At 31.8% G+C, this 72,089-nt stretch overlaps 2 protein-coding genes and 1 long non-coding RNA gene across 4 annotated transcripts; 1 reads left to right on the top strand and 2 right to left on the bottom strand.

Moving 5' to 3' along the window:
- Positions 1–3,690: 3,690 nt before the first annotated feature.
- Positions 3,691–8,953, bottom strand: LOC139900570 (uncharacterized). The gene is made up of 2 exons (XM_071883337.1): positions 7,334–8,953; positions 3,691–7,215 (listed from the first exon to the last, which is right to left on the bottom strand). Exons 1-2 carry the CDS (start codon positions 8,951–8,953, stop codon positions 3,691–3,693), a joined length of 5,145 nt encoding a protein of 1,714 aa, XP_071739438.1.
- Positions 8,954–11,797: 2,844 nt separating this feature from the next.
- LOC139896965 (F-box/FBD/LRR-repeat protein At1g13570-like) lies at positions 11,798–13,417 on the top strand. Of its 2 annotated transcripts, XM_071879598.1 has the most exons (4): positions 11,798–11,848; positions 12,064–12,666; positions 12,818–12,970; positions 13,048–13,417. In XM_071879598.1, exons 2-4 carry the CDS (start codon positions 12,082–12,084, stop codon positions 13,360–13,362), a joined length of 1,053 nt encoding a protein of 350 aa, XP_071735699.1. In that variant the 5' UTR covers positions 11,798–11,848; positions 12,064–12,081; the 3' UTR covers positions 13,363–13,417. The 2 variants fall into 2 exon arrangements, with proteins under 2 accessions (XP_071735699.1, XP_071735700.1); XM_071879599.1 differs by lacking the exon at positions 11,798–11,848 and having other exon boundaries at positions 12,040–12,666.
- A 35,162-nt stretch (positions 13,418–48,579) lies between these two features.
- Positions 48,580–51,590, bottom strand: LOC139896964 (uncharacterized). Its single transcript, XR_011776400.1, has 5 exons — positions 51,327–51,590; positions 51,147–51,238; positions 50,914–51,055; positions 49,710–50,078; positions 48,580–49,616 (listed from the first exon to the last, which is right to left on the bottom strand). It is a non-coding gene; the product is annotated as an uncharacterized lncRNA (long non-coding RNA).
- Between the last annotated feature and the right edge of the window lie 20,499 nt (positions 51,591–72,089).

Raw genomic sequence — 72,089 nt, 5'->3', positions numbered from 1 at the left:
ATGAATAAATTGCAAGATATCTTCACAGCTAATAATTAGTTTTCGGAAGAGGAAAAAGGTAAAGGAAACGGGCTATTTATAGTCAAGCAAATTGATAATAAAGGGATGAGATTGAGACACGTGTATGGGCCAGATCAATAGAACAAGCAATTTAAATTTTGAAGATAAATCAAAAATATTTTGGGGGAAATTTCATAATTGGTAATGTGACGCCATCACAGAGAAACGGACGGCTACAACAGTTTTATGTTTTCGAGGAAAAAGCATTTTTTGTTTTTTAGTTTAATGACTTTATTTTATCAAAAAATAAAGACATTAAACTGGGGGGACTTAATGGTGTATTCTAGGAGATACACGCATAAAAACACCATTTTTATACAGAAAAATGGATCAAGTGACACAAAACATAACGAAATTTGGTAGTTTTCAGTCTTTGTCGTCCAACGCTCAACAGGCCGCCCAACGTCAAGCGTAAGCCCTGCAGGCAGCTTCTATGCTTAAGCCCTTTAACTCAGCGTGTGAACGGCACGCAGCCACGTCAGCACACGCCACCGACCTTCCGGATACTTTCGCACAACAGAATTAATCAGCGATTGACACGTGTATCCCGAGAATTTCGGACATTCTACGCCTATAAATAGACCCCCTGGGTCACCACATTTCACATCATTCTGATCTGAACTTCAGTCAGAGAGAAGTACACTTTCTCTCTCACACAGTTCTTTCTCACTCTAAAAGCACATTAGCCGCTTAGCAGCAATACGCTAGACGGATCAATTACAGATTGATCCCCAGATTGATTGAGGCCACCCCACGGATCTTTAATCCGTGTTCCGGGTCTGCAGAGATTATTTCTCGAGGGCAAACAAAAATCAACAGAATACGCCACACGCTGAGCAGCTATTGTCTTATACTGGTACCTTACAGCCGCTACACGAAAAATCGTACCAACAAATCGTACCAACACTAGTGTTGAATTCAAAATTGAAACTCAAAGGGGTCCTATACAATTCAAGTGACACTTATGTATTTTTTTTAAATAGTCACCGTTTACAATAAAAAAAATCATCAATTTTACAAATATGGGATCTCACCCATATATTTAGTGTTAATAGTATTTTTTTTAAAAAAGGTTCAAACAAGTGGTGTCAGAGGACCTTGTAACCTTCCTTGACATTTATGCATTGAAAGTTTTCAAAAGCACAACCACTAAGCAACCATTTAGAAGTTGAGTCGGTTTTAATGGTCCCGGGGCATTCTGCAAGTTCTTTGTCTGTATTCTTGTTCATTTTTGATCTTTTGATGAATAACCATTTCGAGGCTGGTAGTAATGCATGTTATCTAGGATTTAATATAAAATGACGTTGGCTTTTAATTTAAAGTGGTTAGAGGATATGGAGTCGTGCTCCGTTTTGTATGCATTTTCATCAGAAACGGTTCCATTCTGCGCTAACGATTCTCTCAACGTTTCTCTCTACGTCGATACTCAGACGCTAGTTTTTTATTAGAATATTTCTCATTTTTCTTTTTTATATTTCTATTAGTTTGTAAGTTACTTTGGATTACCGGACAAAACAATGACATTCACTCTTCACTTTTTCATTTTCGGTGTTTCTCGACTGAAAAATTGTCGCGTCACAATTCTTTATTTTCTTATATTTTAAGAAAGTAGATATATGAAATGTATAGTAATAATAACAGTATAATCAAAGAAAATATATATTATCCCATTTATCAATATTGTGTCAGCCATTAGATATGACAACTTACAACATTATACATATATGCATTTGTCCTTCAAAATTTTCAAAATTGGCTTTTTCACCTTTTTACATAAATATAAACGTAAAAATATATAAATAAAACAAGTCCAGGTGGTGACATGGAGATGTGATAAAAACTTAGTTATGCACGGGCCTTCTTTTCTTCCAAGCACTGTAATCCATTGAAAACACACCACTAGCTCTTAAATCTCCCTTATGTGATTCACCTGTTTCATTAATTGATTATTAATTTTATATATATATATATATATATATATATATATATATATATATATATATATATATATATATATATATATATATATATAGTTAAAAGTTCAAACGAGAATCACAAAAAATGCGAGAACTGCGAGAATTTTTTATTTATAAAGTTTTTCACATATAATAAATTGAATCACCCATAAATGTTAATGGAGAGTAAGAATGAACATAAAATAGTTTGAAAAAACTTATATTTTACCTATATAATCAAGTATATAGTTTTTCGTTCATATGTGCATATTTGTTTGTGAACATGCGGACAAATTCATATATTTAACAATTTAACATGTAATTTTTGGTAATGAACATATGTTTGTTAATGATATAAACATTAATTAAGTTATATGAACATATATGTGTGTGTGTGTGTGTGTGTCTACTTTTTTTTTAAAAACGTAAGTTTGAGTTATATTATACCTCAAACAACTATAATACAGTAGTGGGCCGCCATAGAACATCTTACATATATATACAAGAAAAAGTATAGATCTAATGTAGCAGCTTCTTATTAATCTATGATAACATATAAATTACTACAATGAATCTAAATTGACAGGTATATATATAGTGTTTTAATAAAGAGGAAAACATTTTTTTTGGGGGAACTAGAGGGAAGTAATTTTTTTTGTTTTTTTTTATTTTTTTTCTAAACACTAAAATCAAATGAAAATATGAACATTAAAAAAAACACTTTGTAATAAATGTTATTATTTTGGAGGGAAAACACTCGAAGAATTAATGATAACATGCATCATATGTAATGTTTTAATTAAAGTATTTTTTAAGAGGTTAGAAATTAGGGTTTGAAAATTGGGTTTTAAAAATTAGGGTACAAAAATAAGGGTTTATGGTTTAAAAATTAGGGTTTATGGTTTAAAACTTAGGGTTTAGGGTTTAGAAATTAGAGTTTAATTGAATTTTTAATACAAACGGTTTAGAGTTTAGGGTTTTGGATTTTGGTATAGGAACCAAACCCTAAACTTTAAATCCGAACTAAATTTTGAAAATAAATAACTTCACACAAGATGAAAACAAAATGATGAAAATAAACTCTAATTAAAACATTATTCATGATAAATATTAGTATCATTTATTTCTTCGAACGACTTTTCACCAAAATTATAACGTTTATCACAAAGTGTCTTTTTTAAATGTTTATATTTTCATGTGATCTTGATGTTTAATTTTTTTTTTTCAAAAACAATTACTTCCCCCACTTTCTTTCAAAAAAGTGATATGCTCTCTTGATAATGACTATATATATTTTGTACGGCAAAATATATAAATAAAACCTATTGTTGGAATTGGAAGGGGATTCGCTTTGAACAAGAAGAAGCGCGGGTCTATCTAACCGAGAACACAAATAATACTTCATCCATTTGTGGTGGGCCTATATATATATATATATATGGATATAGATATAGATTCCAAATCTTTTTTTTTTTTTTTTTTTTTTTTTTTTTTTTTTTTTTTTTTTGGGTAAATGGGTTTTCACCCGGTAAATATATATCATTAAGATAAAAGCAGCATACAGACACGACGGATTACAAGCGGTTACACCAACGAACCAGGCGATAATCACCTAACTTAAGGCCTACTAGCCATACAAAGAACAACCTACGTAACACAAAGCTAATACAAAAACTTAGAGATTCCATCTAGCTTTTAAATTACGGACATGGAGCGAGTCCTTAAACTTTAAGGACATTAACTTGAGCCTCGTAGACGAGAATATAATCTTGAAAATCTGATCTGGACTCCTTGTTTCTGACTTGAACAACCTTGCATTCCTTTCCTGCCATAAGAAATAAACTGAAGCGGACAACAGGAGTTTCGAAACAACCACTCGAGCCACTTGTCTATCAGCCACTTCGCTTAACAGATCCATAATTTCACGCCACTTATAGCTCAAAATCTGCAATGGAATATTTTGTTGAACTCGGCTCCAGACCTGCATAGAAAACGGGCATTCGAAGAATAAATGATCATGGGAATCCTGCTGAGTTTTGCATAATGCACATGAATCATTCAAATGCCTCGACGACCCAACATCCCAAGCTTTTAGCTTATCCTGAGTCTTCAACTTTTCTTTAACAAGAAGCCACATGATGAAAGCCTGACGAGAAACTCCTTGGGGAAACCAAATAAGAGAAAACCATGAAACCAACGGGGCTTTGGGGCGTAAAGATTCCCATGCCACCTGAGAAGAAAACTGAATCAAATCTCCATGATTGTCTCTCCAAAACACAGAATCCTCTTTATTCATATCAGGCGGACGGATATTCATTAGCATCGGGAAACGACTGGTCCAAGAAGTTGGCCAATTCCAACCATTTGACACCCACAAATCCGCAACAGTAGACAACCTCTGGAAACCTGCTTGATGAATTTCTCTATAAGAAAACAACCCACTTAGGTGACCAAAGTCACTCCAAATATCATGCCAAGCATAAGTACAATCCCCTCTACCAATCTTATGAATGATAAAAGGACGGATCACCTCTCTCAGACCCAAAATTTTCTTCCACCCGTAACTAGCTGTTGTTGGAACATCGACCTCCCAAAAACTCTGGTTTGAAAGCCTATATGAGTGGATCCAACGAACCCACAAAGATTGTTTATGTGTGATTACACACCACACATGATACGAAATAAGCGCAATATTCCAAACTTTCAAATTTTTTAGACCCAAACCTCCTTCCTTCTTTGGGAGACAAACATCTTTCCATCTAACCTTAGCCTTACCCTTTTTCATCTCTCCTTGACACCACAAAAAACCACGCATAAGCTTTTCGATATCCTTTATAATGGCATCCGGTAACATAAAAACAGAGGACCAGTAACCTTGCATGGAGGACAACACCGACGAAATCAACTGAACTCTTCCGGCGAAAGATAAGTATTTATTCTTCCAGTCACTAATCTTAGCTCTTACCCGATCGACCAAGGATTTACAATCATTATAATATAACCGAGAAGAGATCAACGGCACACCTAGGTATCTGACCGGAAGAGAACCTTCAATAAATGGCATCAAATCAAGCACATCATTCTTTACCCCTGAAGTAACATTAGCAAAGTAGGCTGTACTCTTGGGAAGACTCGGAACCAAACCAGAGCATCTTTTAAATTCATCCAAGGCTTCTGAGATAACCTTCACCGAACCTGTACTAGCATGAGCCAATAAAAATAAATCATCAGCAAAGCACACATTCACAATCTCCTGTTGATCACACATAGGGTGGTATTTGAAAGAATCGGCTTCACGAATATTTCTCTTTATCATCAGAGTCAGACATTCCATCACCAATGTAAACAAATAAGGGGACATTGGGTCTCCCTGCCGCAACCCTCTCCTCCCTTTGAAGAATCCATGGATCTCCCCATTAATACTAATAGAAAACGAAGTAGTGGACACACATTTCATTATCCATTTTATCATGGTCTTATGAAAACCATAACAATGTAGAATATGTTTCAGAAATCCCCAGTCCACCGTATCATACGCTTTCTGGATATCCACCTTGAAGGCGCACCGGGGCACTCCTCTATTAAGGTGATAATTTTTCACAATCTCCTGAGTAATTAAAATATTATCAGTGATACGACGACCCGGGACAAAAGCTGCTTGGTTGTCGCTCACAATACAATCCAAACACCCCTTTATCCTTGTTGTAATGATCTTACTGATACACTTATAAAGCACATTACAGCATGAGATTGGGCGGTAATCATTAACCAATCTTGGAGTTTCAACCTTTGGAAGCAAAGCTAAAATGGTATGATTTATTTCAGTAAGTAAGTGACCATTCTTAAAGAAGTCTTTAACCGCTTTGCATATATCGTGACCCACAATATCCCATGATTTTTTGAAAAATACAGAACTATACCCATCCGGACCAGGAGCTTTGTCATCTCCTATATCAAACATAGCAGCTTTCACTTCCTCATCTGTAACTTGACGAATCATATGAAGCGCTTGCTCACTCGAAAGTTTATTCACAAAAATGGACTGTGAATTTACAATCTGATCACAGGGTTGCGAAGCACCTAGAAACTCCATATAGTGCTGAACAAAAACTTCAGCAACAGCAGCTCCCTCAACTACAACCCCATCATTATTCGTAATAGCATTTATTCGGCTTCTGTTGGCTTTACATTTAATCACTTTGTGAAAATATTTAGAGTTGCTGTCACCAACCTTTAACCATTGCACCTTAGCTTTTTGTTTTAAAAAACGTTCCTCGTCCCATAAAGCATCATTAAATTCTTTCAGCTTATTTGCTTCTGCTTCTCGAATAGGTAACGAAAAAGGGTCACGATCCAACTCGATTTGTAATTTGTCTAACTCCTCTCGAAGCCTGCAAACGGTTGCATGAATATTCCCTTTCGTCCACATAAGTTTTCTAATGGTTTTTTTCATGTATCTCAAACGCTTAACCACTTGAAACATTGCGTGGCCCTCCACAATAACACCCCAACCATCCACAACACATTGTTTAAATCCCTCCTGATCCGCTACATAATTGCTAAATCGAAACATTTTTGGTTTAACAGGCAACAAGGAAGGAATTTTCAATATTGAAGGACTATGATCCGATTTTCTATATGGCTGAAATATAGCATAAGCATTAGGGTAAATAGAAAGAAACCCATCGTTGACTAAAACACGGTCAATTTTCTTCAAAATACCCGTTGTAGCATTAGGTTTTTGATTCCACGTAAATTGCATGCCCATGTTATTCACATCATCAACTTGAATGTTATCTAAGCATTCTTTGAACTCACGCATAGCTAGAGTCATACACGAGCCACTCGCAGTTGATTCATCAATACTAACTGAAGCATTAAAGTCTCCAAGAATAACCCAAGGATTATCATTAACAAACCCATGATGCATCTGAAGATCCCGCCATAACTTTCGCCTTTGCACGTAATAATTATCCGCATAAACAAACGAAGCAAACACGTGACTCCCATTATGAACCATACGGATCTGGCAATGAATAACCTGATCCGTCATAGCCAAAACCATAAGCTGAACTAACAACGGATTCCACCCTAAAATAATGCGAGTGCCACCAGAACATTTGTTAGCATTCGACGTCCAATCCCACGTATTACAAACATTATTACATATCGACTGCAGTTTATGCGATGCTGCACGGGACTCCAAGACAGCACAAATACACAAATTATTACTAGTAATGACCTCACGAACCTCTTTTTGTTTGGGGGCGACATTCAAACCCCTTATGTTCCAAGAAGCTATACTAAACATTGGAAACCTCCGCAACGGGTGTGCTTGCACCCTCAGATCGCTTCTTATTGGCGTTTGTTTCCTCTTCTACATCACTCTCCTCATCGACTAGAGTTCCCACAACCTGGCCATTACGTTTCGCTTTTACATGGGGTATATTCAGGTCATATTCCTCATTTGGGTCCAAATCATTTAGAGCACCAAACATATTATTGACTACTTTTTTAGTACCACTTGTGCTTGCCTTCTGCTTCTCTCCTTCCTTCTGACTATTACTTTCTTTACGAACAGGACGATATACCAGCTTGGGTTTATTAAAACCCATTACACTACCATTACTTCTCTTCTTGCCGATAATCACTCCCTTATTGTAACGTTTATTCACCTGCACGAAACCATCCTCATCTTGTTTTTGCGGTTCTTTAACAGGAATAGCTTTAGGGCAGCCTGCTTTAGTATGACCAAATACCTCACAATATGGACATCTCGGTGGCTTCCATTCATACTCAACCTTAACTACATCCTTCGTAGTCCCTTTCGTTATACCATCCTCCATTAGACTAGGAGTCGCAACTACAAGAGTTTCTTTCATCTCCTTGTTAGCTTGGATCTCAATTAACGCCCTCGCATAGTTAGGTCGCCCCCAAGATTCCATACACATGGTACTCGTATATGAATCCAACATTAATGGTTGACCAATACTAGACGCTATGCAACTCAACCCATCTTCCGTGAACCCCGATAAAGGCACATCATGCAACTTTACCCACACCGGGACTCTTGTAAGATCCTCCTTTGTAAGCGATACCGAAGGTGTCCATTGGTTCAAAATAATTGGAATTGTCCGAATAATCCATGGACCATTCTCCATAACATCCATCATTCCTTGTTTACTAGAAAACTTGAAAAAGAAAAAACCTTTCGAATTCATCATTATTTTCTCAATTCCATACTTCCTCCAAACGTTCATGACATAGTTGTGAACAACCGGGAATGCAACCCTTTTTCCCAAGAAATAACCATATAAAGTATGGCTATACCTTTCTGTCGCTTCCCGAACAGAAGATAACGGAATAGCAACATCAACTCCATCATCTAAGTTGCTAATAGGTTCAATAAATCGAAAATTAACTTTTCTAGGGACCTTAGCATCAGAAACAATATCACTATACAATACCTTCTTTGCTTGTTCCTTTGGTTGTTCTTGTGTTTGTTCCTGTGTAGCAGGTACCTTTATGTTACTCCCATGTACCGCCTTGACAGGAGACGCAGCACAGTCATGACTCGCATCCCTGCCATACTTCTCATCCCATGAATCCTCAGAGTGAACACTAACTATGTCCTCATCAATATTTTCCTCAGCAACAGTATTATCTTTGGAAGAATCATGATTCGCAGGCATATCCCTTTCCTCCTTAGGATTAGAGCTATCCTCAAGAGGTACTGGATCGTCCCTTAATCCGATCAGACTTCCATCGTTCCCCTTAGATCCGTCATTCTTCTTCGACGTTGCTGCATCACAATCGCTAGAGTCAGTCGATTCACTCTCTACTACTTTCTCATCAACGCCCACGGTACGATTCCTCAAAACCTTAGATGTGGTTTGTTGTGATTTCTTAGGATTCTTTCCAGCAGAACTCTTTCCCATGATACGAAGTCCAGGAAACACGATCAAGAGGAATGATTTACGTTAAGGATCAATAATCGAACACACAATCGTAAGAAAAAATTAGATCATCTAGGGTTCGGCTGAAATTGGGAATTTGGGCGTTTTTTAGTGTGTTAATTTAATGGTTCTTTGTACCATATGCCTAAGTATCGGTTTTGGGTAGTGTTGCTGGGGCTAAAGAACCCGAGCTCGAATTCTTGTTGAGGTGAAACAATGGTTTTATAGATTCCAAATCTAATAACAGATAATATAATATTAGCGAGATCATTTGTTAAATAGAGAAGTTTTTACAGGGTGCAAGTTCAAGAGAATAAAAATAGTTACGTATCAAAATTGTACATTGTATATTGTATATTTTATATATATATTATATATATACTTAATATAACGAGTGCATATATCTATGCAATTCTTATGTATCACAAGTTATGTTATAAATAATAATATACATGTTTCAACTTTATATACATTAAGCTCAATTTACCTTCTAGTAAGTTAATTAAAATATAACCATGAATTACCTAACAAAGCCTCGTTATAAGACGTAGAATCTTTGTCTTGTGCGCTTTCAACCTATAAACGAGATCCAAAGATTTTTCAGGTCAAATCTCCAAAAACGTGTGTATAAACGGGTTAACGAGTAAACAAATTAAGGTTAACTTCTTGTTCAACAAATTAAGGTAAACTCGAGAATGAGAGTATTTTATTTTCTCAAAATTATGCACCTAAAAAGTATGCACCTTAATCAGGTTATTCCGTTACCGTTTTGACCATTTTTTTTTTTTACCATCCCAAGATATTTTGCTTATAAAAGTTGAGTCCGAGACCCCTAATGACTGTATCAAGATCGCAACTGCCGGACTATTTTGGAATGGGTGATGATATGTACACAACCTATTTTTGTTATGTACACAACCATCTTTCTTTACAGTATTGTACAGTACAACAATATAAAGTATAATGGTTGTGTACATAACAAAAATGAGTTGTGTACATATCACTCCCCTTTTGGAATGGTTAGCTTATTATGCTATATAAACCTAAAATATGTACGCATTGTGTCTTTATGAAACATGTCAAAATTTAATGAGCTACACTAAATATTCTTGCCTTTTGATTAAGCATCAACTTTCTTGGCGATGCATGAAAACCAAACCAATTTGCACGACCATGAGCTGCACACAAAATATGCAAATATGAGTGACAGAAGTCTGTGCCAAAAAACTTAATTCATCCAAAAAACATGCTTATATAATTCTTCTTAATTAATGCTTAATTACTTCACTAACTTCTTGACAATGCCAATTATTGATCGACCACGCATCTACTAATACAAAAAACCAATAAGTTCTGAATGTTAAGAGAGATATAAACATATACCTAAATCATCAGATGATAGCAACTGGTGATGACCTTTAAGAGAAACCCCAACGATGAACGGTAAAAGTGAGAGCAACATTAAGAACAGAACTTTGATCTTCATAGCTTGCTTGATTGATGACGAACTAGTTAATTTGTGTAGTAGTTATCAGCTAGCTAGCACAATATAATTATAGCATGAAAAAGATGTTTATTGGGGAAATTAATGTCAAACAAGTGACTAAAACTTGGACAAAGAGTCTTCTATAAGTAAGTGTGCTATGGAGAGTTTACACAAAACACAAAGTGGAGAGTTTCAAAAAGAAACCAGTGGTGCAACCTATTCTTGGAATTGAAGGGAGGCTCCAATTCACTACACTCCAACAAACGTACAAATTCATATTCATATATTCATATATGATATATAATAAAGTAATCCGTAATGTTTCCGTTAGAGAATAAGTTTTCACTATTAACTTTTCAAGGTCTGTCTTTATCAATTTTAACTGTAAATAATTTTATTTGTGTTATATAATGTCTGATTAAAATTATATGAATTAAAATACGTTTAAAACTCAATTAGTTCATATAATTTTCATCAAATATTTTATAACACGAATAAAAATATATTCACGGTCAAAGTTGACAAAAAAACTTTGAAAAGTCAATAGTTGACACTTATAGTGAGACGGAGAAAGTAATACTATTGTTTGTTCATCACCTTTAGCATTATATATAGTAAAGTTTTGTCACATTATTCGCACTTTACAACGGATAAATGGATTAGATTTTTTTTTCTGTTCAAGTTAAGAGTGATGACGAATATTTTTACTCATATGTATTAAGCATAACCAGGTTGACCGTTCTTTACATTCTTTGCACTTTGTAAGTTGTGAATGTGTAATTGTTTGTTGCCTATATAGGCGCGCAAGAAAAAGGAAATAACTGATAACAAGAAGACGTACAATGTTCCTCGATCCTCATCATGATTTTTCACCAAAGGCCTTATAGCCTAGCGGTATTCGATGAGCCTTTCAGCCATAAAGGTTGAGAGTTCAATCCCGTCGTGGACATATAAGTGGATTAAATAGTGTTGAGTCTGTGTGTTGCCATTCTATGAAAAGCATGATTTGTCATTTTTTTCTAATTAACAATCGCAGCAATAGTTTATTTAACAACATACTTCACTCTAATCTTATATCAAGTTGTTTGTTCTATTCAATATGACTTGCTCTTTTAACTTCTGTTCGTGAAGTTTTTTGAACTTATGATTAGAAAATAACAATAACAATTGGACTTTAGCCTAAAGCCCAATCAAAGTACCAAACAATAAAGCTTAGAATCCACAAACATTTTAAAGCCCCCTATTAGGTCTAAAAAGAAAACACTTGGACTGTTTAGGCCCAAGCCCATACATCACCGTTTATCACTTACGTTTGTTGGCCACTCTTTACACCTTCAATTCGTATAGCTTGTTGATGATAAAGGAGCCCTAAATCGATCAAAAGTGTAGAGGTAATTCGTAATTCATACTCTGTTTTTAATTGTAAAAATAAATAACTCATTGTGTTGCGGATTAAATTAATTTCAATTCAAGTTTTGTTGATCATCTATAGATAATTTGAACTGAATATATCTTACTCGAAGTTCCTACTGTAATTTTCTAGCCCTAGATCTGATAATAATATTTTTGATCCATCTTGAAAACATAATTGCATTATATATTGCAGACTTGTAGGGTGTATATAATGAAAACTCAATGCCGAAATTCGGATATAATCAGTTCCCTTCCTCAAAACATAATCGATACTATTTTAAGTCTTATGCCACTCCAAGATGCATTGAGAACCAGCATTTTATCAAAGAGATGGAGGTATTGTTGGATGACTATGCCCAAACTTGTATTTGATCTCAGCCTGGTTCATGAGATATTTGATCACCATGAACATTTGGTGAAATCTAAGATTGTCGATGCGATCTTTCATGTTTTGTTACTACACAATGGTCCGACGATACTAAAGTTTCAGATTTTTATCCCTGAATTGGGCATGGTAACCGAGTTTGACCAGATCATACTTTATATTTCAAGGAAACTTAATGTGAAAGAGTTGATCATTGATATTCCTAACACCTCCTACAAACTACCTGCTTCTTTCTTTTCCTTGCAAGGATTAGAATCTTTAGGCTTAACAAATTGTTATTTTCAACCTCCGGTGACATTTAACGGATTTAATAAGTTGAGGAGCTTATTGTTTGATAATGTTCAGCTTTCTGCTAAAGCGCTTCACCAATTGCTCTCGAATTGTCCATTACTTGAAGATATCACTTTGCTGGTACATTTACTGATGCAATGCCTTTAATATATAATAATATGCTATCTCGAAAAATTACATAAAGGTCATTTTGGTTAAAGATTATATACATCTGGTACAAGAATAATGTGATTGCTAATCTTCATTTTGTTTTTTTTTTTCTTCCTTAAAGTATTTGGGTGCAGGTTGTATGCCAAATAAGCTTCCGACTTGGCTTCACCTCAGATATGTTTGTTTGCATTTGTGCCCAAAGGAACAAGATTCCATTTCATCTGCCCTTTGCATAATCAGGAGCTCCCCAAATATAGAGAAACTTATATTGCAGGTATATGATTGTATTGCTTACGATAATGGTTCTTCAAATACAGTTTTAATGACATTGAACCATGTTTTCTGTATCAGATGTATGATAACAGAAGGTTGCCAATTCAAGAAAGTTCTATGAAGTTTGTTGATCTCCAAGATGGCTCGAGTTTCACCTTAGCCCGTCTTAAGCATCTTGAAATAGTAAGTTTTAGTAACAATGCGTTTGAGATGGAATTTGTGAAACTGATCATGGCTAAATCGCCTGTACTAAAGATAGCACGAATTGAGGTTAATGTCAGAGTTTCTGTTGACGAAGAACTGAAGATTCTTAGGGATATGATTCGGCATCCATTACCACGTGCATCACCTTCGGTAGATTTAATTGTTGAACGCCAAAAAACTTCTTCGTGAAGGCTAAGATTTTGGTGATACTAGGTTTGTCTTTCTTAGTATTTTGGATTGTCAAAGCAGAGTGATTTATTTTTTTTTTTTTTTTTTTTTTTTTTTTTTTTTATTTTATTTTTTTTTTTTTTTTTTTTTTTTTGTGGACTATTTTATGGAGTACATGTTTAGATGATGTTTTTTTATGTCTATGAAGTGCTACTTTCTGCTTTGTAACAAACCAGAAGCTTGCTTTTGAGGTAAATCTTCACATGTGAAACTTAGTTAAGTCTATTATTTTGTACGTTATGCTTGATCTAGTTGGGTGCTTAGAAATGCAGTTTCTAACCTAGGCCTACAAAAAACCCTAAATCATCAATGTAGTTTTGTATGTTATCAGGTTTGTGATAGCGAAGTAGCGTTTTACGATGAAAGTGACTTGATGCTGATGATTTAAATTCGTGTTCAATCATCAATTTCGTTATCCTTTTTTGGGGCTAAAATTACAAAAACACGTGGTTAAAATCACAAAAACACTTGGTTAATCACAAAAAGATTTTATTTTTACTGCATTGATATCTTTGATCAACCTTGACATTATTGTTTGAAACGTGTAGATGAATTTCAGCTTACTCATAAAGTTCGTCATGTTTTTGTAATATGGTAATGCTATCAAGGTTCTATTGACCCTGATCAATATTTTTTTTTAGTTTTGGTACCTTGAAATTTTGTTTTACAATGTTTATTTCAAGGCGGTGAAAATGGTATTGGTATTTGCTGAATGATTACATCATGGTTGGAGTCTTTACAGCAGTGCTGGGTATTTCTTGAATGATAATGCATCACTCAAGATATATGAAATATATACATTACTAGATTTTAAGAGCTCGTGCGTTGCACGGTAGCTCTAAAAAATAGTTTTTCTAATCGTTAATATTTGTACAACATTTTGTTGTTAATAGCAGTTTTATGACAAAACACTTTATTATAATGTATATGTATTGAAATTAAAGAAATGTTAAAAATGAGTTATTGATAGTTGTTCTAAACTAAAATAGGTAAAAACAGACTGATACAATTTTGTGACAAGTTTTTAGCAAAATCGAAGTTCCAAGTGTAGCATTTGATGTAGAAAGTATGATAATGAATGATGAGTTATGATCTTATATTTCAATGTGATTGTTTTCACTACGACCATAAAAAATGAGTTATGATCTTGTATTTCAACGAAAAATATTTGTATGATACACTTACAAATGACGAAACAGTATACTAATAATATATATATATATATATATTGAAACCAATTTTATTGTATATTTAAGTATCGTAAACGCTATGAATGAATATACAGAAAATTATACAATGTGCATACCCAGTTTGATGGATTGAAAATTATACTTGAAACCTTAAATCCTACATAAAGTTGACAAATTATTATATAGATAATAGATAATAACAGACACTTATAGCTTGCACAATATTTTCCAGAATTATTCATATCACACCTTTAATCACAGTACAATATCACCACAACCACCAAAACAACTATTATTACCAATTCTCACATTTATGATAAACCCTTCCAACTGCATTACCAGAAAATACTTCGTATTATTACCACAATATACACACTTTGATCAAACCAACAACCCATAAACATGCTCCCATCTAGTGCAGGCCCTTGAGCAATAGTTAAGTCAATAACAGAACCACCCATAAATATTCGACGTTGCCGAAACTATAGAAAATTATATGTTGCGACTAACGATGAAAATTTTGACCCATTCTTTGAGGCAAAATTGTAGAAACTACCTGAACCTGAATAGTTATTATATAAAAACCTATATTTATTATTTTGACGATATACATTGTAGTACTCTGTTAATAAACTCTGAGTTTTTGAAATACGATCGGTGAAAGGGCTTAATGTGATTAAATCATAAACCTGATGATGATAGTATCCTTGACATCACAAATGATTTAACGAACGAAACCGTAAAAGTACCTAAAAATACTGAAGATAAATCCGAGAGTAGAATGATGGTGATTGCAATAATTGAGAAATCGAGAAAATCGAAATTGAATAAGTTCCTATTAACCTCATAGCTTGAATCTTTGTGAAAGGGATAGACGACATCGTCATTCACGTCTGGATGATGAATAAAATCCTTGAAACACTCACTCGATTCGTAATATACTATAATAACAATCAACCTTTTAATTATAAGGATCAACATAAGTATTTCCAAGTTGCAAAATAAATTAAGTATTTGTAGACCAACTTCACATTGAAGAATGTCACCAAGCAAGAAGACACATATATTCCTTTCTTACGATAGATGGTCAATCAAATTCATTTTAGGCTTGAATTGCATAGAGTGACAAGCCAGGCTCATTTACTAAAACCCCCTAAGATTTGTTCCTGTAGCACTTTACCAATAGCTCAACTAAGTAAAAGTGCAAATAAGTTCACATATTCCATTTTTACTATATCCATCATTATAACATTACTTCACAAAGAAGTAATAGTAGCATTACATGATAAATGTCATACAATAATCATATCTCGACAATCACAACATCGCCAGTAACAATAACAAAACAAAATAGTGAAGTAGTAATTTTAAATCCCTTTAAAGATTAACCATGATCACTTGAAAAACTCAAAGTTATGGTATTATAACGACATGTAAAAGACATACATACATTCTAACAGTAAATAGTAAAAATAGTATGACCGATATCATTATTTAACATTCAACTCACAAATCACAGCATTACAAATTTTTAACTACAAATAACAAATTTAATTTAAAGAAGTTAACTAAATGATACATAAGGAACAAAAATTTACCTGTTCACCCATTACAATCGCTTGATACAATATCAGCTTCATATCCATGTCCATCTTGAACCTTCTGTAGGATTAATGTGTAAGGTGCAACATATAACTATATGGCTAAATTCATTTGAGCCTTTGGGGTCACACATATATACACCTAGACGTCAAATAAAATATATATATGATGTATATATATTACTCAAGTAACAAAACAAGATAAAATATTTAATTATGATTAAATAATTAATTAGTTAATTAATTTAATTAATTAATGAATTTTGTAACTTGTTTAACAAGTTGAATAATTTGATTCAAGTTATACTCCGTATTTTGTATCAAACAAAAGAGATTTTGTTTAACCTTCTATTTATTATATTTAAATGGAAAAGATCATATTCCATTTTTATCTTACACGTTTTCACAAACCGACGCTATGGTCTGTAGTCATATTCCAAATTAATATAAATATATGGTCCATGGTTTTCTGGTGAGTTGATTGAAACAAAAACACATAAATAATAAAATCACAAAAGTCCTCTTGGTTGTTGCAATAGAAAGAAACATTCCGTTTCTTTTACATCGTTTTCGAAAAGCAATTCGTAAAACATTCATACGAAGTATTATCGATTATTTTTATATTTATTAATATAATTAGATTATATTAATAAGTTACTTGGGTTTGGACTAGCATCCATTGGTGTCGCTTGAAAGTGTAGTGAACTATCCAAAGAGACGGTCATACCCTTTGATCGTTAATTTCTCTCCGTTCATCAGTTTCTTCAAGAAAGGTATACCGTTAACTCCACTTTGTATTTTTATATTCATGACAATTATTATGGTGTAACTGGATCCATGGGATAAATTAATCGTGTGCATGTTTTTAAATAAGTGATTATTTAATTTTGTAATTTTGTTCATAAAATAATAAAAGATTATTATTTTCATTATCCGCTGTGTTAATCTGAATTGTTAAAAGTACACACGATTTTTCATCAGTGGTATCATGAGCCGCTTTTACACCGTCTTAATTGTCGCGTGATTTTCTTAGATCTAGCTTTGTGGTGAATTGGTAAAAGTCAAAACTCTTATGGTTTTGAAAGTCAACTTTGTTGATTACCTCATGACGCACAAATAAGATCTGAAGAAACTCAGTTTTTTAAATTTTGAATTTAGAAAGTTATGGCTTGGATAATTGTTGGTTATTTAATATTTATTTTATTCCATGGTTATACACATGCATTGTAACCATGGACAAGCCATATATAGGTTTAATAATGTTGTTATTAAATTGTGATTGCATACATAGCCCATAATGCCCCGACCAATGTGTGATTGTTGTGATTGTCGGTTACGGTAATTTTATGCCATGTTGTTTTTGATTTAATTGGAGGCCATAGAAGCCAAAGTTGTATTTTATTTATTTTCAATTTCATAGTATTGTATTTAGGTTTATTTCAATTTGTAAATGTACTAGACTAGTCGTATTTTCAATTTTGAATAAATGTAATAAGATGAAGATTGAAGATAAAGATGCAACTTGGAGCTTGACTTAGAAGATGGCGAACATGTCAAGTTAACAACGATGGCGTTCGGCAAGTTTTCACTTGGATCTTGATTCAAGTGGGAGCTATGGTTTGTCCTTAGTTTGACCTCTTGATCCCATGACGGCTCATGGGATCAAGCATAGGATATTTTGGGCTAGGCTATGTATGTGTGTGATGCATGGTTGTGTTTTATTTATTGCATTTTATATTTAATTGCTGATTATAATATATGCAAATTGTTTTTGATGAAAACATCAAATAAAATCGGTAACTAGTTTCAAAGATTAAAATTGATGATTTTAAATGTTAAACTCTAACGAGTTTAAAGTTAAATGTTTTTGAAACTCAAATAATATATATGATCGACATCTTTTAAAATTGTTTTAAAACGATACACATTTGTGTATTTGTTAATTTTTAGATAAAATAAAGACACACAAACACTATCGACATATATAATTGGTTAAAATGTTTTTAACAATTAGTGTAACGAATCTTGTGTGCATGCATTATTCGTTAACACAAACTTTTTCAATATACCCGTCAAATTTAAGTGATGCCATCCAATGAGCTTGCAAACACTCCTCGTTATTTTTTGATTACGGTGAGACCTAATTGAATTATAGCCACGAGGTGGATTTTTAGTTACGAGTGAGACTAGGCTAAATTTCCACTGTTTCCAAATTGGACGACTTAATCGTATTCACGGTGAGACCTGAGTTCGAGGCAAGGATGGGACAAACATGCCAGTAGATAATAGTGGTTTGTTGGACTACACATATCTCTAGGTCCCATAAAGATCTAAGAGTTGTACTTGTGATGCAATTGGTACCCGCTACCTACCAATAGACTCCATAACTGCTAGCTGATCAACAGATGTGGCTATGGAATCTCTATGTGAATCTTAGGCTTTCGTAAATTAATTGTTTTTAAAATATATAAAAACTTGGGTAGTTAATTTATTAAAGCTTTATATCGAAAATACTAAATTGAATCTTGTTCTTTTGTAGATGTCAAACAATCAAAACGTAAACCAAAACAATCTCCGTTCTTTGTTGGAGAAGGAGAAACTCAATGGTTCAAACTTCCTAGACTGGCACCGCAACTTGAGAATCGTTCTCAAATATGAAGGGAAGTTGAACAAAATTGAAGAACCCTTACCTGAAGCTCCTCCTGAGACAGCTACTGCTGCTCAAAAGAATGCTTATCAGAAGTTGTTTGATGAGCAAGAGAAGATAGCTTTATTCATGCTTGCTAGTATGACTTCTGACCTCCAAAAGGAAATGGAAGATCGTACAGCATATGATATGATGACTGAGCTGAAAAATATGTTTCAGAAACAAGCTAGTCAAGAGTTGTATGAAACTTATAAGCTTCTTCAAACATGCAAAATGGAGGAGGGTCATTCAGTGAGCTCTCATGTCTTGAAAATGAAAAGCTACATTGACCGATTGGAAAAACTTGGAACTACCTTGCCGCATAACTTGGCCGTGAACACGGTTTTGGCTTCACTACCAAAATCGTATCACCAATTTGTAATGAATTACAATATGCAAGGTTGGGAGAAATCTCTGGCAGAGGTGCACTCGATGCTCAAAACTGCTGAACAGAATATTCCATCTAAGGTTTCCAATCCGGGTGTCCTGATGATTAGGGATGGTAAGGTAAAAAAGAATAAGCCGAAAACTTGGAGAAAAGGAAAAGGAAAGTCAATTGCTAAGAAGAAGATTCCACCACCTCCCAAGAAAGAAAACCCAGCGAAAGACGTCGAATGTTTCCACTGTGGAAAAGTTGGCCACTGGAGGAGGAACTGTCCCTCCTACCTATCTGAGTTGAGAAAAGGCAAGGCTGGCGAAGCCAGCAAATCAGGTATATTTCATATACAGTTATATACTTTTTCTAGTGATTCCTGGATTTTTGATACTAGTTGTGGTACTCACATCTGTAACAATATGCAGGGAATGAGAAGAAGTAAGAGACTGAAGAAAGGCACACTGGATTTAAGAGTGGGCAATGGGGATCGAGCAGCTGTTGAAGCTATTGGAACTTATGAGCTTACTCTACCCAGTGGTCTTATTGTTTTGTTGGAACAATGTCATTATGCTCCTAGTATTACGAGCAACGTAGTTTCAGTTTCTCTATTGAAAGATGTTGGTTTTGAACTTACATTTACTCACTTTGGTATTTTAGTTTCTAAGGATAATATCTTTTATTTTAATGCTTATCCACGTGATGGTATTTTTGAAATTGATATGCATGGTGTGATTTCAAACAATAATTCTGTATATACCTGTACTGCTAAATGAATCAAGCAAGACTTGAATAATACCTATCTATGGCATTGTCGTCTTGGTCATATAAACAAACAACGCATTTCAAAACTCCAATCTTATGGGCTTTTGGAATCAACTGGCTCTGAGTCATTTGATGAAAGCAAGTCATGTTTATGTGGAAAGATGACAAAGGCTCATTTCTCCGGTTTAGGTGAAAGAGCTAAAGATCTTTTAGGACTAATACATACTGATGTATGTGGCCCTTTTAGAACTATGTCTAGACATGGTGAATCATACTTCGTTACATTTACTGATGATTATAGTAGATATGGTTATGTTTACTTGCTGAAACATAAACATGAAGTTTTTGAAACGTTCAAAATCTTCCAAAATGAAGTAGAAAATCAACTTGGAAAGACCATTAAAGCCCTTCGCTCTGATCGGGGAGGGGAATATATGAGTCAAGAGTTTTTGGACCACTTGAAGAATTGTGGGATTGTATCACAGTTCACTCCACCTTACACACCACAACATAATGGTGTGTCTGAACGGAGGAATCGAACTTTACTTGATATGGTTCGATCTATGATGAGTCTAACTACTCTACCAATGTCTTTTTGGGGTTATGCATTAGAGTCTGCTGCACGCATACTCAATATGGTTCCAACCAAGAAGGTAGAAAAGACACCATATGAGTTATGGCATGGAAAGAGTCCTAAGTTGTCTTATTTGAAAGTCTGGGGTTGTGAAGCGTATGTGAAACGTGACACTTCAAACAAGTTAGAACCCAGAGGCATCAAATGTCACTTTGTGGGATACCCAAAGGAAACAATGGGTTACTACTTTTACTACCAAGCTGAAAACAAAGTGTTTACCGCTCGGTTTGCTGAATTCTTTGAAAGAGATCTTCTCTTACAAGAAGTCAGTGGGAGTAAAGTAGATCTTGAAGAAATTCAAGAATCACAAAGTAACATACCTTCTGAAGGCACTAGCCAACCGCACGTTGAAGCTGAACACACTGTTGGTGAGCCAGAACGTGTTGCACCTGTAATTCGTAGATCTAGTAGAACTCCTCATCGACCAGAGAGGCTAAATCTTCTGATTAATTCAGATGAACCTCATCTAGGGGATTATGATGAACCCTCTAGCTACGGTGAGGCCATATCAGATCCAGAATCTGAAAAATGGCAAGATGCTATGAAGGCAGAGATGCAGTCCATGAAAGATAATCAAGTATGGGACTTGATTGATCTTCCACCCAATTGCAAGACAGTAGGGTGTAAATGGGTCTTCAAGAAGAAGGCTGACATGGACGGTAATGTAAACACTTTTAAGGCTCGATTGGTAGCAAAAGGTTATACTCAAACTCAAGGAATTAATTATGAGGAAACTTTTTCACCAGTCGCGAGCATCAAATCAATTAGGATACTTATTGCCATAGCTTCTTTTCATGATTATGAAATATGGCAAATGGATGTCAAAACCGCTTTCTTAAATGGCGACATAAGCGAGGACGTATATATGGTTCAGCCGGAAGGGTTTGTGAATCCTAAGCATCCTAATAAAGTATGCAAGCTTCTAAAATCCATTTATGGATTGAAGCAAGCACCAGGAGCTGGAATCTCAAGTTTGATGAGAAAATTAAAGAGTTTGGTTTTTCTCAAAACGGAGATGAGCCCTGTGTTTACATTAGAGCTAGTGGGAGTAAAGTAGTCTTCTTGATCTTGTATGTTGATGACATACTACTTATTGGAAATGACATTCCAACTTCGCAAGATGTCAAGTCTTGGCTTAGTAAATGTTCTTCCATGAAGGATCTTGGAGAAGCTAAATATATTCTTGGAATCGGGATCTATAGAAATAGATCCAAAAGGCTTATTGGTTTGAGTCAAAGTACATACATTGATAAAATCTTGCGTAGATTTAGCATGCAGAACTCTAAGCGCGGAGCATTGCCCGTGCAAAAGGGTGTAATCTTGAGCAAGTCTCAAAGTCCTATCACACCTGATGAGATAAGACGTATGAAAGGTATCCCGTATGCTTCGGCTATTGGATCCATCATGTATGCCATGTTATGTACTAGACCTAATGTCTCGTTAGCTTTAAGTTTGACGAGTCGTTATCAACAGAATCCAGGTGAAGAACATTGGATGGCTGTTAAGAACATTCTTAAGTATTTGCGGAGAACTAAAGATATGTTCTTGGTTTACGGTGGTTTGAAAGAAGAGCTGAGTATTAAGTGCTATACAGATGCTAGTTTTCAAACTGATCGAGATGATTCTCGATCCCAGTCAGGATGTGTCTTTGTCATGAATGGCGGAGCAGTTGATTGGAAGAGCTCGAAGCAGAGCACAGTTACACAGTCTACAACGGAAGCAGAATACATTGCTGCCTCAGAAGCTGCACAACAAGCTGTTTGGATTCGGAAGTTTATTGCTGAACTCGGAGTAGTTCCCAGCATTGAATCCCCTATGAAAATGTACTGTGATAATTCAAGTGCTATTATACTTGCAAAAAAATCACGTGTACGTAAGGGTAGCAGACACATTCTTCGAAAGTTTGACTACATTCAAGAAGTCGTTGAGAGGAATGATATTAGTATTCTTAAGGTTCATACAGATGATAATGTGGCTGACCTATTCATGAAGCCCATGACACATAACAAGCATGATGATCATGCTAGTAGTATTGGACTTCGTTATGCTGCTGATCTTTTTAATTTGTAATTTAGTATTTGGATATTTTTGGAACATTAAGCAGTTTTATCTTAATATATTGATATATAGTTGGTATGATCGTTTTCATTTATATCATTGTGTTCTATATTAGCATGTTTAATCCACGAATAGTTGTTGATTATTCAAAATCTCCATAATCGGTCATGTTATGGGAATAACATGAATTAAGATTAATATGAATGTTTGGTTATATTTATTGATGATAAATAGTTAACTTGTAGAGACCAAATTCATATGTATTCATTGATGATGAATATTGGAATGACCCATCCGAGATATCACTACATGGATCTTTGTCAGTAGTGAATCTTTTAGTGATTATGTCTTTATGTCCTTAGACTTGAGATGCACGTCCGTTTCGATGTGTGGAATATTGTACTTTGATATGGTTAAACGCTATCCTGAATAAGTCTGTAATAAAGGCCATCATTGGGTATAATGTAAAGCTCGTGACAGACACGTGTATGCAACATAGGATTTGTTCCTCTAAAATGTTTGGAGTTAGATACTTTTGAGCTCCTCGATGAACGAATAAGATATTTGTGTGGCTGCACCCAGATGTAATTAAGATGATACTTAATTAGTTTGGTGATCTAATTCAGTTCGAAGATCGAGAAATAAAATTGTTAAACAATTGAGAATGACTTATGATTCATTACTCAAGTTTAACTAAAGTATCTGAAACAAAAGGACGAATGACATTTAACACTTACTATAAGCAGTTCCGAGAAACTAACCTCACGTGAATTTAGGGACAATGGCCTGTTGCAAGACGGTATCCATTATTTGTATAGTTACTTGGTGTTGTACCATACACAAGTGGGAGTCTGTAGGATTAATGTGTAAGGTGCAACATATAACTATATGGCTAAATTCATTTGAGCCTTTAGGGTCACACATATATACACCTAGACGTCAAATAAAATATATATATGATGTATATATATTACTCAAGTAACAAAACAAGATAAAATATTTAATTATGATTAAATAATTAATTAGTTAATTAATTTATTTAATTAATGAATTTTGTAACTTGTTTAACAAGTTGAATAATTTGATTCAAGTTATACTCCGTATTTTGTATCAAACAAAAGAGATTTTGTTTAACCTTCTATTTATTATATTTAAATGGAAAAGATCATATTCCATTTTTATCTTACACGTTTTCACAAACCGACGCTATGGTCTGTAGTCATATTCCAAATTAATATAAATATATGGTCCATGGTTTTCTGGTGAGTTGATTGAAACAAAAACACATAAATAATAAAATCACAAAAGTTCTCTTGGTTGTTGCAATAGAAAGAAACATTCCGTTTCTTTTACATCGTTTTCGAAAAGCAATTCGTAAAACATTCATACGAAGTATTATCAATTATTTTTATATTTATTAATATAATTAGATTATATTAATAAGTTACTTGGGTTTGGACTAGCATCCATTGGTGTCGCTTGAAAGTGTAGTGGACTATCCAAAGAGACGGTCATACCCTTTGATCGTTGATTTCTCTCCGTTCATCAGTTTCTTCAAGAAAGGTATACCGTTAACTTCACTTTGTATTTTTATATTCATGACAATTATTATGGTGTAACTGGATCCATGGGATAAATTAATCGTGTGCATGTTTTTAAATAAGTGATTATTTAATTTTGTAATTTTGTTCATAAAATAATAAAAGATTATTATTTTCATTATCCGCTGCGTTAATCTAAATTGTTAAAAGTACACACGATTTTTCATCACCTTCAACAGCGACAATTTCACTTTGATTCGAATTATGTTATTGACCAATAGCTATAACGGATAGATTAACATTAACATTAACATAATAATTCAAAGAAGGATAATTAAGATTAAGTTTAATAATATCAAGGTAGTAGTAATTTGTTAAAACATCTATTGGTTGTTTAAACTCAAGGATTGATCATTGTATGTCATGTAAATTGTACAGTGCAATGTAATCGGAAATGGAGAAGCACAAAGAAGACAATTGATTTCTGTAAATCTTACTGATTAGAGATAGTCAAGCGGATACTACCGAATGTAATCGTATACTACCGAATTTCTGTAGATCTATTTTTTTTGTTGACAAAGTAGATTTACTATCAAACGACCTATTTGAACTTGCCTTAAAGAAATTACTATTGTTTTGACCCATTACCCAGACTGCTCGTATTGGCACGAAGAACAGGGAACAATTACATTTCAAATTAAACAAAGCTCAAGCATATCACATTGATCTTGTTAGCATCTTAAAATCGAGTGTCAACTCACAATAATGTAATCTCATCTAAACTAAAACCAAATCCAGATTCAATAAGTCAATAACAACATTCCACAATTCATACCCAAAAAGGAAGTATTAAAAAACAATCACTAAATAATCATAATCATGATACAACATAAAAAACCAAATTAAGATAACATTGAGTCAAGAAGAACAGTCCACATTGCACATATACTATGCTAATTACAAATGTAAAACACTTTCATACGCTATTCTAATAAGGTACTTCAAATCCCAAAAGCCATTTTTCAATGCAATTTAATGGTCAAGTTATAAATATATAAAAATATCACCATAAAAACTTATACACAAAATTAGGCTCTATTTCCAGCTAACAGTACACACGAACATAAACCATCTTGAAAACATTATAGTGCTCATCAACTATATCTACCATTACCCAATTTGACACCAATAAAAGGGTCCAAATGGGTGAATTTGCTTTGCACTCTATAACATCCAAACTACAATCATTTCCATATATGTTTATTGATAATTCGAAACTTGATCAAGTATTGTTTATGAGACTTTTGATTGTTACAGATATCTTAAACTTGATCAGGTCCACAACAACTTTAAATCCCCCTTCAGAAATTTCTTAAAGAATACTGCTAAGTAGACTTACATCACGCATATTCGGATTTGCGTGATTGTAAAGATTAAAAAATACGGTAGTAAGTGAGCGATAAATGTATAACTAAATAACTGTAATAATAACAACAACGATTTCTGGTCACATTGACCTTTGCGAGCTTGAAATATTGACTTACCTTTTAGTTGTTCAAGCAGCATTAGAGAGTATATAATGTTACCTGCAACGGTTGCGTTCTTTAGTTGGTTGAATGGTTTAAACTCAAAGCAGCATTATGAAAATGGTGATGCTCGTATGTTTTGGAAGTTTGTATACCTGCCTGTCAATTCCTAAATACTCCTTCTAAGGTGAAGAAGTTTTGACCCTTTTGAAATGGTTAAGATATTCATCAAATCAAAGTACTGTACAGAATCAAAATTGTGGCATAAATGAACATTCAAATTTAGATATTAACTTATAAATACACCAAGTACTTTAAAACGGGACAATACCTAAAAAATTGTTACTGGCTTTTCCAGAACTGGATGGCCAATTTGCAGATTCCTTAACCTTGACATATTGCAGATTAACATTAAATACCTGCCATAAAAATAGATTAAACATTAGTATTGAAGTGCAAGCTAATGTTGTGAACATGTAATCTTGCATCAATTCAAGTGTAGGCAGCTGTTGTTTTTAAAATTGAAAGAACATTTATACGAATAGAAGATAAAGACGAACCGAGAATGGAGACCAGCTGATGATTAAATCATGAAACAATGATGTCAACTATTTGAGTTAAATTGCCTCAACCCAAATCTTCACTTGATCTGAAAAATGGGAAAAGAGGTCATAATCACGAATACCGATTGAAAATGACTAAACAATTACTGAAAGTAAACAATTATAAGACTATTATATGGAAGCTGAATCCCTTTTGCTTGCAACTCCATTGATAGATTATCTACAACTCTAGCTTTCTATGCATTCCATGCCTCAGTGTAGAATAACAACCTGCCATTTTTTGAAATTTTATTATATTTACTTTTAAAACTCCAAAAAATGATTCATATGAAAGTTGTATACGTAGTATCTCTTAAAACCGGATTTAATTGATTATGTGCTAAATCATACACAGTTAACAAAATAACATTTTGAGGATAAAACGACTTACCAAGCAAAATTACATTACATTAAAAATAACTAACAAATTGAATGATAACAACATAACTACGACATACGCTGGTTAGGGAGATGATTACTGAACCTATTTTTCTATATTCTGTAATTAGTTAAAAAAAAGTGATATTTTGAGTAGTATGAACTGAATGATTATTGTTTTAAAATATTTTATAGCAAGTAACTTCAAAATTTTTGGAGATTATAATTATAAAATAAGCATAACACCTTGATTAAAGAAGATGAACAACCGGTCGGCAAATGGATTTAAAAAGTTGAAAGTGAAAACCCAATCTGAAAACCTAAATACAAATTGATACACACATACAAATTAATATCATATCCAAAACCCAAATAAGCATAATACCTTGATTAAAGAAGATGAACAGCCGAATCAGCCACCACCACTGCGTCCGCCGCCGAATCGAACACTGGTCCCACTACGACAACCGAAACCGCCACGTCTTGAGGTCGCATACCTTGTTTCAATTTGGTAAATCGCTTCTGTTTTTATGGTCGATAGACAAGAATTAGATGTCAGGAAAAACACCATATTACCCAAAATTTATACCATACTAGTTTATAACCCGCGTATTCGCGGGTATTTTTCATAGATGATTATTAAAAGACTACACTTCGTTATATAAAATAAGTAGCTGATCAACATTGACATAAATAGTTGGGATGAACGAAAACAGCTAAAGATACCAGTATTGATATTGATTAAGAATTAAAGTACCGAAATGAAGCATACTAAGTTACTTAAAACAATAGGATTTTACATCTAGCCAATCAGTTATTACGTAAATACAATGACAAAACCCCGTTTCTTAAATCAATTTTACATCTAGCCAATCAATTATTACGTCATACTAAGTTAAATCGTGTGACATCATCATCCTTATACAAAAAGATGATTCAGACTTAAAAACTTAAAAGAATATATATATATATATATATATATATATATATATATATATATATATGTTGGGAAAAATAGAAATAATAATCTGATGAGTCAAAAGTATTTTGCAGATTTTAGAGTCTGAAGGTTTAGAGTCTAAAGTTGCAGACTCTGGAATTGCTGGAGTAAACGTTTGAAGATTTCTTGAAGCAAAAGCCATAGAATATTCTGGAGATATGCTTTTTATTTAAGAAGATTTGTTTTAAAGATTTGATTTTATCTCCAGAATTTACTTCCTAGTTATTAGCAAATTTGGTTTGTTTTTAGTTTATCTTTTCCATACTTATAGCTAAGTAGTTTTGGAAACCAAATCTCCAGATTTGGTTTTTTATCTGTATAAATAGGGACGTATGGTTCATTTGATGTATGTACTTTTTCACGATTAATATTATTTGTCTTCTATTCTATTATCGTGTTCTCTCAATTTCTGCACTAATAATTCTTATTTATTATTTAATTGAGAGTCTGGTATTCATAGTTCAATTACTATGAACTAATAACTGGTATCAGAGCGGGAAAGGTGTACCAGTACCAGTACTGTGAACTAATAACTGGTATCCATTCTTGGTAATCTTTTAAAACGAACCATATTGTCATCAAGATGTCTACCAGTACCATTCCAACCCCAGTTATGGCTATAATTGAAAAGGATGGTGGTTCTAGCAAGTTTCAGGAAGATCTGAAAGCTGTTGAGAAGATGGATAAAGACTCTACTTGCAATAAAGCTTCTGCCTATAAGGTACAAAACTTTGTGAATTATCTTGATAATGAAAAAGTGAGAATGTTTCAGTACTTGTTGCTTGACTTTAAGTGGTGTTTAGAAGATATTGATAGGTTAAGAACACAAATTTTTGATCTTAAAAATGTCATCAAAGACAAAGATGCTGAAATTAAAGACTTAAAAAAATGTGAGGTTGAACTTGACACCTATAAAATGGCATACACAGAAGAAACTAAAAGATTAAATATTGAATTAGGAAGATCAATTAAAAGGTCAAAACATTATGAATCAATTTGTAAATCCTGGTGTGTATCTTCCAAAAAGAATTCTGATGCTATTGCCAAACAAATTCCAAATGATGTCAAAGCTATACTAGGTGAAAACTACATATTAAATAATAATGTGGAAGTTGATCCAAGTGTATTTAAACCTGACATTTTACCAAACACATTTGTAAAATTTGATGGTGACAAAAAGATTTTAACTAATGCTTTTGTAATATCTTTAGATCCTGTTGAACCTTCTGAGACTATAATACTTGAAAGCAGAAATCCACTAGAGTCTGAACTTTTGAAACCTTCAGACTCTAATAGTTTAGTCTCTCAAAATAATAGTGTATGTTCTGACCTAGAGCCTGACACCCAAGAGTCAAGTTGCAAGAGCAATTTTGAATCATCCTCTATCACTGACACTTGTCCAGATCCAAAAAGGTTAACTAAAAGAAGGTCAAAGTCAAAACAAGCTAAGACTATTCAAAAACTCAAAAGAAAAATTTCAAAACTCAATAAAAAAATCAAGAGTCAAGAAAAACCTTCAGTTAAGAGAACATTTTGTTTTCCTAAGAAAATTGAGAAAGAATGGAAACCCAAAGTTTGTGAAAATAAAAGTGTCTTGAAATCTGTTAAGGAAAAGTTAATCTGGATTGGGAACAAAGCTTTTGTCTGGTGAGTGAAGGGTACTCCAATTGAACCCACTGAAAAGTGGGTTCCCCTTAAAAACTAATCATTTTTCTTTGTTTGTGTCTTGTGTAGCAGGGTAGTATGTGGTATCTGGATAGTGGCTGCTCAAGACACATGACTGGATGCAAAGAGCATCTTGTAAGGTTTGTTGAAGAAAAAGGTCCTTCTGTAAGATATGGTGATAATTCTGTTGCAAAGACTATTGGTTATGGTAGTGTTAAAGCTAGAAGTGTTACATTTAAGAAAGTTGCTTTAGTTGAAGAGCTGAAGCATAATCTGCTAAGTGTGATCCAAATTACTGATGAAGACTGTGAAATCAGAATTACGAAGAAAGCTGGTATTATTTATGATCCTAAAGGAAGACCAACACTTGTGGCCTGAAGATTTCAAAATGTGTATATGCTGGATTTAGATTCTGTTGATGCTGGAATAGAAACATGTCTGTACTCTCAGACTGTCCCTGAACTTAATTGGCTTTGGCACAAAAGGCTTTCTCATCTTAATTTCAAAAACATTAATGAGCTTTCCAAAAAGAAGCTTGTAAGAGGTCTTCCACAATAACCTTTTAAGAAAGATAAACATTGTTCTGCATGTATTATGGATAAACAGACCAAAGCAAAGTTTTCCTCAAAAACCCTAGCTACTGTAAGTGATCCACTTCACATGCTTCACATGGATCTATTTGGTCCAATGAACACTAGTAGTTTGGGTGGAAAAAGATATACTCTGGTGATTGTTGATGAGTATTCTAGATTTACATGGGTTATTTTCTTAGCTGCAAAAAGCGATGCTCCTGAAGAAATCATCAATTTGATCAAGAGAGAGCAGGTGAAAAAGGGTGTTCTTGTTAAACAGTTGAGAAGTGATCATGGTACTGAGTTCAAAAATGTTACATTAATTGACTTTTGTGAAGAGTCTGGAATTGGTCAAAATTTCTCTGCTGTTAGAACTCCACAACAAAATGGAGTTGCTGAAAGAAGAAATAGAACCCTTATTGAAGCAGCCAGAACCATGTTATGTCAATCAAATGTTGCTCTAAGGTTCTGGGTAGAGGCAGTTAATACAGCATGTTATACTCAAAATAGGTCCTTGATTGTGAAGAAACATGGCAAAACTCCCTATGAGTTATACCATAAAAAGGTGCCTGCTATTCATTACTTCCATGTATTTGGGTGTAAGTGCTATATCTTGAATCATAGGGATCAGCTTGATAAAATGAGGCCAAAGTCTGATGAAGGTATTTTTATGGGATACTCTTCTGTATCTAAAGCTTACAGAGTATTCAATCAGAGGAGAATGAAGATTGAAGAATCCATTAATGTTTATTTTGATGAAAGTTCTTTAGAAATGGATCAGTCATTCAGGATTGAACTATCTGTACTTGGTGAATTGTCAAATTTGATTTCAGGGAATAGTGTTCAGACTCTGGATTCAGAGTCTGAGTCAGATGAACCAAATTTTTCTGGTTTTAGAAATGAAGTTACAGATAATACTCTCACAGAAGAACCTCCTCAGGAAGATGAATCTGTTGTCAATCAAGAAATTGAACAGCCATCAAATACCACTTTGGATCTCATTGTTCCTATTAGAAAAGAAGAACCTCCACAGGAAGATGAACCTGTAGTCAATCAAGAAAGTGATCAGTCATCAAATACCACTTTGGATCTCACTGTTCCTACTAGGAAATCATCTAAAAATATAGTTCCTCCAAAGCATCTTAAGGACTATGTTGTGGATCCTACAGGTTTGCCTAAGCCTAGTTCTTCTTCTCAGACACCTGTGTCTAACTTTGCTACAGCAAATTTTTGCTTCATTTCAAGTTTTCTCTCACTTACTGAGCCTAAAGAAGTAGATGAGGCATTGGTTGATAATGACTGGGTTGAGGCTATGACTGAAGAATTGACAGAATTTGAAAGAAATAATGTATGGGAATTGGTTCCAAAGCCTGCTGGTAAAACTGCTATTGGCACAAAATGGTTTTACAGAAACAAGGTTGATAAAGATGGTGTTGTGATCAGAAATAAAGCAAGATTAGTTGCTCAAGGGTATAGACAAGAAGAAGGAATAGATTATGATGAGACTTTTGCTCCTGTTGCTAGAATTGAAGCTATTAGACTGTTTCTGGCATATGCTGCTCATAAAGATTTCAAAGTGTTTCAAATGGATGTAAAGAGTGCTTTCCTGAATGGTAAATTGCAAGAAGAAGTGTATGTTAAACAACCTCCTGATTTTGTAAGTAAGAAATTTCCTAAGCATGTTTACAGATTGAAGAAAGCATTGTATGGTCTGAAGCAAGCTCCCAGAGCCTGGTATGATACCTTGTCAATATTTTTTCTAGAAAAGAATTTTTCCAGAGGAGCCATTGACAAGACTTTGTTTATCAAAAAGGACAAATGTGATGTGTTACTTGTTCAAATTTATGTTGATGATATTATTTTTGGGTCTACTAATCCACACTTAAGAAAATGGTTTTCTGACATTATGTCTGAAGAGTATAGAATGAGCAATTTATGTACTTTAAACTATTTTCTTGGGTTGCAAATTAAACAGAGTTCTGAAGGTATTTTTATTAACCAAAGTAACTATATTTCTGACATGTTAACTAAATTTGGTTTTAAAAATTGTTCTACTTTAAGAACTCCAATGAGTGTTTCTGAAAAGCTTGATAAAGACGAATCTGGAAAACTCACTTGTCAATCAACCTATAGAGGTATGATTGGATCTTTGCTATATTTAACTGCTAGTAGACCTGATATAATGTTTGATACATATCTTTGTGCACGTTACCAATCAGATCCTAGGGAGTCTCATTATAAAGCTGTGAAAAGAATTTTTAGGTACTTAAAAGGTACCCCTAACCTGGGTCTTTGGTACTCTAAAGACTCGGGGTTTGATCTAATTGGTTACACAGATGCAGACTATGCAGGTTGCAAATTAGACAGAAAGAGCACTTCTGGTGGATGTCAATTGCTAGGTGGAAAATTGGTCAGCTGGACTAGCAAAAAGTAGAATTATGTGGCCACGTCCACAGTAGAAGCTGAATATGTTGCTGCAGGAAGTTGTTGTGCTCAATTACTGTGGATGCAACATCAACTTTTGGATTTTGGGTTAACATTGACCAAAACTCCAATAATGTGTGATAATGAGAGTGCTATTGCTATTACTGAGAATCCAGTGTTTCACTCCAGAACCAAGCATATAGAGATCAGACATCATTTTATAAGGGATTGTGTTGAGAAGGGCAAAGTATTTTTAAAGCATATTGGTACTAAAGATCAATTGGCAGATATTTTCACTAAAGCACTTCCTGAAGAAAGACATTTTTATCTTCTTGGACAACTTGGAATGTTAAATCCATCTATTGAAATGTTGTCCAGTGATGATATTTCTTGAGTCTGAATTATTTTCTTAGAGTCTGGGTGACGTAATATTGTTCAGAGTCTGGGAAAGTTTACTCAAGTGTATTTTTGTGTATAAATTTGTTTCCTTCTTTAGTCAAATAATTTTTTTTTTAAATTTCGTTTTTAGGTTAAATTTTTTTTTCTTTATTCTATTTCCTAAAATAAAAGGGTCAAATTTGGTATTAATGAAGGGAGTTAATGGTAACTTTTTAAAATTTTTTGTCAGGAGTATTAATTTGATAATGACTGTGTCAATCTTTTTGATAACTTTCTGTTATGATGCATTGGGTCAATCTTGGCCGTGCAGACCAACCTGCAGATTCTGAGCAATCAGAGTCAAAGTTGTTACCCAAGAATTGAATTGAATTGAATTGTAAAAATTGCCATTCTCGAGTATCTTTTCTGCCCTACTCCGAAATCGGGTTTAGTTGGCTCGGTAATTTTACTCGACGTGTGGTTGTTTCGAAACAGGGAACAACTTTGAATACACAAGCCTGTAACCCGCGGATGAATCGTACACTAGAGCCTTATCGGGGCTAAAACCAGTAACGAGAGCCTTTTTGGTGATGTTCCACAAACAGAGCAGGCTGAAGACATGGGTGAGGAAATCCCACCTCACTCTAACCCATCTTCACCCACTGCTGCTGAGCAAATTATCCACTCAACCCACCTTATGAACCCACCAGTTCATACTGAGAATACCACCATATCTACAACCTTAGATTCTACAGCACTTGTGAATTCACCTCAAAAATTCACTAGGAAAAGTGCTGCACGTACTATTCCACCACCTCTGCTAGAGGTTGGTGAGAAGAGTGCTTTAACCTAGCCTGAACCTGGTAGGTTAGTTAGCTTAGATAGCCACACTACAGTTGCTGAGAAAACCCACTCAGTTGACTTACATGAAGAAGTCCCAATCCTGGACTCAAATAAACAAATCCAATAACCTACTGCAATGACCAAGCCAACTGCTATCCCAGACTTAAGTCTGCCACTACTCACTCTAAATATTCCATCCTTTCACTTACTTGCACAGGCTGCCAATATCACACTCATGTCACAGGGTGAGATACAGGCCTCAAATCCTTCTATGTCCAAAGATCGCCCTACTTTTCAACAGGAAGGCTGTGAGGACATACCAACCCTACCCTTATCTTCTGGCACTACTTCTCAGACTGAGGCACCAGTCACCATGGTTGGCCTACATCAGGCTTTGACTAAGTTGACTAAGGAGTTTTGATGACAAGCTCTCTGGTGTGCAGTCTAAGATTAATAATCTTAACTTTAATAATAATTTTGTTTCAAAAGATGAGCTGTTGGAGGTAAGGAGGTTGGTTGGGGATATGCAGGGGTTGACTAGTACAGGTGGTTCAGGGCCTGTAACAGAAATTAATCACATGTTGGCTGAGCTGGAGAAAAGGATGATTGGTGTTGATGAACTGAGACAATGTTTTACTGGGTTTGCTTCTGATATTTGTTCCCTCAAAAATCAACAAACTAAAATTTGGAAGGTCATATCTTCTCTGCCTTTAGATGATGTCAAAAAGGGGGAGAAAAGAAAGAGGTCAGACGATGCAGGTATTGCAAGTGTTGAGGGGGAGCAATCAAAGAGAGCTCAGGTTGAGGGGGAGCATCAGATTCAGGGGGAGGATACTGATAGAGGTGTTGAAACTCAAGTGATTGTTGCTGATACTCAGGTTGGTGATGCTGAGGTGGTTGTTGCTAATAGAGGTGTTGATTCTCAGATGGTTGTTGCTGGTGATACTCAAATGGGTGGTGTTAGTAATGTTCAGGAGAATGCTGTTGTTGTTGCTGCTATAAAAGGTAATTTAAGAGCTCAGATGAACAAAAGATTTAAGTTCATAAGGTATGAAGGTGATGTGGTCAAGGTTGAGGTTGATAAATCAGAGTTTGAAGGTGTAACTTTGTTGCTAACTGAAAGGACCCGTCCTAATCGATCCGGACGAAGTCCATATCGATTATAAACGATTCACAATAGTTGATTACATCGCGAGGTATTTAACCTCTATATGATACATTTTACAAACATTGCATTCATTTTTGAAAAGATAATCTTTCATTACAACGAAAGTTGACGGCATGCATACCATTTTATAATATATCTAACTATAACGGATTTAATAATAATCTTGATGATCTCAACGACTCGAATGCAACGTCTTTTGAAATATGTCATGAATGACTCCAATTAATATCTTTAAAATGAGCAATTACACAGCGGAAGATTTCTTTCGTACCTGAGAATAAACATGCTTTAAAGTGTCAACCAAAAGGTTGGTGAGTTCATTAGTTTAACATAAACAATCATTTCATAATTTTAATAGACCACAAGATTTCATATTTCTATTTCTCATAAACATACGTCCCATGCATAGAGACAAAATATCATTCATATGAATTGAACACCTGGTAACCGACATTCACAATATGCATATAAGAATATCCCCATCATTCCGGGATCCTCCTTTGGACATGATATAAATTTCGAAGTACTAAAGCATCCGGTACTTTGGATGGGGCTTGTTGGGCCCGATAGATCTATCTTTAGGATTCGCGTCAATTATGGTGTCTGTTCCCTAATTCTTAGATTACCAGACTTAATAAAAAGGGGCATATTCGATTTCGATCATTCAACCATATAATGTAGTTTCGATTACTTGTGTCTATTTCGTAAAACATTTATAAAAATTTCGCATGTATTCTCAGCCCAAAAATATAAAGGGTAAAAAGGCAAATGAAACTCACGCATATAAATATTGTAAAATAGTTAATAAAACATTTGCATGTATTCTCAGCCCAAAAATATAATGAGTATAAAGGGAGCAAATGAACTCACGCATATAAATATTGTAAAACAGTAATTAATACAGTGCATGTATTCTCAGCCCAAAAATGTAATGAGTAAAAGGGAGCAAATAAAACTCACCTAATGTATTTTGTAGTAAAAATACATATGACAATATTGAACAATGTAGGGTTGGCCTCGGATTCACGAACCTATATCATTTGTATACATATTAAAATATATAATCGTAATCAAACAATTTTATATATTATAACTTTATATAGTAATTATTTGATTTGTATATATATTTAAAATGATTATTATTTGTATGGTTTTGAAATATTCCTAATTTGTTATATATGGGCATTTATATAAAGATTATTAATATAATTAATTCATACTTATATGTAATATTACTTTTAAGTATATTTTCATATACATGATAATATATAATAGTAATAATAGTGAATAAAAGTTGTATTTGATTATAATTATAATAATTTTTAATGTTGGTAATGCTAATAATAATAATCTTATTATTAATACTTATGTTAATGATAATAACTCCAATACTTATAAAATGATAATAATACTAATATTTATGAAAATAAATCGTATTATTTTTCATAATAATAATAATATTAATCATACTCCTAATAATGATACTAATACTAAAATGGTAAAATTTATATTTCCAGTAATACTTATAATACAAATGATAATATTATTTGTACTTTTAATATATATACGATTCCTATATAACTAACATTTTCGTTTTAAAGTTATTGAGCATTATAAATAGTAATTATTAATTAAGTCCTCATTAATATTCATGTTAAATCTTAATCCCTTATGTATTATATATATATGTATATCTAGATATATATGTTTTCATGTGATTCTTTCATATAGCTATATATATCAACATACTTGCATCTTCAATTTATTTTATCATCCTACTTATGATTTTTACGTATACTTCCATGTTTAAATGAAAATCATAATGTAATGATTATTACATTTAATTCATAATTGTCATTAACTATGTTGTTCTCTTAATTTTTTTTTTATCATCATAAATTTATATCTTAACGCAATAATGATAATAATAATAATAATAATAATAATAATAATAATAATAATAATAATAATAATAATAATAATAATAATAATAATAATAATAATAATAATAACAAGTATAATAACACTAATAATAACAATAATAATAATAATAATGTTAATAATAATAATAATTAAATAGAAAACTACCTTCAAAAGGGTTTGTTAAAAAGAATTGCCTAGGACAGGATTCGAACCCAAGACCTCCCGTATACCGATCCTTCCATCAAACCAGCTGGGCTAGCTTACTTATCTGATATAATTCTGATTTCATTTGTTTTTAACCCGTATTTCTTTGTCTCCTATATTGTTCATCTGTTTCAATTTCTATTCGACCTAATCCATCAATCAATTAATTTAACAAAATAGTTTTAAGATTCAATAAGCAACCAGAAACGAGTTACTGGTTTATTAATTGTATTAACAGAAGATGAAATAATTAAAAATAATTTTTGAACAGACCTGAAGAATACTTTTCAAACTCGAATTCAAATTCGAATGTGGAGACTGTTTTAAGCCACGATTCCTTCATGAAAAATGTTCTAAATTATAATTAAAAACTTTCTGTAACTTCAATTTAATCTAAAACATCGAATTGAACTCTAATTTTATGATGAACACAATCGTTGACTTTTTGAAATAATTCTTTGACTTGTAAATTCGAAGTGAATAAGAGAAATTGGAAGTTGTAATTTTACAGATAGTTTAAACACAATATTCCTATCAAGACCACACTTACACATTTTGAAATATATTTCGAATTCAAGCTGTTAATTAAATGGAACAAGAACAGAGCAGGTAACTACTGTTCTTCCCCTTTTTTTTTGATAAAAATCGATAATGTGAAATCTGTAAAGGTAATTGTAATTGTTAATTGATAAATTAAGTCGACTAGTATCACGTACACTGAAAGTGATTGAGTTTTATAACAATTAAAGGTCACCAGAATTCAAATTAGGTACATAATATAAATAAAAAAAATACAAAAGAAGGAGTTGACTGATAACAGATTGTACGATCCTTTTGGCTACTTTAGAGACAGCAACAAAATTATGTATAGTAGGATAACAATATGAAATAGATTTTTGGTTTATTCAGATTTATATATACTTTATATTTTAATTATTTGATATTTATTATTAATAATAATACATAAAATACTAATAATAACTATCTTTGTAATATTTATAATATAAATACTAATTTTTAATATATATATATATATATATATATATAACTGCATGTAATGGTCTATATATATATATATATATATATATATATATATATATATATATATATATATATATATATATATATATATAGTTATAATAATATCTTTATTTATATATTCTTTTATTTACATTATTTATATTTATGGATTAAAATTAATCTTATTAATTATTACTAATGATAATGATAGTAATATTAATAAGAATAAATGAGTAATAATAACAATGATAATGATTTTAATAAGTTTTATAATAGTTAATAATAATAACAATATTATTAGTGATAAATTGTACTTAACTATAATAATAATGATTTTAAAATAATAATAACCTTAATATGATAAATTACATGTATTAGATTTTATATCTATAATAAATAATAATAATATTCATAATTCTGATATTAGTATTTCATATTATTAACCATTTATCATATATCTAATAATTATATCTTGTTAATATACATATAATAATAATTATGTTTATACATCATTCATATATATATATATATATATATATATATATATATATATATATATATATATATATATATATATATATATATATATATATATATAATTATGTTTTACATATCCAGATTTATTATTTAGATGACTGTATTAATTATATACATTGAAATAATTAAACTCAAAGTATAATATTATACATTTAATACTTTGTTAATCGTTGATAAATTATGTTCGAGATTATTTATATTCAATATACTCTATATATCAAGTTTTAATTATTTTAAGTTATCTTCCAATAACTCAATCACATAGTAGTTCATTAATATATTTAATTTATTATATATAATTATTTACCAATATAATTATTTATACCTACATTTCTATTTTCAATTAAAGGTTCGTGAATCGTCGGGAACAGTCGAAGGTCAATTGAATATATGAACATCGTTTCAAACTTTACTAGACTCAACATTACATACTTTGCTTATCGTATCAAAATCATATAAAGATTAAGTTTAAATTTGGTCGGAAATTCCCGGATCATCACAGTACCTACCCGTTAAAGAAATTTCGTCCCGAAATTTGAGTGAGGTAGTCATGGTTAACAATAAAAATGTTTTCATGACGAATATGAGTTGATAAATAGTATTTTATCATCATAGAGTAATATGGATAAAATGATTCGATTAATTGAAGCGTATGAATGAAGCTATCATAAAAGATCGAAATGAAGAAATGGAGATTTTCCATAACTTTTGACGTAGTCATGGTTGAATTTAGAAGATATGGTGCGTCATAGCTTTTGACGTAGAGGGTTGAATTCCGGAATTCAAGGGATTTAAAGAAAATCTTCGAAATCTAAGAGATTTGATTCTTCGGCGAATAAGGAGATTAAGATCTCTATAATTAAATGCGATTATCTGTCTCGATTGCTTTGTCTGATATTCTTACTATAAATGAACTTCTTTCATTCCATTATTTTCACCACTCCAGTACTTTCTTTCTCGATCCATACCTTCAATGATTGTGAATATGCTTAATCCAACTCTGGTTCTTAACCTTATTCTGACTATCGCAACAATCATTCTTCTATTCCAACTCCCACCAGAGGAATCTGTTTACTTCTACTTCGCTCTTGGGGTAATTGTGTTTATCATACTCCCGTGTCTTTATATTGCTATTCGTATTAATGTATACGGTTTGTGATTTCAGTGCTGTTGTCGAGTTTTATATCTTTCCTTATGTTTCGGAGCTCTTTGCCTTTTTATTCTCTTCTCGACATCTAGTAAAGCGGCTAACGGTCCAGAATTTCATAAATATGGAGTTTCGAATGATTATAATATTCTAAGCAGAAAGGAGTGTATTAGCACGATTTGATTTGTCAAATTACCAGAATCACTGAGAATAGAACTATCAAGAATATATTTTCTTGATATGTTCAGATGTTAATCAGAATGAAAGAGTTATGTAACATGACACATGATAACGTTATAATCTGTGAATCATCATGTTCCATTTAAAAACTCAGCATGACTTACTATAATATAATTACGTTGATCAAGTGTCATTATATTATACTAACTCATGCATCAGTTCTCAACATTACTTCAATAACATTCATATTTTAAGCTCGAAAATTTACAGAATATAGAAACTAACAGTTTCTATATGATGTAACACTGATATCATGAAGAGATTAATAATTTCAGATAAGATTAGTTATGAAAATATATTCAGAAGTATCGAGGATATTTATAATGAAAGATACGATAATATCTCGAAATATCTAAGATCAGAGGATGATAGAAACTATTGTCCGCAAGGGTTTAGAGTAAAGAGCAAGATATTCGCTAAAGACTTTAGCAGGCATTGAATCATTTGGATTCTTTGAAGTCAAACTTATTCTTTGTGATTTGTCCACGGCTTTCTTCATAGTTTCTCATAATCTGCTTTTCGGTACTAAATTTTCTATTGAATGTTTCCAATATAATGATACACGGAAGCACGAAGAGGTATATAATTTCGGACGAGAATATTTTTGAAAATATCCTCAGAAATATCGAAGATATTGATGATGATGTTTTGGAATTTCTAAGTTCGATGGCTGATGGAGAAAGATTCTCCGCAAGATTTTAACATGACTTCGGAACAAGATATTCTCTAAAGATTTCAACGGATCCAGAATTATCTGGATTCTTTGAATATAGGGTATGGTCTTTGTATTTGGCCTTGGTCTCCTTCATAGTTTGCTCAATCTGTTTTTCAGTACCAAATTTTCTATCGAACGTTCCTAACATTCCCTTCTTTATTATCAAACTTTTGGCTGTTTAGACCATCTACCATTTTTCTGTTTCCTCTGCATTTAATGCTACGATATTTGAATCATCGGTTATCAACCCGAGGTGGTTTCAGGAGAATTGTATTTTTAGATGATTAAACACTGATGGTACTATGGTGGAATATAAAAGGTTCCCCGGTAACAATAAAAGAGCGCACATATATATATCAAAGTTATAATAAGGTTGTTTCGAACGAAAAGTCAAAGTTGACTTGTTGGAGCTGTGACAAAATTTGCTAATTTGGAAAGGGAATGCAAAGTTATTTTGGGTAATAATAACACTAAAGGAATTAGCACAACTACGTGTTAAACGTTTACTCAGTTTCTGAGAGTTTTTCAGATGCATAACTAAATGCATCAATCTTTTCTTCCGTATATGAAGTGCGGTTGATTCATCTTCTCGATTGAGGTGTTTTCAAGGATCATGAAAGGTTTGAACGCGGATTATAATTGTCAGGATACAAATGAGGTTTAAGATGAAATCAAGTGGCAAACTTGAAGAATTATTCAGTTTCATATGTTATAATCAGTATTTTAATTCACTTTAATTGTCCAATATTATTAGTCCACAGTCGAGAGTCCACAGTTTACAGTCCAATAATTCATATATAGTTTAATATATAATATTCGAATTAATTAATACGTATCGTGACCCGTGTACATGTCTCAGACTCGATCACAACTCAAAGTATATATATTATTTAAGAATCAACCTCAACCCTGTATAGAGAACTCGATCATTACTGCATATAGAGTGTCTATGGTGATTCCAAATAATATATATGGATGCGTCGATATGATATGTCAAAACCTTGTATACGTGTCCCGATATTTAAAGTGCGTAAAATAAATAACAGAAATTAAATGACGATAAATTAAATGCGTAAAGTAAATAACAGAAATTAAATAACGATAAATAAAATTGAGATAAATAAACTGCGATAACTTAAAATGTAATCAGTTAGCTAGGAACAGTTAGAGTGGATTCTTAACAAAATTTCAATTAGTTAATTCGTTTGTTTCTAACAACTTTTATTTTGTCCAATGTTTTCTTCATTATGCCACTTGTTGGATTGTGATAAATCAAAATCCAAATATGAAATTGAATAAAAAAAATGGTTATTCTGCGGTGAACGGATTTGTATCTCTGTAGATGTAACTAGGATAGTAAATGGATGTTGAATCAGATTCGAAGAATGTACAGTATAACCTATTAAAGTGAAATCTAAATATTCCTCGGGTATTACCTACCCGTTAAAATATTTTCACCATTAACAGTTTATACGAAAGAATTTTTAATTACAATCTTTATGAAAATATACTTACAGATATATTTTCTTCAGATGTAATCATAGATTTAATGAGTTAATATAATATTAATCTCATTTGATTTACCGTTAGAACTAGAATATATAATCTCTAAAACGTTGAAGATGACATAATCGTCATGTCGAACGAAGATAAATGATGTAGAACGATTAGCAGATTGATGATTATGCTCGAGGTACATAATTAGATGTTGAGGTGTATGATGTGAACTTGAGTTGTTGGTGGTACTGGTATTGATGTTGGTGCTGGTGATATTGCTAAAGCTGGTACGTTTTGCACCATATTCTCCAAATTGATTACTAGAGCGCGAAGTTCATTGACTTCTTGTATTACTCTGGGATGATTGTCGGTCGGAACGAGCGGATGAATAAGGTTTAGAATCTGAGTTATGATATAGTCGTGGCGAGATATTCGAGAAATGAGGGTGAAAATGGTGTTACGAACAGGTTCGCCGGTAAGTGCTTCAGGTTCTTCGCCAAAAGGTGAATTCGGTTAGTGGAAGGGATCGCCTTCTGCGCGTCTCCATTGATTAAGTCGACTACGAATCCATCAGATGAATTGGGGATGGATGATTGGTTGATTCATTCTGCTGACGTTGCTTCCGGAGCTTAGATGACTATCCATTCGGAATAACTGTCGGGATAACTATCGGAATAGCTGTCGGAATCCGAGGGACTCGAACTAGTTGAAGGATTCATCTCGTACGATCAGATGAAGGATTTTCGATAAGAAATAGATTATAGGATGTAGATTAGTATCCTGCAATACATAATTTACATATGCATATGTAATACTAAAATCTCATAAGTTACGGAGGAATCTACGGAAGCTGTCAGGTAAAGATAACAATAACAGATACGCTAAGATATGAATTAGCAGATACGCTAAGATATGAATTTTGTCTATACACTATTCATGTAGTCAATGCAGTAAGATGTGTCTAGACTAAGAATAATAAGCAGGTAATTTACTAAGGATGATAAACAAATGATTTCTGACAAAAATGATAAGCAAAACTTTTGACATGCAGACACGGTCGAAGTCCAGACTCACTAATGCATCCTAACGACTTATCAGTTAGACACACTAATGCAGACCCGGTTCACTAAGACCACCGCTCTGATACCAACTGAAAGGACCCGTCCTAATCCATCCGGACGAAGTCCATATCGATTATAAATGATTCACAACAGTTGATTACATCGCGAGGTATTTAACCTCTATATGATACATTTTACAAACATTGCATTCGTTTTTGAAAAGACAATCTTTCATTACAACGAAAGTTGACGGCATGCATACCATTTTATAATATATCTAACTATAACGGATTTAATAATAATCTTGATGATCTCAACGACTCGAATGCAACGTCTTTTGAAATATGTCATGAATGACTCCAATTAATATCTTTAAAATGAGCAATTACACAGCGGAAGATTTCTTTTGTACCTGAGAATAAACATGCTTTAAAGTGTCAATCAAAAGGTTAGTGAGTTCATTAGTTGAACATAAATAATCATTTCATAATTTTAATAGACCACAAGATTTCATATTTCTATTTCTCATAAACATACGTCCCATGCATAAAGACAAAATATCATTCATATGGATTGAACACCTGGTAACCGACATTCACAATATGCATATAAGAATATCCCCATCATTCCGGGATCCTCCTTCGGACATGATATAAATTTCGAAGTACTAAAGCATCCGGTACTTTGGATGGGGCTTGTTGGGCCCGATAGATCTATCTTTAGGATTCGCGTCAATTCGGGTGTCTGTTCCCTAATTCTTAGATTACCAGACTTAATAAAAAGGGGCATATTCGATTTCGATCATTCAACCATATAATGTAGTTTCGATTACTTGTGTCTATTTCGTAAAACATTTATAAAAATTTCGCATGTATTCTCAGCCTAAAAATATAAAGGGTAAAAAGGCAAATGAAACTCACGCATATAAATATTGTAAAACAGTTAATAAAGCATTTGCATGTATTCTCAGCCCAAAAATATAATGAGTAAAAAGGGAGCAAATGAACTCACGCATATAAATATTGTAAAACATTAATTAAAATAGTGCATGTATTCTCAGCCCAAAAATGTAATGAGTAAAAGGGAGCAAATGAAACTCACCTAATGTATTTTGTAGTAAAAATACATATGATAATATTGAACAATGTAGAGTTGGCCTCGGATTCACGAACCTATATCATTTGTATACATATTAAAATATATAATCGTAATCAAACAATTTTATATATTATAACTTTATATAGTAATTATTTGATTTGTATATATATTTAAAATGATTATTATTTGTATGGTTTTGAAATATTCCTAATTTGTTATATATGGTAATTTATATAAAGATTATTAATATAATTAATTCATACTTATATGTAATATTACTTTTAAGTATATTTTCATATACATGATAATATATAATAGTAATAATAGTGAATAAAAGTTGTATTTGATTATAATTATAATAATTTTTAATGTTGGTAATGCTAATAATAATAATCTTATTATTAATACTTATGTTAATGATAATAACTCCAATACTTATAAAATGATAATAATACTAATTTTTGTGAAAATAAATCGTATTAGTTTTCATAATAATAATAATATTAATCATACTCCTAATAATGATACTAATACTAAAATGGTAAAATTTATATTTCCAGTAATACTTATAATACAAATGATAATATTATTTGTACTTTTAATATATATACGATTCCTATATAACTAACATTTTCGTTTTAAAGTTATTGAGCATTATAAATAGTAATTATTAATTAAGTCCTCATTAATATTTATGTTAAATCTTAATCCCTTATGTATTATATATATATATATATATGTATATCTAGATATATATGTTTTCATGTGATTCTTTCATATAGCTATATATATCAACATACTTGCATCTTCGATTTATTTTATCATCCTACTTATGATTTTTACGTATACTTCCATGTTTAAATGAAAATCATAATGTAATGATTATTACATTTAATTCATAATTGTCATTAACTATGTTGTCCTCTTAATTTTTTTTTATCATCATAAATTTATATCTTAACGCAATAATGATGATGATAATAATAATAATAATAATAATAATAATAATAATAATAATAACAAATATAACAACACTAATAATAACAATAATAATAATAATAATGATAATAATAATAATAATTAAATAGAAAACTACCTTCAAAAGGGTTTGTTAAAAAGAATTTCCTAGGATAGGATTCGAACCCAAGACCTCCCGTATACCGATCCTTCCATCAAACCAGCTGGGCTAGCTTACTTATCTGATATAATTCTGATTTCATTTGTTTTTAACCCGTATTTCTTTGTCTCCTATATTGTTCATCTGTTTCAATTTCTATTCGACCTAATCCATCAATCAATTAATTTAACAAAATAGTTTTAAGATTCAATAAGCAACCAGAAACGAGTTACTAGTTTATTAATTGTATTAACAGAAGATGAAATAATTAAAAATAATTTTTGAACAGACCTGAAGAATACTTTTCAAACTCGAATTCAAATTCGAATGTGGAGACTGTTTTAAGCCACGATTCCTTCATGAAAAATGTTCTAAATTATCATTAAAAACTTTCCGTAACTTCAATTTAATCTAAAACATCAAATTGAACTTTAATTTTATGATGAACACAATCGTTGACTTTTTGAAATAATTCTTTGACTCGTAAATTCGAAGTGAATAAGAGAAATTGGAAGTTGTAATTTTACAGATAGTTTAAACACAATATTCCTATCAAGACCACACTTATACATTTTGAAATATATTTCGAATTCGAGCTGTTAATTAAATGGAACAAGAACAGAGCAGGTAACTGCTGTTCTTCCCCTTTTTTTGATAAAAATCGATAATGTGAAATCTGTAAAGGTAATTGTAATTGTTAATTGATAAATTATGTCGACTAGTATCACGTACACTGAAAGTGATTGAGTTTTATAACAATTAAAGGTCACCAGAATTCAAATCAGGTACATAATATAAATAAAAAAAATACAAAAGAAGGAGTTGATTGATAACAGATTGTACGATCCTTTTGGCTACTTTAGAGACAGCAACAAAATTATGTATAGTAGGATAACGATATGAAATAGATTTTTGGTTTATTCAGATTTATATATACTTTATATTTTAATTATTTGATATTTATTATTAATAATAATACATAAAATACTAATAATACCTATCTTTATAATATTTATAATATACATACTAATTTTTAATATATATATAACTGCATGTAATGGTCTATATATATATATATATATATATATATATATATATATATATATATATATATATATATATATATATATATATATATATATATATATTTAGTTATAATAATATCTTTATTTATATATTCTTTTATTTACATTATTTATATTTATGGATTAAAATTAATCTTATTAATTATTACTAATGATAATGATAGTAATATTAATAAGAATAAATGAGTAATAATAACAATGATAATGATTTTAATAAGTTTTATAATAGTTAATAATAATAACAATATTATTAGTGATAAATTGTACTTAACTATAATAATAATGATTTTAAAATAATAATAACCTTAATATGATAAATTACATGTATTAGATTTTATATCTATAATAAATAATAATAATATTCATAATTCTGATATTAGTATTTCATATTATTAACCATGTATCATATATCTAATAATTATATACTTGTTAATATACATATAATAATAATTATGTTTATACATCATTCATATATATATATATATATATATATATATATATATATATATATATATATATATATATATATATATATATATATATATATATATATATATATATATATATATATGTATATATAATTATGTTTTACATATCCAGATTTATTATTTAGATGACTGTATTAATTATATACATTGAAATAATTAAACTCAAAGTATAATATTATACATTTAATACTTTGTTAATCGTTGACAAATTATGTTCGAGATTATTTATATTCAATATACTCTATATATCAAGTTTTAATTATTTTAAGTTATCTTCCAATAACTCAATCACATAGTAGTTCATTAATATATTTAATTTATTATATATAATTATTTATACATACATTTCTATTTTCAATTAAAGGTTCGTGAATCGTCGGGAACAGTCGAAGGTCAATTGAATATATGAACATCGTTTCAAACTTTACTAGACTCAACATTACATACTTTGCTTATCGTATCGAAATCATATAAAGATTAAGTTTAAATTTGGTCGGAAATTTCCGGGTCATCACACTAACTATGACACACTTACCTGATAGGAGGTTAAGAGTTAAGTTGAACCAAATTGTTCGTTTAGGGTTCTGTGAATGGAAAGGGTTAGCTGTGTGTATCCAGGAGTGTGCAGATGATCAAGCTATAGTGCAAGAAGTGTTGAAGAGGGTATCTATGCTGGTACATTTGGTATTTGAAGAAGGGTTTATAAGTTTTAAGGATTATGAGGTATTTTGTGGAATGTTTATGAAGGAGAGAAGAGCTAAGGAACATGTTGAAAGGTATGCTGTTCCTGAACATTTAGAGTTTGTTGATGATAAGTATGTTGAGTATTTGGATGCTTTGATGATCAAGACAAATGGAAATCAAAGGATGTTAATTATGTGTGATCAGTTTGAAGGGGCTAGCATTGATATGTTGATCAGTTTACTGTCCAGATGTAAAACACAGTAGACAACTCCTTTCTGGGTGCAGTTGTTAAAACACTTGCATAGCAAGCTGAGCATGTTGAAGAAAATTTCTCATATGAAGGGCAAGTGCAAGCTAATTGAAAGGGAGTATGCAAAGATGTTTGTTTAGGAGTACAGGTTGTTTTGACATCATCAGATAGGGGGAGATTGTTGGGAAAAATAGAAATAATAATCTGATGAGTCAAAAGTATTTTGCAGATTTTAGAGTCTGAAGGTTTAGAGTCTGAAGTTGCAGACTCTGGAATTGCTGGAGTAAACGTTTAAAGATTTCTTGAAGCAAAAGCCATAGAATATTCTGGAGATATGCTTGTTATTTAAGAAGATTTGTTTTGAAGATTTGATTTTATCTCCGAAATTTACTTCCTAGTTATTAGCAAATTTGGTTTGTTTTTAGTTTATCTTTTCCTTATTTATAGCTAAGTAGTTTTGGAAACCAAATCTCCAGATTTGATTTTTTATCTGTATAAATAGGGACGTATGGTTCATTTGATGTATGTACTTAATTATTGTTTAATTGAGAGTCTGATGTTCATAGTTCAATTACTGTGAACTAATAATATATATATATATATATATATATATATATATATATATATATATATATATATATATATATTTCTTTTAGATAAGGGGGAGCGCCCGGAAAAATCCAATAGAATAAGAAAAAATAGGTACAACTACAACGGGTATGTCCGAGGGGGCGTTTTTAGTGAACACACAAAACACTTACATATGACAACCAAAATGACCTACATAAAAAATGACCAACAAACCAAGCCTAAAAGATGTCTTAATGCACATCCAAGAGCCAATTGTCATTTTTAACATGAGTGATGACAAAAAGAATAAACATATACCAATATAAACTATGCTTTATACAGTCAAAAAGGATTAGGTTGAGAAAAGAATTTCTATATCCATCTCTGACGCTAATCTTTATACTTCCACCCCTTGTATACCTTGTATCACCAAATCTTTCTATATACCAAAACTGATCACATACAACTGAAAATGCAGTTCTCCAATCCATAACCCATTGACTGTCAAAAGTCAGCCTTATAGCAAGACCAAAAATTGAAGCAGAAGGGCATTATTATTATTATAAGCATAGTAGCAATAACCTGTGCAGATCCAAACACCTCTGATGACACTACTAGAACAATATTTACCAAAAAATTTCATACCCTTGAAAATACCTTCACCACACTTAAGCTTCAACTTAGTACCACTAACTTTGACCCAATACTCTGCCATTTGACCATATAAGTACAAAACAATACCCAAATAAACCCTATTACCATAATGGATGTTCGACAACACCCCCAATCCATAACATACTTATCATGAACAATGAGACCTCATATATATTTCTATCAATCACAGACCTGACCCGTTGACGTTTGAGAGTCAATTTTCCAGTATAAACCCTAATGTGAGCAATTGAGACCTCATATGTAATATGTATGTCTATGTATTTGTATATATATATATGTCAACGTATACGTATACATTTACGTATACGTATATATGTATTTTTACTATAAAATAATAGTGGTAAAATCCTACATACTTTTCTTTAGTAACAAAAAATAGAAGTGTTTGAAAGCTTATATTGTATAAACAACAAACCTTACTTTGACAGAATTGAGTTACAATGGCAAAATCTGCAGCATAGCGGTTCATTAAAATTTGATGACACATTCTTACTATACCCCTGCATAAAATTAATGATATCAAAATGTCACTTTTAATCACAGTTGCTGAATTCGAAAAAAAAAAAAAATAACAATAAACAGAAAATGTGTACCTGAATCACATGGAATATGACTGAGTGAAACCAATGTGCTTCTTCTTTGCCCGTTGCAAACAACAACCAAAAGTATTGAAAGCATAAGTATTGAGTGTGTGAGTTTTCATAGCCATCATTAATTTTAGTCCACTAAAATTTGATGTCACATTGTTAATCTAACAATGCATAACAGCAGTGATTTATAAATATAATTTTTAATCACACTTGTTTGATTATAAAATCAATACAAAAAACACAAAATTCGTACCTGAATCACATGGAATGGCTGACCGATACTAATGTGCTTCTTTTAGGCCCATTGCAAATAGCAACCAAAAGTGTTGAATGCATAAGTAAGTGTTCAACGATGAACGTTATAGAACGAACCTTTTTACGTAGCCATTATGACATGTAAAAATAAGAATCGTGAGATTTGGATCTTATATCATCAAATATACATAGTTACTAATATCATTAAGTTCATAAAATCATATCTGATAATCGATAATTAGGGGAGAAAGAAGCAAGAGCATACATTTGATAAGGGGTAAAATACAAAAACCACAATTTGATGTCGTAGATGAGTTGGCATGTATCATACATCATACATACAATTTTATTAAGTACGTCATACGAAGTATTTGTCAATGTAAAAAAAATGAGACACTATCAGTTGGTATGTATCATACATTATATGAAGTAACACTAATGGAAATATACAATTTTATTAAGTACAGAAACCATATGAAACTCGAACAGGTGCACAAATTCTAAGAAGCTATACCTAGAAGTACTTAATATATGTTGGGTCAGGTCCAAATTAACGCATCAAATAAAATTGTATTAAAGGAACTAAAATATTACAGTAATCTAATATTCAATAAATATGAATGGAAATGGAACCAAAATAACTTGTGGGACTACATTTTTTAAACCCATTGTTTTATAAAGAACTAAACGAAGCTATATATATATATATATAGCCAAAATGGAGAACACCGTGTACTCACAAATCTCCTAAACCTAAACGAAACGATTAATATAATAACTTTTTGTCATAACAATTGACTAGTAACTATATTTACATAAATTGTTTTGTTGAAAGAAAGTGTCTTGGTCAAATTCGGTCCAACGTATTTCAATAAATACAAAAATTACCCATTTTAACTTATTACACAACCTGCCTGACCCACCCATTTTGACACATCTAGTACCAGGATACCTGAGGAGTTTCTTCTGTTATTGTCATCTTCTCAGGCTCTCCATAAGTAGCACATGTGTTAGAGTATATTAGTGTATTTACATTGTGTCTTGCCATAGCCTCCAATACAAGCAGGGTATTTGATGTAATATTGTGTTAATACCTGCATAATCATTAAAAAAAGAAAAAAAAGATCGAGAATCAGGAACAACTTTAAGATAAAGTTAACAGATATTATAAAAATGGCCGCTTACTTTAGCGGATCAAGTGTACTTTCCCCAACATATGCAACCGCCGCAAAATGCATCACTGCATCAAATGCATTTTCAAAAAATATTTTATTCAGCTAAAACACTTCATCAAGGAAACAAACACGTGTAACATTTTAACATGATAATTGATAAAACCAAAAATTTATATGTTTATAAGGATACGGCTTTTGCATCTCCCAAATCAGCGTAAATAAATTGAAGTCTCCCAGGTTCCGGAAGTAAGTCTTGAAGAACTTTAACAGCACCTATGTTTTCACGAGAAAGATTGTCCTATAACACAAATTATCCAAATTACATTACTAACACGTAAAGCAACATGACAATCATTAAAATAATTTAGTGAAAAAAGCTTTTTACCACTATAGTTTCCCGATAAAAGCCTTTCAAAAGGCGTAATGTATAAAACTTGCATGATAATAACGTTACACGAATCAATCAATTGAATCACCTGCACATGTAGCATCGTTATTAGAGTAAGTAGTTTCTTTTGTTAAACAAAAAATTAAAAAAAAACAAAATTCCGGATTGAAATACAAAAAAAAAAAAAAAAAAAAAAAAAAGAAAAAAGCCTCAAATCATAGGCTAAAAATTGAATTTTATACAATGTTAACATACAAATTGAGATTTTGAGTAGACACGTACTAATAGTAAAAAGCATAATGTTAAAAATGTAATACCTCTTTCAACTTTCATAAATTTTTGAGATTATCAATTCATACTTTAATTTAGAGTTCTGCTCTGGTTATTCTAATATGAGATATAAGAATCTCATATGCTTCATCAATTCTCTGAATCGAGAACCCTATTTCTTCATCGATTCTCTGCATTCAATTTCTGATTCATAACGAATCATCAAATCGATTCAACATGTGCAAACCTTAATCCTTCGTGAACCCTAATTTCTGATTTTCTAATTGAATAGATCAATGTTGAAGTCTATTCCTACTTGAATCGCAAACCCTAATGCTTCATCAATTCTCTCTTCTCTTGATTCTATTTGCTCTCGATTTGCTTCATCAATTACAGGATACATTTGAACAAAATTGTATCTTTGAACCCTAATTTTGGAACCGTAATGTTGGAAAAAACTGTAGCGTAATAAGATGTTAGTGAGAGAAGGTTATTTTGTAATGAATGTGATTGCAAGTTACAGTTACCCCGTAAATGAGTCGGAGGGCAGCAAGGTCAAAATTCCCCACAACTGCCGCTAGAAAAGCTAAATGACGCCATCTTGAATTTAGACGGATAAGATTTAATATAAAGAATGCATCTAATGGTGAGAGTTTTGACATGTGGGCTTATTTCAAAAATTATGACATCATAATTTTTTTCTTATTATAGATAAGAAAGATGATTCGTAAAATTGTAACAAAAAAATTAGTTGTAGTGTGGAGTTCGATTACGCCAAATTACGGCCATTTTCGCCGGCGAAAGGTTTAGAGTTTATGAGGTTATAAGAGAGAGATGATTTGGGGAACGGTTTCTTTTTTTCTATCTCTACCATTTACAAAGCGTGAAGGTCAGATCTGACATGTCAGTGCGACAATGTCCCTGCTTTTCATTATCCACGTGTATTTTTGAAATTAACTCCTGTAAATACTTCTTAATTTTCACAAACAGACACGTGTCCCTATCAATTCATTCGTTTAAAACAGTTTTTACGGAAAAAAAATTAAACACCAAACAGCCATCTCTCCTCAAACTCCTCACACCTAATTCCTTCCAATCGCCGATTTGTTACTCCGGCTTACATTTTAGATGCCGCGGCTACAAGGAATTAAACCGCCACATTTTTACCCACATTATGATATAAATTTTTTTCCGAATCTCTTTTGTACTAAAACTCGCCGGAATCATCTCTGGATATTCGATTTCGGTGGGTTTGCCGACAATTATGTGCATAATCGGGCCGTATTAGAGGTCCGACCTACAGATAAGTTAGCGATTGTGGATTTTCCGGTCAATTCATCGGTTTCCGGATGGCGACGATTCATTTCAAATTTCTCGGTCTCTGTATACCGCACCAATTTTTAGATTTAGGTAAACGATTTCGTTTAATCTTACTAATCCATGTTTAATTTTGTCATGAATTTCCTTAATTATACAAAGTTACATACGTTTCAGATCTGTTCAGATGGTCATGTCCGCCTGAGACGGACACCGTCGTACTGTTGCGTGTTGTAAGCTTTGTCATTGAATTTAATCTATGGTGTTGGGGTCTTCGGGGATTTTACCTGCAATGACAGGGACAGAGTTGTCGAGGCAAGAGATGAATTGCACAAGCTGTTGAATGAGGTAAACTTGCATCCGTAAAATAATTTTCTTAATGCCTTTTGGAATGAATCTTTAGAATAAAAATTTGTTTCTGTTTACATGCTGCAATGTTGAGTTTCTAAATAATCATTTTTCATGTTTGGTTGTATTTATGTGAAATGAATCTGGCCCAGTTGGTTTCAAACTTTTAATATGTGCAAGTGGCTGATCTATTTTCTCCATGCAATCACTTAATCGGTGGAACTTCATTCTTTTGGTTAATTGGGTTTGAGCATACCAGTATATTCGGTTAGGGTTCCTCTCGAACTTATATTCGGTTTTTAAAATTAATTTTTAAAAATTGATAACAAAATTTGATTTTAAAGCACTATAAGCTTTAATTTTGTTAAAAGGATGAGTATTGATTAAAGATAGCATCTTTTGATTTTTGTGTTGATAGTGTTAATAAGGTTAATGTTGTACTGCTTAACTATATGGGTGATATTTGGGTCGACCAGTTTTTATATTATTTTTATTAGCTTTTCGTTCTGTATATGCAATTACAGGTAATAGGTGCAATCAAAACATATACCCATGTCGATAAATGTGTTGTTCCATCTTTGAAACAGAGGCGATGATGGCTGAAGGGTGCTTCTTGGTTGAATGTCTTGCCGCTATCTCTGCCGTGACAATCGACTGCTGGTATTGATCCTGTAATTTTTTTATACTAATAATTAGTAGACTAAGTTTATTGTGATAATACTGTAACTGTATTACCTTTAACAAAATAGGTTAACGTCATCTTTGTTTATCGTCTTTTTTTTTTTTTTTTTTTTTTTTTTTTTGTGTGTGTGTGCTCTCTACGTTAATACTTGCTGGGAATACATGTAATGTTTGTTTCTTCCAATCGATCAAAGTCCTTGACACACACAAACATGTTTACCCGTCCACCATCCTTTTTTTACATATTTATTTTTTTTATTTTTTTCTCTCATCGTTTTTAAAGCTCATGTAAACTGATTTTTTAGCTTATAATTTATGTTTATGTTTGATTGACAATTTAAATCTTTGTAAGAGCGGGCAAATGGGCGGGTAACATAATGGGTCAAAATGAGTAAATGTTTGTGTGGTGTGCAGGGGTTTGAATCTGTGTCATCTGAAAAATTATATAACTAATATATACATCTATGTGTCATAACTCATAATAGCATTAGTAGCTTACAAAAGAATACAATCGCCAGACGACTCGATGATTGTGAGCGAATCAACAGTTTTCGGTGCTCATCAAGCAAAAGAAGAAGTGAATATGATGGTCTAAGGGACCAAGAGATTGAAGAATTCTTGCACTCGAGGTAACACCTCATGCCCATCTTCTACATTTGGATGTACTTAATGAAAATTATAGGTGGTAACATAGGCGGGTTGGATTAGGTTGGCTCAACACTTTTATCTTACTATTTTGCCTTTACAAATAGATAATTTTCTCAGTGTTTACATATCTGCTGACTAGAACATTGTTACTAACATTTACGCTCTCTAACTTTGATGGTCTTAGCTGATGAAATTTGGTACACTTGCGTAGTCAACATTTGGGATGTGCTTGATGAAAATTAGAAATTGTACATTTGCGATTGTCAACAGAATTAGTCTTTGTCTTTAGTCTCAGGTGACACTTTATTTTATTTATGTTGTCCTTATGTGTTGGTGTAGTATCGTGATATGTTTAACGTTTTTAAGCGGATATTGTTTGGAATTGGTATCCATGTGGTAAACAAAGATTATCATTATTCATGAATAATCGTGAAAACGCAGCTTATGCATGAAAGCCTATCAATAATGATCTATATCTATCAGGTAACTTTTTACATTAGGACATTAACATTGTATTGATATTTTGACAACTGTATATGTAAACAATGCAACAGATGTAGACTACTATGTTTTATGGTTATTCTTTGCATAACTTTGAAAGTTATAATTAAAAGATAAATAATTTTGCCATTAAAAAAAAAAGATAAATAATTTCATTTAATTAGCATCAATATTTAGTTCTGTACAAAATTTTCCTAATTTTTTTATGCAGAATGCATACAAATGATATGCGATTTTGTGATTTTTATTGCAATTTAATGATTAGTTAAAGAGAGGATAAATCTTAGTCATGCAATGTAATGATTAGTAATGAAGAAGATAAATCTTAGTTTTGCAATTTAATAATCAGAGCACCAGTTGATCCATTTTGTCAATGGGTTGAGATTGCCACCAATGATAGTCTTCAAAAGTCTTAAACATAAGAGATGTGTTTTCATTAATTCCAGTCATAATACTCCGTTGTTAATATAATATAGGTAGAGTCATGCATCTGCAATATACTTGGGCCTGATATCAATAGGTGAGTGTAGTGAATTCATGCCATTTAGGATAGACGGGCTGAGATTCTGGTTATACTATACATCAACAGTTCAAATTTGTAACATCTGAATATTTTTATTTTTACATCTGAAAGTTATCAAGTTTCTTAGTTAATATTCTGGTCGGTCATTATCAACCAAGGAATATTAAATATGGGTTGAAACGCAGTTTATGAAAAATGTATACAACTGATTACACTTACACTGATATAACAGTGTAATAAATAACTTATGTTGAATCTGCTGAATGATCTGAGCATATTTTTATTACACTGTTATATAAATTTCAGAAAAAAAATTATATACTGATCCAGGTGTGTGATAATAAATTTTTGTATTTATATATTGTTATATAAAAAATAAAGATATAAACATGTGTTGATCATGAACTTCATTGGTATAATATTATGTGTTTTATGTGAAGTTCTAAACAAATGTTTGATAAAATGCCTTAGTGAGTATGTTATTATTATTTTTATTTTTTGCCAATATAAAATGTCATTTTATTCATTTGGTTTTCAATTTGTGTTACTTCATGATCACACAATGAGACTACTTTTTTTAGTGCAGGTTGTTTTTTTGGACGATGTGCATACCATGATCACTGCCTTGAATGATTTACACATGTTAATTTAGAAAAAATGCACAAAGGTTTACATCTTTACTCAACCATGATAATGATCAAATGCCACCGATGTGTGATTTGGTGTATTGGTTATAAATTAAGAATCATGCATTCACTAAAAAATGTTTGAAATTTGATTCTTTGAATATTGGTAAGTCTTATATACAAATTGGATACATTCAGTTCCGACGAGCTATTATTTTTCAGCTAACGCGTTGATTAGTCAACCGGTTGAAGAGGATAGTTGATATACCATTTTTACGAACTGGTGAAGGCATTGATGAATGTGAACTTCTCAAGTGGTTTATTCAAAAGGTATTCATTTTAGGTTCTAAAGTTTGTTAATTATTTGCAATATTTCTTGAAGTTAATATGTGTGTGATAAGTAAACCTTTAATTGCATAAGTAAGCTTCACTTTCAATACATATATATATATATATATACACACACACACACACACATATATATATATATATATATATATATATATATATATATATATATATATATATATATATATATATATATATATATATATATATGTTATTTTATTTTTTATTTTTTTTGCAGGGAGATCAACTTGAAGAATATCAACCACCTTGTGAAGTACAAAGTGATAAAGCTACTATAGAGATAACAAGTGATAATTGGAATGTTGCTAAAGTTTTGCATATTCACAAGGTGATATTACCCTTATATACTAATACCCACTAGAGTTTTGGTCGTTTTGTTCTCAAAAACCCCCAAAACGACACTTTATCCCCCCTTAAAAGCCCACAGCTTAAAAAAAAATAGGGTTTATCTTTGCTGCTTTCATCGGCGATTTGGCGACTTGGCCGACCCATCTTTCTTCTTGATTTCTACTCACTAATTCCTTGGAATCGTGTACAGTTGCTTGCGGATTCTACGATTTCACTCTAATTTCTTACAATCGATTCAAGGTTTGGTCAGATCTTGGTTTTCTGTGTTGCAAACCAGCTTCTTTTCGCTGATTCGTTTGAATCTAGTGAAGTTCTTGGCCACTTATCCGTTTTTTTCTCTGATTCATTATAATCAATTCAAACATGGGTGAAAAGATTACCGCCATAGCCACCACCGTTGTAACCATCGTTGCCGCAATCTGAGATATTTCTGTCCTTCCAAGCATTATTAGGTATGCCTACTATTTTTTACTTAAGTAATTACGTTATTGTAGGTGTAAAAAAATTACGTTGTTGAATTTATGGATTTTTTTTTTTAGTTTTGCACCAAATATGCTGGAAATCGGTTGCAATGGTGTGGTTGGTGGTTGTCGTGGTTAGCATTAAATGGTCAGTTTCGTTTACTGTTTTATGTACTTCGGTTATTATGGTAGATGTTTTGATATACGAATGCTTGAAATTCTGGCTAATGTTTTATGACTTATGACTATTGTCAGATATTTTTCGAAGTGGTTACGATCGGAGAAAATGAGCTGTTTCTTGGCAAGGCAACTGAGTTGCAGCCATGGCAGCTCATGTATTTCTGGATGATAAACAATAAGTTGTATGTAGGCACCCTAATATACTAATAGCTATAGACACCCGAGTTTTGGTCGTTTTGTTAAAAAAAAAAAACTCCAATAACGACATTCTGATGATCAATGGAATAGATATGTCATATCTTAGCAAGGTAACCATTAGTTGCAGCCACGACGACTTATTTTTCTTTGCTTGGAGCTATATATATGCATCTGACTGTCAATTTAGGCTGCTGTGACATTTTAGTATTGCAAAAGATTGTATGCGAGTTTTTTTGTTTTGAAAAGTTTTACAATGAGAGGCTGTGATGATAAATTTGTGGCACCTTGATTGAGTAATGAGAATAAATGGCTAACATATTGGCAGGGGTTAGCAGCCATGGCGTGGCATGGCAACCTACGAGTTGCAGACATGGCGTGGCAGGGCGACTTACGGGTTGTAGCCATGACATTTCATGTTCTCTTGCTTGGATATATGCAAATTACTGAGCCTCAATTATCTTTTTTCTTATTTGATACTATTTATTTCAAAATTAAATTTTACTATTACTGTAGATTTTTGAGCACTGTAGATTTCTGAGCACTGGAACTATTGAAGAGAAGGTAGTAAATTAATTTTTTTTATGTTCAATTTTTATGCAAAGATAAAATCATGTGTGATAGGATGCTGTATCATGAAGGTGTACCAGCGTCGGATGTCAAAAGAGTAAGAAAAAAGAAAAGATTAATTGGACAGAATTTTGGTGAAATTGGTGGTCACACCATTCAAAGTGAATGTGTGTTGGTACCGTGATGGTGTCGAGTAATGTTGGTAAGTTCTTATTGTTTGCTACGCACTATTGGGATTTATTTATGGTATGTAGCTATTAATATACGGGTGTTATTTGTTCTTTTTCAGCTATATCATCTTATATGCTTGCTACACCAGCTGCTCAACGTTTGTCATTTTTGGTTTTCCTTTACAACTGCTTCCTGTGTTTTTGATGGTACTTTTTGAATGTTTATTGTTTTTATATCTATAGAACCACAGGGGTGACCACATGTTATGATGATATTGGTGACTGCAATTATGGTTGCCGTTATTGTGGTGCTATATTTTGGTATGAAAAAAGGCCGTTGTTACACTTTCAAAAACCTAATGACTATAGGACATACTACTTAGCCAGCATATCATGAAACCTGTTTAGCGATGGGTTTCTTGAGTGATCACAAAGAATGGTTGTCAACTATAGAAGAAGCTAGCGCAACTACAACATCAAGTGAACTGAGAACCCTCCCTCCTTTGTCATATACCATTGTATTGTGATGTTGCAGACCCCTTATGAAGTTGTGGAAACAAAGACATTAACGAAATTCGGTTCCAGTATGCAGGGAACGGTTAAGGTACGAGGATTGTATGATTAAAAGGTACAAAATATACTTTTATGTATACGCAGGTTATACTTTTTTCAATTGTACGGTTAGTTATTAGGTCAGAAAGCCACATTTTTTAAAGGTTCAAAATGGTAATTCTGGTACATAATGATATAGAATATGTCACCAGGTCAGATCTACTAGAAACAGTTTCAATGTGAAGTGGGGATAACATGGAGTTTGCATCTAAAAATTTGAATGTGTGAAATATGATTATAAAAACTATATAATCTGTACAAGTTATCTAAGTATAGTATTTTAAATAAACACATGGCCACAAGGGTAATGGTTTGAAAATTTTAAAATGTGAGTTGGGGATAACAAGGAGTTTATTCATGACCCTTAGAATAAGAAGCCTGAGGTAGTCCCTAAAATTCAAATTGAGATGTATTTTTTTATTTATTTTTTTTTTTGCTTTCTTAATTGTGGTTTACTTGGCGTAAAAGGTAATCTTATATTGTTTTTTGCAGGTTGCTTTGAAAGCTATATCAACTCTAGCTTCATCACAAACTGCAACATTTAATAATGTAGTAATAGGAGGATTTATAAAGACCTTACCGATGGAAGTTGAGGTATTTCAAAATTTATCTTCTACGCTTAATATTCTCTTTCTATATGAATAAAGAATGAAACATTTATGATTTGTAGTAAAGGTATTGTGTGCGCTTGCTGCCGTACTCCATCACAACCCACAATTCAAGATAGTTTGAAATTTAGAACAGGTAAATCTATAGCATACTTTTGTTTTAGAGTGCCAGAACTTGACTTGCCGTCTCTCGACTTGGCAGCCACAACACCCAAACTGTTACACCATTTTGCAGCATACTATGTATGTACCCAGTAACAAGGTATGTAATTAGTTCGTCAGACAATGCCATTTTGCATACCGATTTTACCCTGAAACAACAGCCGCAACGCGCGGTCAAATGTTTGCTAGTTATAAAGGTATTACTAATAGTAGTTCCATAGACCTACCTGATATAATTTTCTTAGTTATTTATTCTTTAACGATTGTATCTATGTTGATTGTAGGTAGGAGAAACCTTAATGAAATTAACAAGACTAAAAGAGGTGCATCTTTATTCAACCTATTGTTCGTAGCCTTGCAAAGGAGCATGGGGTTTGATATAGACAATGTTGTTGAAAATGGCTATAAATATTGTGATGAAGATTCCATTTGTGATTAGGATTCAAATTCTAACTCATATGATGACAAGTAATGTGACACCCCGTACAAAACCATCGTGTACGGTTCATTAACAATAGGATCATTACAAGGTCAAACACTATATGTTGTTTGAAAACCAGTTTTGCATTCATAAAAAGATAGCGTTTTACAAAAGATAACGTGCTTCCTATGAATAGAAGCGTTAACATAAGTATGTGACCCAAAGGTCGTTACAAAGCAATTGTTTGAAAATAGCATAAGTTACGAATGCAAAATAAAAGTTTCATGATTGAGACATCTCTAAGTAATGCAGCGGAAATCTAACACAGCAGGTTCATAACAGCAAATCTATAACACCAAGACATCAATTCTAACAGCGGAAGCAACATCGTCTAAGCGCCTGAGAAATACATGCTTAAAAGTCAACACGAATGTTGGTAAGCTATAATTTGTAATCAGTAAAGTAATGTAGACCACGAGATTTCAGTGCTTCAATCAGCAGTTTAAATCAGTATGAAAAGTATATGCTTAACCGTGGGCACCCGGTAACTAGACTTAACGTATGTATATCACCCCCTAAAAGTGCACTTGGCGAGTGAGTTTGTCCTCGAAGTATTAAACACCTGTTGTCTGCTAGCGCGACTAGCCCGAGTGGGGTTGTCAAACCCTATGGATTCGCGTTCACGGTTAGAAAACCAATGATTAAACGTTACCGAGCTAAGGGGAATCTTTGTGCTGTTTTGTAACCCACACATATATAAAGTTTAAGTACTCGTGTCTAGTATGTAAAACGTAAAAAGCGCATGTATTCTCAGTCCCAAAAATAGTAAAAAGTAGTAAGGGATGCTATAACTCACAGTGAATAAGCAGTTAAAGTCGATATGAAACGTATGCAGGTAGTAAGTCGGTCCGAAAGGTCATCAACCTAAGTCAAAGGTCACTAGGTCAGTATGTTGTCCCCATAAGTTTAAATGCATGAATTAAGTTTAAGTGTCATCATCAACATCATCATTATCATCATCATTCATCAAAATTAAGGTAAGTTTAACAAGAATAGAGATCGAAACAAAAGGATGACTTCGGACAGCTGTTACTACCTCTATACAAATCGAAAAGATGCGTAGTCAGTGGACATGGATCCTTATGTGAGTCTTCTAAACTCTGACCAATTTTCAGAACCTAACTCGTCTTCGTTGGACCGTTGCGACGGTTTAAGTACGAGTAAGTCAGAAATTTCATCACAACGTTACAAATGCATAGTGACTTTCGGAAGGCTATAAATCCTAAACCGTATATCGGATTAAGTCGAGGCCTAAACGAAAAGTCATCTACTCGAAACGAACTATCTAAAAATCATTTTTCCAGAAGTCCAGGAGTCTGATCATACCCCGAAAACAGCAAACAAGTGCTCCGGTGAGATTCTTGGTGCTTGATGCTCATCACGGTACTCATCCTTGATGCGTGTAAGCTTCAAGTGTACAACTCATTGATGTGTTAGCATAACTTTGACCAAGATTCAACCATCAACACACAATATGTTAAGACCAAGTAAGAATACAACTCACTTAAGAGTTTTAGAATGATGATGAATCAAGGTTACATCATATTCTTAGTCTTACCACAAATACAAGTTCTATTTACAACTAAAGTTACAAACTTTCCTTCAATCAAACAAGTATGAACACAAACTTGATCAAATAAAGTAATGGAACCCTAAGCTAGAGAGCTTGGATCCTTTTCACACAAGTTATAAGATTACAAAGCTAGAAAGCTTGAATCTTTGGTGTTCTTGAATATCTTGAAGCATAAAGCTTGGATCTTCAAGTTACATGAAGATCATAAACACAAGTTTTGATCTTTATAACAAAATAATGAGATCATAAGTTAGAAAACATAGATCCAACAAAAGAAATGAAGATTCAAAGCTAGAAAGCTTGAATCTTGGTTGTTCTTGAAGATCCTTGAAGCATGAAGCTAGATCTTCAAGTTACATGAAGATTAAAAACACAAGTTTGAATCTTTACAACAAAATAAAGAGATTAAAAGCTACAAGATTTTGATCTACAAAATAGGTGAAGATTCAAAGCTAGAAAGTTTGAATCTTCCATGTTTTTGAAGGATTCAAATCCATGTTTGAATCTACAAGATATAACAAGATCTAAAAGCTAAAGAGCTAGATCCAATGATGATGATGATGTCGTGAATGAGAAGGGAAGAAGAAGAAGAAGAAAGTTTAAAACTTACACTTTTTAGAGTGAGAAAGACTAGAGAGAGAATTAGAGAGTAAGTGTGTGTAAATTGTAAATGAAATCAAGTGTGAAATGAATGGGATAAGCTTGGTATTTATAGGAGGTGAGGTGGTGGTGAGGTAGGTGTGATGACCCGGGAATTTTCGACTAAATTTAAACTTAATCTTTATACGATTTCAATACGATAAGCAAAGTCTGTAAAGTTGAGTCTCAAAATTTTTGAATTACTTTATGAAATCATTTACCTTCGACTGTTCTCGACGATTCACAAACCATTGTGTATAAATATGTATGTGAACAAATATAAATAAAAACATAAGTGTATATATAATATTTCGAATTAATAAAATATGAATTTAATCATTGGAATTAAAAATATAAAGTGATATACATAATAATTAAGCTGTTAATAAAATGAATTTATATATCTACATACTATGATATTTATAAAATTTATAAATATTAAATATATATTATTTTATAATTTATATAATTAAGTAAATATGATATAACTAATAAATTGTACTATTATTATATTAAGTGTATTTACAAGTTAAATTTATGATTTTCATATTAATACCATTATTACTTCCATTACTACTAACAATATCAATATGAATATTGAAATCAGTATTAGTCATGCTATTATTTTTCATAGACAATATATAAATAGGAAAGTTGATATATATAATTGGTTATGATATTATTGTATTCATTATTAATATTATTGTTACTCTATTTAATATTGTTATGAGTAGTATTATTAATATTAGTTTTATTATCCATATTATTTCTATTGTTACGATTATTATTTGTGTCATTAATATTATATATAAAAATTTATATAAATAATGTTATTATGATTTATTACATACTTAATATACAGATATATATTTTAGGAATTAGTAATTGATTTTAATTAAATTATTATTATTAATATATCATTAATTATTAATTATTAAATCTATATGAAAATTGTACGATTAAATCTTTAAGAATCCTCAAATTTGTGGCCTTTTCCTATCAACACTCTACCTATTTTGTTCTATCTGGAAATCACGAATTTACAGCACCATAACATCCAAAAGTAGTTAGCAATCGACATCTAATGTTATTCTTTTTATTATTTCATATTTTTAATATATATATATATATATATATATATATATATATATATATATATATATATATATATATATATATATATATATATATATATATATATATATATATATATATATATATTTTTTTTTTTTTGTCTGTGATAAAAGCCAATACCATTTGATCATATAATGATCGATTTCCAATTTCAATTGTTTAACTCCTTCATTTGCTCCATTCTTCATATCAAATACACTACTTACAACTTTTAATTTTCAAAGTTTAAATAAAAAAATAAAGAAAATCCGGAATACCTCTGTTAGTGCTCATTATTTGCAATCCCTCTAAATTTCAACGATTTTAAAAATCTTTAAATGCAGTAATGTCATAAATCCATCGTTCAAACTATCTGGAAAGTTACAATTTCCAATTTCTAAAAACGAACGAGAATTTAGGAGTCAAAGTTTCGGTTTTCAAAAGTCAACAATCGTTCTTCACCAAAATTCGAACTTGATTTGATGATTCCAGTTAAATTGACGATTCTAATGGTTTCTAAACGTAAAATACAATATATTTCATGTTGGGATCTTAGCCTATAACATTACCATTTGAGAAATCAATTTTTTAAAAAAAAAAACTGCAGCGATATCAACATAGTTGCAGTTTCATTTTTTTCTTCATTTTTTTTTTAATTCACGATTACATTTTATTATACAATGATTGTTGTGAGTCATAAACAAGGCTGCAAATTTGTTTTTTTTTTTTTTTTTATAATTATTAAGATTGATTTTGGTTATGATGGAGTTCTGTATGGAGAAGAAGATGAACATATAAATTACGGGTTATATTTTATATCTGTTAGATTATAATCAGAAAAACGGGCTGGATGGATTGGTTAGGTGTGTTTGTCGGGTTTCAAGTGGTCTCGGGTTCAATCCTTGCTGTGTGCAACCATTTGTTTTTAAGGCTTCAAAGGTAGATTTAAATACCAAGAATTTTTATTATTATTATTATTATCATTTTCATTATTGTTATTAATATTATCATTATTAATGTTGTGAATATTATTATTAGATATTATTAATACTATTAGTATTATAATTATTAAATGTATTATAGCTAAGTATTGTTAACATAGTTATATGTATTATTAGTTATCATTATTATTATTATGATGATAGATATAAATAAGTATATTGTTATTATTATCAGGGTTATTATTATATTTGTTTAAACAACTAATATATGTATTAACATAAGCACATAAATACTATGAATAAAATTGTTATCGCTAACCTTATTATTAACATTATTATCATTATAGTTATTAGTAAAAATAGTATTATTATTATTATTATTATTATTATTATTATTAATAAAATCATTATTTTTATAGTTATTATTATTATTAGTATACATTACTATCAAAAGTATTACTTTGATAAAAATAATCATTTTATAACTATGATTATTATTATATTAGGATGAAACATTTTTTTTTTATTAATAACAACACTATTTTATCAAAACAACTATTAGTTATATAACTCTATATTTACTACGTATAACGTAACTATATTATTATTTTTGTAATAAATATTACTAAATGTAATTAATTAAATTATAAATGAAGAACATAGTTAAAATAACAATTAATTCACTAATAATAATATATATGTTCGATTATAATTATATATGTATTAATGAATACACAAATGGTATAGGTTCGTGAATCCTAGGCCAACCCTGCATGGTTCAATTTTGTCATATGTATTTTTACTACAAAATACATTAGGTGAGTTTCATTTGCTCCCTTTTTACTCTTTACATTTTTGGGGCTGAGAATACATGTAAATGCTTTATTAACCGTTTTACAATATTTATATGCGTGAATTTCATTTGCCTTTTTACCCTTTATATTTTTGGGCTGAGAATACATGCGCAACTTTTATAACTGTTTTACGAAATAGACACAAGTAATCGAAATTACGTTCTATGGTTGAATGATCGAAATCGAATACGCCCCTTTTTATTAAGTCTGGTAATCTAAGAATTAGGGAACAGACACCCTAATTGACGCGAATCCTAAAGATAGATCTATCGGGCCCAACAAGCCCCATCCAAAGTACCGGATGCTTTAGTACTTCGAAATTTATATCATGTCCGAAGGAGGATCCCGGAATGATGGGGATATTCCTATATGCAAATTGTTAATGTCGATTACCAGGTGTTCAATCCATATGAATGATATTTTGTCTCTATGCATGGGACGTATATTTATGAGAACTGAATATGGAAATCTTGTGGTCTATTAAAATGATGGGAATGATTGTTTATGTTAAACTAATGAACTCACCAACCTTTTGGTTGACACTTTAAAGCATGTTTATTCTCAGGTACGAAAGAAATCTTTCGCTGTGCATTTGCTCATTTTAGAGATATTACTTGGAGTCATTCATTACATATTTCAAAAGACGTTGCATTCGAGTCGTTGAGTTCATCAAGATTATTATTAAGTCAATTATAGATGGATATATTATAAAATGGTATGCATGCTGTTAACTGTCGATGTAAATGAAAATTTGTCTTTTAAAAACGAATGCAATGTTTGTAAAATGTATCATATAGTGGTCAAGTACCTCGCGATGTAATCAACTATTGTGAATCGTTTATAATCAATATGGACTTCGTCCGGATGGATTAGGACGGGTCCCTACAGTTGGTATCAGAGCGGTGGTCTTAGCGAACCAGGTCTGCATTAGTGTGTATAACTGATAAGTCGTTAGGATGCATTAGTGAGTCTGGACTTCGACCGTGTCTGCATGTCAAAAGTTTTGCTTATCATTTCATGTCAAAACTTACTTGCTTATCATCCTTAAAGTCTAGTCATGTCTTACTGCCGCTATTGCATAGACAGTGTATAGATAAATACACATCTTAGCATATCTGTTGTTGTTACTTTTGTCTGACAGCTTCCGTAGATTCCTCCGTAACTTATGGGATTTTAGTATTATATATGCATATGTAAATTATGTATTGCAGGGTACTAATCTACATCCTATAATCTATTTCTTATCGAAAATCCTTCATCTAATCGTACAGGATGAATCCTTCAACCAGATCGAGTCCCTCGAATTTCGATAACTATTCTGATAGTTATTCTGACAGCTATTCCGACGTGGACGTTCACCTAAGCTCCGAAAGCAGCGTCACCAGAATGAATCAACCAACCAGCCATCCCCAATTCATATGATGAGTTCGTAGTCTACTTAATCATTGGAGACAAGAAGAATCGATCCCTTTCACCCACCATATTGTTCGCTGGGCGAAGAACTTGAAACATTCACTGGCGAACCAATCCGAAACACCATCTTCACCCTCATTTCCAGAGTAGCTCGACATGATTGTATTCTATCCACAATTTGAAACCTTACTCATCTGCTCGTTCCGACCGACAATTATTCCGGAGTAATATAGGAAGTCAACGAACTTCGCGATCGAGTAATCAATTCGGAAAATATGGTGCAAAATGTACCAGCTTCAGCAACATCACCGGCACCAACAGTGCCATCAATAACAGCACCAGTACCATCAACAATCCATGCTTCAATATCATCATCTGTACTTTGAGTATGATCTTCGTTCTACGTATCGTTCCACCTCATTTATCTTCGTACGACATGGCGAATATGTAATCTCTAAAGTTTTAGAGATTATTTATTCTAGTTCCAACCGAAAAGCAAATGAGTTTAATATCATAATAACTCATTAAATCCATGAATATATCTGAAGAAAATATATATGTATATATGTGTTCATAAAGATTGTAATTAAAAATTCTCTTGTACAAACTGTTAATGGTGAAAATATTTTAACGGGTAGGTAATACCCGAGGAATATTTAAATTTCACATTAATAAGTTACATGGTACGTTCTTCGAATCTATTTCAACAGTCATGTACTATTCTACTTACATCCACCGATATACGTATCCGTTCACCACAGAATAACCATTTTCATTCAATTTCATACTTGAATTTTGATCTATCAGAATCCAACAAGTAGCATAATGAAGAAAACATTGGACAAAAATAAAATTTATTAGAAACAAACAAATTAACTATGAGAAATTTTGTTAAGAATCCACGCTGACAAAATCCTAGCTAACTGTTCCTAGCCAACTGTTAATTCCTTATCGCAATTTATTTATCGCAATTTATTTTATCGCAATTTAATTATCGCAATTTTAATTATCGTCATTTAATTTCTGTTATTTACTTTACGCATTTTATTTATCGTCATTTAATTCCTGTATTTATTTTATGCACTTTAAATGTCGAGACACGTATACAAAGTTTTGACATATCATATCGACGCATCTATATATATTATTTGAAATCACCATAGACACTCTATATGCAGTAATGATCGAGTTCTCTATACAGGGTTGATGTTGATTCTCAAATAATATATATACTTTGAGTTGTGATCGAGTCTGAGACGTATACGGGTCACGACATGTATTAATTAATTCGAATATTATATAATAAACTATATATGAATGATTGGACCGTCAACTGTAGACTAATAACATTGGACAATTAAAATGAATTAAAATATTGATTATAACATATGAAACTAAATAATTTTTTTCAAGTTTGCCATTTGATTTCATTTTAAACCCCATTCGTATCATCACGATTACATCTGCGTTCAAAATATTTCATGATTCTTGAAAACACCTCAATCGATAGGATGAATCAACCCACTTCATCTACGGAAGGGAAGATTTATGCATATAGTTATGCACCTGAGAAACTCTCGGCAACTGAGTAAAAGTTTAACACGTAGCCGCGTCAGATCCTTTGGCAATTATTAGCAAAGATAACTTTGCGATCCCTTTTCAAAGTAGCAAATTTTGTCACAGCTTCAGCAAATCAACTTTGACTTTTCGTTCTAAACAACCTTATTATAACGTTGACATATACGCGTGCTCTTTTATTGTTACCAGAGAACCTTCCATATTCCACCATATTACCATCAGCGTTTAATCATCTAAAAAAAACACAATTCTCCTGAAACCACCTCGGATTAATAACCGATGATTCTGATATCATAGCATTAAATGCAGAGAAAACAGAAATATGGTAGATGGTCTAAACGGCCAAAAATTTGATGATAAAGAGAGGAGTGTTAGGAACGCTCGATAGAAAATTGGGTATTGAAAAACAGATTGAGCTACCCATGAAGGAGACCAAGGACAAATACAAGGACCAAACCCTATATTCCAAGGATTCAGGAAATTCTGGATCCGTTGAATTCTTTGGAGAATATCTTGCTCCGAAGTCATGTTAAAATCTTGCGGAAAATCTTTCTCCATCATCCATCGAACTTAGAAATTCCAAAATATCATCATCAATATCTTCGATATTTCTGAGGATATTTTCATAAATATTCTCGTCTGAAATTATATACCTCATAGTGCTTCCTGTGTATCATTATATTGGAAACATTCAATAGAAAATTTAGTACCGAAAAGCAGATTATGCGAAACTATGAAGAAAGCCGTGGACAAATCACAAAGAATAAGTTTGACTTCAAAGAATCTAAATGATTCTGTTTCTGATGAAATCTTTAGCGAATACCTTGCTTCCGAATCTAAACCTTTACGGATAAATCTTCTTCATCATCCATCAATATTAGAAATTCCAAGATATCATTGTATCCTTCATTATAAATATCCTTCATATTTCTGAAGATATTTTCATAACTATTCTTATCTGAAATTATTAACCTCTTCGTGCTATCAGTGTTACATCATATAGAAACTGTTAGTTTCTATATTCTGTAAACTTTCGAGCTTAAAATATGAATGCTATTGGAGTAGTGTTGGGAACTGATGCATTAGTTAGTATAATATAATGACACTTGATCAACGTGATTATATTACAGTAAGTCATGCTGAGCTTCTATTGGAACGTGATGATTCACAGATCATAACGTCATCATGTGCCATGTTATATAACTCTTTCATTCTACCTAACTCCTGAACAAATCAAGAAAATGTATTCTTGATAGTTCTATTCTCAGTGATTCTGGTAATTTGACAAATCAAATCGTGCCATTATGATTTCCTTCGTAGAACATTAACAATGTTCATTCCGAAGTTTATATCTGCGAATTCTGAACCATTACAAGCGGTGTTTGATCGCAAGAAGAATAAACGAAGGGACAAAGCTCCAAAATATAAGAGAAAATATAAAGCCCAATCACAACACGGAGGTTACAAACCGTGGATATTAATACGAATAACAATATAAAGACATGGTATAATTAAGAATAGTACCATCCCAAGGTAATAGTAGAAGTAACCAAATCTTTCTGGTAGAAAATTGAAAAGAAGGATGACAGAAATGATAATTAGGAAAATATCAAGGATTAGAATAGGATTAAGCATTTGTACGATCTTTTGGATGTATGAATTAAGAAAGAAGATATAGGAATGGTGAGAAAAATGGAACGGAAGAGTTTAATTTATAATGAAAATATCAGACAGAGTAATCGAGGCAGATCATCGTATTTAATTCGAGAGATCTTAATTCCCTTATTCACCGAAGAATTAAATCTTTTAGATTTCGAAGATTTTCTCTAAATCCCTTGAGTTCCGGAATTCAATCAAGACAACGTCAGAAGTTAAGATGCACCTTATTTTCTAAAATCAACCGTGACTACGTAACTGATTAAGACGAACCTGCATTTACTCATTTCACTCTTTGGTGATAACTTCATTAGTACGCTTCGAGTAATCGAATTGTTTTATCTATATTATTCAATAATGATAAAACTCTATTTATCAGCTAATATTCGTCAGGAAAACATATTTATTGTTAGCCATGACGACCTCACTCAAATTTCGGGACGAAATTTCTTTAACGGGTAGGTACTGTGATGACCCGGGAATTTCCGACTAAATTTAAACTTAATCTTTATACGATTTCTATACGATAAGCAAAGTCTGTAAAGTTGAGTCTCAAAATTTTTGAATTACTTTATGAAATCATTTACCTTCGACTGTTCTCGACGATTCACAAACCATTGTGTATAAATATGTATGTGAACAAATATAAATAAAAACATAAGTGTATATATAATATTTCGAATTAATAAAATATGAATTTAATCATTGGAATTAAAAATATAAAGTGATATACATAATAATTAAGCTGTTAATAAAATGAATTTATATATCTACATACTATGATATTTATAAAATTTATAAATATTAAATATTCAATATTTATTATTTTATAATTTATATAATTAAGTAAATATGATATAACTAATAAATTGTACTATTATTATATTAAGTGTATTTACAAGTTAAATTTATGATTTTCATATTAATACCATTATTACTTCCATTACTACTAACAATATCAATATGAATATTGAAATCAGTATTAGTCATGCTATTATTTTTCATAGACAATATATAAATAGGAAAGTTGATATATATAATTGGTTATGATATTATTGTTTTCATTATTAATATTATTGTTACTCTATTTAATATTGTTATGAGTGGTATTATTAATATTAGTTTTATTATCAATATTATTTCTATTGTTACGATTATTATTTGTGTCATTAATATTATATATAAAAATTTATATAAATAATGTTATTATGATTTATTACATACTTAATATACAGATATATATTTTAGGAATCAGTAATTGATTTTAATTAAATTATTATTATTAATATATTATTAATTATTAATTATTAAATCTATATGAAAATTGTACGATTAAATCTTTAAGAATCCTCAAATTTGTGGCCTTTTCCTATCAACACTCTACCTATTTTGTTCTATCTGGAAATCACGAATTTACAGCACCATAACATCCAAAAGTAGTTAGCAATCGACATCTAATGTTATTCTTTTTATTATTTCATATTTTTAATATATATATATATATATTTTTTTGTCTGTGATAAAAGCCAATACCATTTGATCATATAATGATCGATTTCCAATTTCAATTGTTTAACTCCTTCGTTTGCTCCATTCTTCATATCAAATACACTACTTACAACTTTTAATTTTCAAAATTTAAACAAAAAAATAAAGAAAATCCGGAATACCTCTGTTAGTGCTCATTATTTGCAATCCCTCTAAATTTCAACGATTTTAAAAATCTTT

The sequence above is a fragment of the Rutidosis leptorrhynchoides genome, chromosome 3 (assembly GCF_046630445.1).
Source record: "Rutidosis leptorrhynchoides isolate AG116_Rl617_1_P2 chromosome 3, CSIRO_AGI_Rlap_v1, whole genome shotgun sequence".
NCBI lineage: Eukaryota > Viridiplantae > Streptophyta > Magnoliopsida > Asterales > Asteraceae > Rutidosis > Rutidosis leptorrhynchoides.
The sequence above is the reverse complement of the archived record's forward strand: the minus strand, read 5'-3'. Positions and strand labels throughout refer to the sequence as shown.

Excerpts from the sequence above, each read along its gene's own strand:
- LOC139896965 (XM_071879598.1), top strand. The coding sequence starts at position 12,082 with ATGAAAACTCAATGCCGAAATTCGGATATAATCAGTTCCCTTCCTCAA. Across the intron at positions 12,667-12,817 it reads TTGAAGATATCACTTTGCTG|TATTTGGGTGCAGGTTGTAT; the intron begins GTACATTTACTG and ends TCTTCCTTAAAG. Across the intron at positions 12,971-13,047 it reads TAGAGAAACTTATATTGCAG|ATGTATGATAACAGAAGGTT; the intron begins GTATATGATTGT and ends TTTCTGTATCAG.
- LOC139900570 (XM_071883337.1), bottom strand. The coding sequence starts at position 8,953 with ATGGGAAAGAGTTCTGCTGGAAAGAATCCTAAGAAATCACAACAAACC. Across the intron at positions 7,216-7,333 it reads CAAGCACACCCGTTGCGGAG|TCCCGTGCAGCATCGCATAA; the intron begins GTTTCCAATGTT and ends GCTGTCTTGGAG.